Here is a 72,089-nt window from a genome sequence, read left to right on the forward strand (position 1 = left end):
CAGAGTACAGAGAGAACTAAAAAAATAAATAGATAATTAAATCAGATTAAAACCTACATAACCCAACTGACAAAAGGCCAAATTAACCAAATAGATAATTCTTAAAAGAACAAATGCAAATGGCCACAACTATATGAAAAAAACGTTCAACGTCCTTCGCAATCAGAGAAATGCAAATAAAATCCATACTGAGATTTCATCTCACTCTAGTTAGAATGGTTATCGTAAAAAACACGAATAAGTACTGGTGTGGATGTGGAGGGAAAGGTCCATGTATAAATTGCCGATGGGACTGAAAAAATACAACTGCTTTATAAATCACTATGGAGATTCTTGAAAAGACCAGGAATACAGCCACCGTATGACCCAGCTGTCCCACTCCTTGATATTTACCCCAAAGAAATAAAATCAACATACTATCATGATAGAGGCACATCAATGTTTACAGCAGCATAATTCACAAGAGCCAAGTTATGGAACCAGCCCAACAGATGAATGGATTAAAAAAATGTGGCGTATATGAACAATGGAGTTTTATTTAATCATAAAGGAAAATGAAATGATATCATTTGCTGGTTAATGGGTAGAACTAGAGAACATTATGTAAGTGAAATAAGCCAGACCTAGAAGTCCAGGGTCAAATGTTTTCTTTTATATGCAGAAGCTAGAAAGAAACAGGAATTTTTTAAAAGCGGAGCCTCTCATGAAAGTAGAAGGAGAACAGTAGAATAGAGAGAGTGGAACAAGGAGGAAGGAGGAGAGTGGAAAGGAGGGAACAATGGAATGAAATTAACCGACTGTGACATGTGCATGTGTGAACATATCACAATTAATTTCACTTTCATGTACAACTATAATGTACCAATCAAAAAATAAATCATTAAGTGAAATTTTAAAACTGCTATTACATTTGCACTATAATAATTGATAAAGGAAGTCTTTCAAATTCAAGAACACTAATGCCAGAGGAAACGTGGGTCTAAAATAGGGAATAAAGAGAATTGGAAATTATAAATAAGCAGGCAAATAAAATGTTTTCTCTCATTTTTTTAAATTTTGTTTAAAAAGTGTTTAAATAGGGCTGGGGATGTGGCTCAAGCGGTAGTGCGCTCGCCTGGCATGCGTGCGGCCCGGGTTCGATTCTCAGTACCACATACAAACAAAGATGTTGTGTCTGCCGAGAACTAAAAAAAATTAAAAAATAAATATTAAAAATTCTCTCTCTCTCTCTCTCTTTAAAAAAAGTGTTTAAATCAAAATAATAACAGTGTGTTGTGGGGCTTATTACAAACAAATTCTATGACAGTCACACAAAAACAGTAGGAAACACTTTTAAGACTATAATAACAAATTATAGAGCAACCAGTGAGAATGCTATAAATTGTAAGACAGTATTAGAGATAAGATTAAATTGATCTCTAGATAAAATATAATTTATTGACTCATATTGATTTGAAATGAACTTAATGTTGTGCAGCAATTTGATAAATACTTTCAAATAAATCTCCAGATCCTCAAATGGAGAAACAAGGAAGAATAAAAACTTAGATAACAAAAATGTAAGTGAACCAAGAAGAGTAGGAGGATGAAAAAGAAATAGTGATAAATATTGGATATGAAAATACAATCACAATGGAAAGAAATGCAGAAACATAGGACTCACTTTAAATTAAATGAAAAGAGAATTTGTGAATTACAATGTTGTCCTGGCAAATTTACCCAAAACACAGCGTAGACAAAGATGTGGTGGTGGAATTAAGACAGCAACAAAGAAACATAAAGGTTTAATTGTCAAGGCTCCAAAAATTCATCTAATAAGATCTCCAGGAAAGAAAAGAAGTAAAGGTGGAAAAGTGATATTTGAAGGGGAAAAAAATATACCTGAGAATTTTCTAGAATTCAAGAAGAAGCTAAATCCTCAGATTTGAAGTGCAGTCTGAATATCAAACAGATAAATAAAGATCTGTATTTAGACAAAATGTGGTAAAATTTCGTAATAATAAAGGGAAGTGATATGAAAAGCTATTGGAAAAAAAAGCCCACAGGCTGCCTGCTAAGAAATGACTAATATTTATGGCAATAATCTCTTTAGCAATCTCAGTTCCCAGAAATAATAATTTCTTCAAATTAATGATGTAAAATACCTGTCAATTAAGATTTATACCCATTTTTTTCAAGAGTGAGGGTAAAAAAAGACTTCTTAAAAAAAAAAAACTACAGTATCAATAGAAATTACTTCACAGACTCTAAAAAAAAATAAAAAGGGTATATTTTAGTAAGGAAAGTGAACCCCAAGATATGGGGTTCATATTTTAAAGGGGAAAATTAAAACTTCAGACAACACAGAGAAGATGAAAAATATACATGGACAATTTTAACATGTTTTAAGTTGCAATTTGCGTATATGAAAAGGAGGGTGTTCGATGTGTTGACTAACTTTGGACTATATCTTCTTAAATGTGTTTAAGTATATGAGGCAAGTTACAATGCTCTGCAGCATATTTACTGCCTCTTTTGAAGTTACCTTTTCTTTATAATAATACTACTTCTAATGTGTGCTAGTCAGCTTTCCATTGCTGTGACAAAATGCCTGAAATAAACAATTCTAATGGAGGAAGTATTTATTCTGGCCCACAGTTTCAGATCATAGTCATTTTGCTCCATTGTTTTTGGCCCTGTGATGAGGCAGAACATCATGATGGGAAGTGTGTGGTGGAGGAAAGCTGCTGACCTCATGGCAATCAGGAAGCAAAGAGAAAGAGAGGAAGGTGCCAGGGTCCCAATATCCCCTTTAAGGGCATGCCTCCAATTACCTAACTTCCTTCCACTAGGCCCCACCTCTTAAAGGTTCCACCATCCCCAATAGCTTCACAGGCTGATACCAAGCTCATGGGCCCTTGGAGGACACTTATGATCTAAACCACAGCATGATTATCATTAAGCTTGGACATTTGAAATATAAATGGAATAAATTGTGTTACATCCAAATGAAAGCTTTCAAAGCCGGTAGTACTTTGCCGTGATCTCTATTCCAGCTATGTTCAGATTAGAGTTGCCAGATACCCAGTTAAATGCAAGAGATCTGTTAAATTTGGATTTTGATAACTAAGTAATTTTAATATAAATATGTCTTGTGCAATATTTGTGACATATTTACATTAAGATATTCATGGTTTAATTGAAATTCAAACTGAACTGAGAATTCTGTATTTTTATGTGCCAAATCTGGAATTCTAACCTAGCTTAACAACAGCAACAGGAAGCAGAGATGTAACCAATCCATGACGGACATGTAATCTCAGCAAGGAATAAATCTTTGTTGTTTGAGTCACTAATATTTTGGGATCATAAATACTCCTGTAAAATTTAGACAAAGATAATTAATTTAGTATGTATATTAAACATGAAAGAATAAACATTAAAAGAATAAAAACAATTTATAGCTTCCAGACAAGCAAGGGAAAACAATGGAATATATAATATGTCAATCATACAAAAGGAAGGAGGGTAGGAATAAAGAGGGGGGGAAATGTGGCCCAGGGGAACACAGAGAGGTTCAAATGCAAGTATACTCAGAAGTGAGATAAATGGATTTATTGACCCTGAAAGAACAGATCATCACGGGTTTGTTTTTGTTTTTGTTTTGTTTTTTTGGTTTTAGATTTTGTTTTTTTAATTTTTTTTTTTTTTTACAGCTATGTACCATTTACGGGAAACAAGCAAAACAACAAATAACAATGAAAAAGAGCACTTAAAAAGTTATAGTTTTCAAATATTAGCCAAGAGAAAGCTATCTTCACAATATCATAAACCTACATAAGATTTACAGGAAAAAAGTATTGGGACCAAATTGTATAATTACATGCCAGGTGTGGTGATGCATGCCTATAATTCCAGTTGCTCAGGGGGCTGTTGGGAGGCTGTTGCAGGAGTATCATGAGTTCAAATTCAGCTTCAGCAACTTAGTGAGGCCCTAAGCAACTCAGCAAGATCCTGTCTCAAAATAAAATATAGGAAAGGGCTGGGGATGTGTGGCTCAGTAGTTAAGTGGCTCTGGGTTCAATTGCTGGTACCAAAAAATAAAGAAAGAAAATACAATTGTACATTATATAATGAAATTTTTGTTTTGTATAGTGCAAATAATATACTATAAAAACACAAATTATGAATTTATTTGCACTTACCAATTAATCTTCAATCTATGTAAAGCAATGATCTAATTATAAAAAGAAGTTGGCCAAGTCATAATCATTATATTTAGCATAATCCTATAAATATATAAAATATAGTGAATTCAAATACTAAAATCTGTTCTTATAACTTAGTTCTATATACCAATCTATAAAAATTTCCACCTAACAAAGCTTATATACATATATTTGTTAACTTATAGTAATATAAATAAACATGTATCTATTATATCTAAATATATATTGGTATAAATATAAAATATATATATTTATAATTTTCAGTATAAATGATTACAAAAAGTGACCACACAATGTGTCCCTAGTGAAGATTCAAAAACTTACAAAGAATCAATATTATATCAGTCATGTTCTCTGATAATAAACTGATATTTAAGGAAATTTTTTAAAATTATATTTAGCACCTTAAAAAAAGGAATTCAAAGTAAATCATCAATTCAATCTTGAATTACAATGGAAATTACCAAATGAATCTAAACAAATGATTCCAAAGATTTATAATATTAAAACCTGTTTACTACAGCTAATGCAAAATTTGGAGGAAAATTTAGAGATTTTTTTTTCAACTTTGAAAACTGACCTACTATAAAAATCTTTTTATTTCATAATTTTGATTTAATGTTTATTTTTAATTTGTTCTAATTAGATATACATGACAGTATAATACATTTATGCACTTTGATATATCAGACATAGATGGGATATAATTTCTCATTTTTCTGAGTGTACATGTTCTAGAATCACATTGATCATGCAGTCATATATAAACATAAAGTAAAATGTCTGTTTAGTTCTACTGTCCTTCCTATCCCCACATCTCCTCCCCTCCCTTACCCTCCCTTCACTTCCCTCTACCTAATCTAAAGTAACTCTATTCTTCTCTAGTGCCCCCTGCTTATTGTGAATTAGCATCCTCATATTAGAGAGAACATTCAGCCTTTGGTTTTTTGGGGATTGGCTTATTTCACTTAGCATTGTATTCTCCAACTCCATCCATTTACCAGCAAATGCCAAAATTTCATTCTTCTTTAAAGCTGAGTAATATTCCATTGAATATATATTCCACATTTTCTTTATCCATTCACCTATTGAAGGACACCTAGGTTGGTTCCATAGGTTAGTAATTGTAAATTGAGCTGCTATAAACATTGATGTGGCTGCATCACTGTAGTATGCTGCTTTTAAGTCCTTTGGGTACAAACTGAGGAGTAGGATAGCTGGGTCAAATGGTAGTTCCATTCCAAGTTTTCTGAGGAATCCCCATATTGCTCCATAGTGGTTGTACCAATTTGCAGTTCCATCAGCAATGTATGAGTGTACCTTTTTCCCCACATCCTCACCAACATTTATTGTTGCCTGTATTCTTGATGATTGCCATTCTGACTGAACTGAGATGCAATCTTAGTAGTTTTGATTTGTATTTCTCTAATTGCTAGAAATATTGAACATTTTTTCATATATTTGTTGATCGGTTGTATTTCTTCTTCTGTGAAGTGTCTGTTCAGTTCCTTAGCCATTTATTGATTGGGTTATTTGTTGTTTTGGTGTGGAGTTTTTTGAGTTCTTTATATAACCTACAGATTAGTGCTTTATCAGAGGTGCCTGTGGTAAAGATTTTCTTCCAATCTGTAGACTCTCTCCTCACATTAGTGATTGTTTCCTTTGCTAAGAAAAAGCTTTTTAGTTTGAATCCATCCCATTTATTGAATCTTGATTTCACTTCTTGTGCTTTAGGGATCTTGTTAAGGAAGTCAGATCCTAGGCTGACTTGGTGAAGATTTGGGCTTACTTTTTCTTCTATTAGGCACAGGGTCTCTGTTCTAGTGCCTAAGTCTTTGATCCACTTTGACTGGTTTTTGTGCAGGGTGAGAAAAGTTTGATTTCATTTTGCTACATATGGATTTCCAGTTTTTCCAGCACCATTTGTTGAATAGGCTATCTTTTCTTCAGTGAATGTTTTTGGCACTTTGTCTAGTATGAGATAATTGTATTTGTGTGAGTTTGTCTCTGTGTCTTCTAGTCTGTGCCATTGGTCTACATGTCTATTTTGGTGCTAATACCATGATGTTTTTGTTACTATAGCTCTTCAGTATAGTTTAAGCTCTGGTATCGTGATGCCTCCTGCTTCATTTTCTTGCTAAAGATTTCTTTAAAATTGAAGACAAATCTGTTCTTATTTTCAGAAGATATGACTGAACATTTTTTCATATAAATTTTGACCATTTTTATTTCTTCAGTAAAGTTCCTCTTCAATTCCTTTGCCCATTTATTGATTGGGTTATTTGTGGGGGTTTTTTGGTGTTAAGTTTTTTTATGTTAAATTTTTTGAGTTCTTTATATATCCTGGAGATTAATGCTCTATCTGGGGTGCAGGTGACAAACATTTTCTCCCATTCTGTAGGCTCTTTGTTCACGTTCTTGATTGTTTCCTTTGCAGTGAAGAAGCTTTTTAATTTGATACCATCTGTCTTATTGATTCTTGATTCTACTTCTTGTGCTTTAGGAGCCTCATTGAAGAAGTTTGTTCCTAAGTCGACATGTTGGAGATTTAGGTCTACCCTTTCTTCTAGTAATTGCAGTGTCTCTGGTGTAAAGCCTAGATCCTTGATCCACTAAAGTTTTGTGTAGGGTGAGAGACAGGGGTTCAATTTCATTCTACTACATATGGATTTCCAGTTTTCCCAGAACCATATGTTGAAGAGGCTATGTTTTCTTCAATATATGAAAAAAATGTTCAACAACTATAGCAATTAGAAAAATGCAAATCAAAACTACACTGAGAACATCTCACTCCAGTCAGAAAGGCAATTTTAAAGAATACAAGTAACAATAAATGTTGGTGAGGATGTGAGAAGAAAGATACACTCAAACATTGCTGGTGGGACTGCAAATTGGCACAATCATTGTGGAAAGCAGTATGGAGATTCCTTAGAAAACTTGGAATGGAACCACCACTTGTCCCAATTATCCCATTCCTTGGCATATAACCAAAGGACTTAAAATCAGCATACTAAGTGATGCAGCCATGACAATGTTTATAGCAGCTCAATTCACAATAGCTAAACTGTTGCTCTTTCGTATGATTTCTAGGATCAAATTGTGAAATTGAATGAAAACCCTACCAGAAGTGTTTTTAGAAAAATGCGAATCAAAACTACACTGAGAACAGTGTACATGAACTATGTTTCATGTACAACCACCAGAATAGGATCCTAATTAGAATAAGTTATATTCCATGTATCCATGTATGTATAATATGCCAAAATACATTCTATAGTCATGTAAAACTAAAAAGAACAAATAAAAAATTTTTTAAAAGCGCTCTTTGGAGATATGCTGTGACTTGAACTTCTCAAAAAAAAAAAAGAGAGAAAGAAAAAGATACGACTGAATTACATGGAAAACATAAAAGTTTTTTTTAAAAAATTGTTAAAACTAATAACAATTCAGCAAGACTATTGAACATTAGGCTAACATATCAAAAACCAGTTTACTCATAACTAAGTAATAGCAATTAGAAAATGCTACAGGAAAATCCCATTTATAGAGCTATAAAAGTTGCACAGCATTTAGGAATAGAGCTAACAAGTATGAAAAGCCTTCATGATAAAAATTGTGAAACATTAATCAAAGGTGAAAAGAGACCTAAATAAATGCATATATTACCCATAGTTACATAGAAGAAGCACAAAATCATAAAATTATCAATTATCCCCAAATTAATTTTAAAAAATCACTGTCATTCAAAAAAAAAAACACTTCTGGTAAGGTTTTCATTCAATTTCACAATTTGATCCTAGAAATCATACAAAAGAGCAAAGAATTAAGGATAGAAGAAAAAAGATAGATAATTTATAAAATGAGCAACTGACACAGGAACAGACCCAAAAATGTATGCCTGTAATCCCAACTACCTGGGAGGCTGAGGCAGGGAACTGAAGGCCCAAGGCCAGCCTAGGCAACTTGGTGAGACACTTCAGAAGAAAACAGATCTAGTCCCATTGTGAAATATACTATAGATGGTGTCATCAAGAAGAACAGAAGAATGGATTATTTAATAAATGTTGCTAGGACAGTTGATTGTATATGTGAAAAGAAGAAATTGAAAATGACTCCCTATCTCACACCATACACAAAAATATTCTAGATTAATTAAAAATCTAAATGTGAAAAGCAAAATCTATAAAATTTCATAATTAGCAAGAATGTATTTATAACCTCAGCATAGAAAATATTCGTATTTAAGCCAGGCATGGTGGCACATGCCTATAATCCTAGCGGCTCAGGAGGCTGAGACAGGAGATTGCAAGTTCAAAGCCAGCCTCAGTAAATTAGTGAAACCCTGTGTCAAAATAAAAGTCTTGGGGATGTGACTCAATGGTTAAGTGCCCCTGGGTTCAATCCCTAGTACCTGTGTGTGTGTGTGTGTGTGTGTGTGCCTAGTACCTGTGTGTGTGTGTGTGTGTGTGTATGTATGTATGTATATATATATATATATATATATATATATATATATATATATATAATTATCTATGTGACATAAGCCATAAAAGAAAAGATAAACAAATAAACCAATCTAATGCACTAAAATTATCACCTTCTGTAGAACATAAGACAAGCTAGGTACTGAGTATAGATACTTGCAAATTATGTAACCATACAGGTTCATATGCAGATTATAAAAAATTTTTCTATACATTAATGAGAAAAAAAATCAACTCCATGAATAATAGAACAAGATTATGAGTAGAATATTCACATGAACTGGAAATGTACCCAACCTCATTAATATTCATAATATGCAAATTGTAACAGTAATTAGATACCATTTTACATCCACCATATTCATAAAAATTCAAAATTATGAAAACATCAAGTGCCAGTGAGGACATGGAATCTATGGTAATATTGACGAATGCTGGTGAGGGAGAGTACATTGAATCTACCCCTTGGAAAACAATTTGGTATTATGCAGGAACTCCAAAGATGTTCAGATTCTCCAGAATAGTGCCCTGGAGAAACATGAACACGTGTGTTCAAGAAAACATGTGCATAAATATTTATGGCAGTTTTCTTTTTTTTTTGATTGATTAATTAATTTATTTGTTCTAATTTGTTATACACAACAGCAGAATGCATTTTGATTTATAGTACACAAAAGGAGCACAATTTATCATTTCTTTGGTTGTACACAAAGTAGAGTTCACACCATTCGTGGCTTCATGCATGTACCTAGGGTAATGATATCCATCTCACTCCACCACTTTTCGTACCCCATTTCCCCTCCCTTCTCCTCCCTACCCTTTGCCCTATCCAAAGTCCCTCCATGCCTCCCATGCTCACCCCCCATCCCCATTATAGATCAGCATCCACTTATCAGAGAAAACATTTGGCTTTTGGATTTGGGGGGAATGCATTACTTCACTTAGCATGTTTTCTCTAACTCCATCAATTTACCTGGAAATACCATGATTTTATTCTCTTTTAATGCTCAGTAATATTCCATTATGTACATATACCACAGTTTCTTTATTCATTGATCTATTGAAGTACATGTAGGTTGGTTCCACAATTTAGCTATTGTGAGTTGTGTTGCTATAAACACTGATGTGGCTGTCTTACTACAGTATGCTGTTTTTAAGTCCTTTGGGTATAAACCAAGGAGTGGGATAGCTGGGTCAAATGGTGGTTCCATTCCAAGTTTTCTAAGGAAACTCCCTACTGCTTTCCAGGTTGATTGCACCAATTTGCAGTCCCACCAGCAATGTATGAGTGTGCCTCTTTCCCCACATACTCACCAACACTTACTGTTGCTTATATTCTTAATAGCTGCCATTCTGAATGGAGTGAGATGAAATCTTATAGTAGTTTTGATTTGAATTTCTGTAATTTCTAGAGATGTTGAACATTTTTTCATATATTTGTTGATAGATTGTATATCTTCTTATGAGAGTTGTCTGTTCATTTCCTTAGCCCATTTATTGAGTGAGTTATTTGTTATTTTTGGTGTTAAATTTTTTGAGTTATTTGTATACCCTAGAGATTAGTGCTCTATCTGATGTGTGTGTGGTAAAAATTTGCTCCCATTCTGTAGGCTCTCTATTCACCTCACTGATTGTTTTTTATTGTTGTTGTTTTTTATTTTTTTTAAAATTTCATTTATTTATTTGCTGAGAAGAAGCTTTTCTGTTTGATTACATCCCATTTGTTTTTTCTTGTATGGCAACTTTCTGATTGGGGCAAAAAAAATGAAAATCATCTCACTATCTATCAATAGAAATGGATAAATTGTGATTTTGTATATAGTTGAATATTCATGTATTTTATATACATAAAATTGGCAAGAGAGTGGCATGTATCTGTACTAATAGAACTGATCTCAGAAATGATACGACCAGCCTTTATACAACCATATAAAGTCTTAAAAGGCCCAAAAGTTTGCTATTTTCAGTTTTGAGGTGCATATGTAGTCGAAGTATAAAAGCAAGCATGATAGTTCATGACACTAGTTATCTCTCAGAAGAGAAGCAAGAGAACAGGATGAGGGCTGGGGACCCTGTGGTTGCTACCTGCATCTGTCAAGTTACCCTTTGTTTCTCAAAAGGAAAGAAAACTCCATATAATTTCTCACAATTTTATATATATATATATAAAATATATATGTATATACATATATACATATAAAATATATATGTATTTATATATTTTTCATAAATATATATTTATATATGTATATATTTAATAAATATGTATATAATATGTCACAATTATTTTCAAAAACCCAAAAAGAAAAGCAAAATCAAGGCTTTCACTCTGATCATTTCTGGGCATGTGGATTTATTTTGCTATTATTTGTTTGAGAATGTCTTCTCCTTTTTCGTCTTTGTTATTCTGAAAGCCAATTTTTTAAATGTGAAACAATTGAGAGTTTTCTTCATCAGAGTAGCATGTGCAAGGGTGAGCGTGTGAGTGTGTGGTTTGTTGGGGTGTAGCACATACTTCTTTAGGAAGAGCAAACAATAAGAGTTAACACAATGGGACACCTTTCTTTCTTCATCAATCACTTAGAATATTTGGTGAGAAAGTGACTTTTCCGAATTGTGAGGATAACAATCTTATAAAGGTCTCGGCATGCGTAGGCATGAGCTCATCCATGTTAGTTTCCAGGGTTTGGATGGGAACCAGTTTCTGGCTATTTCGCCACCTCAAGAGTAGTGAGAGGTGTTGCTCCAGGGGGCACCGTCAGCAGCGCTTCCACCTGAAAGTCCCTGCCCAGCCATGCCATCATTTCTGAAACCAACGAGATCAGCACTTTTCAGGATGAAACCATGAGTCATCCCTATCGGCAGAGATTTCCAGGAGCCCGAGGAGTGCCTTGAAGTGCTGGCTTCACCAGATGTGCTGGCATCACCAACCCTTCTTCTAATGCAGGGTGCCACATCTGGCCCGTTGCCAAGGGTCACAAGGTCACCAACAGACAAAATCCTCTTGTGCTCCAGGTGTACAATTAATGGAATCCCAATTAAAATTCCAGGTGGATTGTTTTTGAGGAAGTCGATCATCTGAAATTTATATTGGCTCACGAATGACCAACACAGCATTCATTTTAAGATGTTCTAGAAGATCAATTATGGAAAGTATGGTATTGGTTCAGAAACAGACAAATCTGTCAATGGGAGAGAAATTGGCGTCAGGCAGAAACAGATAAGTAGACTCACCATAGATTCTTGGAGAAAGACACTTGTGATTTAAGTAATATTGGTAAACTAGAAAACTGACTGATATGAAGAAAATTAGATCCCTATCTAACTCCATAAACAAGGGAATATTCTAGACGGATGAAGTACCAAAATATGAGCAGTTACACTATTAAACAAATAAAAGAAAATGTAGACTACAATGTGAGCTCTGAATTGGTGCAGGAAGGAGTTAATAAAACTTCCCCAGCATAGAACCTATGGCAAAAGAATGAAAATCATGTAACTATAACAAAATGACAGAGTTTTTTTCATTGAAGGGCATACAAAAAATAACGGATAAATGACAGCACTGAAGATAAAGGGGAGAGAAGCCTTCAGCAAAGACACTTGCCATCTCTAAAACCAGCATCTAAAATAGTCGAGAAAATTTACTACAATACCCCTCAATAGAGAAATGGACAGAGGTTGGAAAGATGATTTACAGAAAAGGAAACACAAAGTTATTTGGTATATGAAAAACTCAAAATTATCAGTAATCAGAGGAAAACTACTTTTAATTTCCTTCCTTTCTTCCTTCTTTTCATTCTACCTTTCTTTCTGCGGTGCCTGAGATCAAACCCAGGGCACTGTGAATGCTAGACAAACACTTCACCCCTGGGCTACACCAAGCCTTTAATTTTAAAAAAAATATTTTTGTAGTTGTAGATGGACCCAATACCTTTCTTTTATTCATTTCTTTTTATGTGGTGCTGAGGATTGAACCCAGTGCCTCATATGTGTGAGGCAAGGTCTCTGTCACTGAGCCACAATCTCAGCCTAAGCCTTTAATTTTTAATTTAGTTTTTAAATGGCAAATAAATTTGTATGTATTCAAGGTGTATAACACGATGTTCTAAAAACTGCATGCATAGGGAAAGTGGCTAAATTGAGCAAATTATTGTGCATCCCCAGATATATTTACTATTTATTCAATTTGTTGAGAACATTTAAAATCTATGCTCTGCCGTTTTCAAGTGTTCAGTACATTTTTGCTAGCAATAGTCACCATGTGGTAGAGAAAAGCAATTTAAAACAAAGTGGTATCTTCCTATTGGGCTGGTAGTGATCGAAATGAGCCAAGCACCGTGGCCCATGCATGTAATCCAAGTGGTTTGGGAAGCTGAGGTAGGAGGATTGCCTCAAAGTTCAAAGACAAGTTCAGCAACTTAACCAGGTCCTAAGGGCTGCTGGGGATGTGGCTCAGTAGTTAAGCAACCCTGGGTTCAATCCCTGGTACAAAAAAAAAAAAAAAAAAGGAAGGAAGGAAGGAAGGAAGGAAGAAAGGAAGAAAGAAAGAAAAAGAAAACAAAACAAAAAAAACCTGGACAATGGAAATGTTGGTGAGATTAAGGAGTCACAAGAACCTTCATGCACCGTGTGTGTGAGTCTAGACCCATAATAGAATCCTATGTGTGCAGTCCCAGGGAGTTCTTTACCCAACCGCACAAGAGACCACATACAAAAGTGCTTGCTGCAGTGCGTTTAGTGGTGGCAGAGCACTGGAGGCAAGCAGCGTGTTTGTCAGGAGGAGAGGAAAGAGACACATAGCAGGAGACACCTTGGCTTTTATGTAACAATAAGAAGAATTTGGTGCAAATAAAGTAATACGAAGAAATCTTCAAAAATGTTCTACTTAGAAGTAAAAGTTAAAAAAAAAGACATGCAACCAAATGCAATTTGCCTATAATTACAACAAAGCATATTCAAACAACATGTATTCAAAAAGATCTAAATGTGAGCCACCACAACAAACCCACTCGTTATCTGAGAATGGTTGTCCATGGGGGACATGGGCAATGGGAGTGGGCATGAAAATAAGGACAGCAAATAAGTAAAATGAAAAGGACTCCCTTAGGAACCAGAACCAATTATAGTTCATAAACTGTGATCAAATCTGCAACTGAGTATATTCTTTCCCTCTAAGAGTCCATTGCTCCACAGAGAAGAAGATACTATAAGTAAGGAGTTCATGTGGTTTCTGGCAAAGAAGAGACATTTAATATACAGATGCTGCTAGTAAGTCAGACAGACTGTGGCAAACACCATAATATAGTGACCAGCATCTTTTCTATTGATACTGAACTCCTCAGATTTCTTCTTTTAGAGGTATCCATTTTTTTTTTTTTTATGGTGCTGGGAATTGAACTCAGGTCCTTGTGCATGCGAGGCGAGCACTCTACCAACTAAGCCATATCCCCAGCCCTAGAGGTATTCTTTTGCTTTGTTTTTGGTTCCAGGGATTGAACCCAGGGGCTCTTAACCACTGAGCCACAAACCACTGAGCCCTGAGCCATAACCTCAGTCCTGTTTTTAAAAAATATATTTTATTTAGAGACAGGGTCACACTGAGTTGCTTAGGACCTCCCTAAGTTGCTGAGGCTGGCTTTGAACTCTTGATCCTCCTGCCTCAGCCTCCTGAGCCACTGGGATTCTGGAGGTATCTTAGCAACACAGTTTATTCAAGGAAAATCTAGGCACAAATTATCTGATGCAACACATCATGCATGTATAAATAGGAACTTAAGGAAATGTATTACAAGTATGCGTTCTTCATCAGCACTTTGCAATCTTCATCAGCACTTTGAACTATGATGATAAAGGATAGCACGGTGAATGTGTCATCTATTGTGTATAATAGCAACAAAACATCTATTACGGATATTTGCCTACATTTCTAGGTTTTATGACCACCTGTAGAGGAACATAGGACCAAGAAACAGTGAACAATTTCTCATTGTTTTTTCACCCTCATCTCTAGAGTTTCCATCATCTTCTAATGCCTGATTCTATCTCACTAAGCATGGTAAAAGCATTGAAATAACAGAAATGGCCCATAAGTAGGGAACACTCAAGTCAAACATTTTTGACTCTTTGAAGGAATGCTATATATTCCTGAAAAATCATGTTAAAGAAGAAGATTTGGAGCATCAAGGAGGGGACAATGTGTCTGAACGGGAAGGCAGGTCCAGGAGCAGAGCTCGGTTCCTTACTGGTGAGTGGTGTGAGCTGGCATCTCCGGCTTTCAGTCTCATCTGCATTACAGAATGTCTAATTAACAGATTCTACAACTCTACCAATCCATCGGAAATTCAGACTATTTGTTGCTGACACTAGCAAGTCAGGTATAGAGAAAAAGATAACAATTTTTTTTGAAGATGGACTGAGGACATAGATATTTGTAGATGTATAATGAGTAATCCTCGTATAATGTGGCTAAATTTCATCTACGCTAAGATGTCATTAATTGTAAGATGCTTCATATCTCATGCATCATTAAGTAAGGAAAAATACTGTCAATTAAATTATACCTCAATGCTGTTCTTTGAAAACAGTAATACATGTTCAATAGCCTGATAAAACTAAGTTTATATCTCAACCTTTACATGTTTAACTGTGTGGCTGTCAATAGGTGAACTAACCTCTCTTAGCCTCAGTGTCAGCTTTGGTACTATAAAAACAGTAATGGAAGCTACTCATTTATGTGGAGATTAAATGAGATAGCAAGTGCAAAGTGTTTAGCATGTGATCTAGCACATAAAGTGTACTGTAATTCAATCTTAATTATGTTTTGTTTTTAAATTAATGCATAGGAAAAATGCAGGAAGAAACACAGTTGGCTCTCTGTATCCCTGGGTTACACATTTGCAGATTCAATAGCAGATCAAAAATATATAGGGGGGCGCTGCAGTGATGGCTCAGTGTAGAGCACTTGCCTTGCATGTGTGAGGCATTGGGTTTGATTCTCTGCATATAAATAAATGAATAAAAGAAAGGTCCATCAACAACTAAAAAACAATTTTTTAAAATATATAGAAGAAAATCTACTTTTTCTGGTCATTATTCCATAAACAAAAAAGTCTTACAACTCTGTACATAGCATTTCCACTGTATTAGGTAGCATAAGCAATCCAGAGATGATTTAAAGAATACAAGAGGAGATGCTTATGGCCATATGAAAATAGCATGCTGTATTATATAAAAGACTGAAGATTCCAAGGATTTGAGTATCTGAGGGGATTCCTCGAATCAATTCTCCATGAATACCAATGGACAACTCTATACCAAAATATTAATATGTATGTTCACACATACATACACACACACACACACACACATACATACATACATATATGGAGAGTGAAACTATGAATGCTTTCTTTTACTTATTTTTATTTTTTCTAGTTTCATAGCTTCTCTATAATATTAATTATAATTATAAAAAGCATCTTGATCACTTTTATGAATTATTTTATTTTATTTTATTTTATTGTTTACCAAAGATTGAAACCAAGAGTGCTTAACCACTGAGCCACATCCTCAGCCCTTTTTTGTATTTTATTTAGAGACAGTCTACTGAGTTGCTTGGTGCCCCATAAGGCTGGCTTTGAACTTGCAATCCATCTCAGCCTCCCAAGTCGCTGGAATTACAGGCATGCAGCACTGAATCCCCTCACTCTAGACTTCACTCTTCACTTCCTTAATCTACCCCATCAGCATAGGTGGCTGACATGTGAACTAATTTTCCCAGGGTCCAGGGAGACAAAAGAGGTGGTCAGTACCATGTCATGCCCTTGCTTTGGAAAGCCACTAGAAATGAGTGATGGGTGGGTCATGCAATGGTGTCATTCTGTTTGTTTATAGGGACCAAAGCTACCATTTCTGTTTAGGCTTAAAGATTCAGAGAAGTCGTGTCAGGAGCTAAGCAGAGGCTTGAGTGACTTCAATTACCTGCAAAAGGTAGGTAGGTAAGTTGCATGCTGTTGGAAGTATTATAGCCTTGAAACTCCAAGAAAAGTAGTGGGCATCTGTCCCCAGTGTGTGAGCAGTTTGCAAAAGATGTTTATCTATTAAGAGACCAAAGAATAAAAGGAGATACACAATCTATATACAAGCACACAGCTTCTATATAGCCGGAGGAAGAAATAAGAGGCAGTCAAAAGATAGCCTTTGGGATTATTGGTAGGATGAGATGGGAGAGACATAGGACCTGGCTTCAGAATCCTGTCTTCAAGTTCTGCTTCTGTCCTTTACTGGCAGTGAGATCTTGGGTAAGTCTCTCAACCTCCGTGAGCTTTCATTTTTGTCATCTGTAAAATGGTGACAATAATTATAAGGTGTAGAAATGAACAATGGAGACAATTTCTATGCATCTCCTGATCTGTAGTAAGTGCTCAGTAGACACTCTTTCTACCCACTTATTTCAGATATGGAACTTTAGGCTGAAAGAGGCACAATGATTCCCTAAAGTTTTCCCATGTCGATAGCAAATGACAGCCATCCCTTCTTTGTCTGAAAACTTATTCTAGTTTTCTGATTTGAAATCGAATGCAGTTTCTGAAAGATTCTTTTTACCTTCTTACCCACTAATGCCAGCTGAGGTCAGGGAGGCTGGCTCAGACAGGGGCCAAGGAGGGCAGCACAAGTTCTTCAGGCCAGGAGAGAAGAAAACTCAACAGGAAGAACTCATTAAGAAACTCCTTAGCACCAGGGAGGGGTGCTAAGTCTCTGTGGCCAGAGACTCAGGTGAAGGCAGCAGAGGGGGGAGTTTCAGCCTAGCATCATTGCTTGTGGGCACTCACTGGAGTACCCAGCACAGCTGACCCAACACATGTCACTGTAACAGCTATAGTAATAATGGTCACTCCAACTCACTGATCCCTTTTTATGCATGCCGTCAAGGTCAAGTATACCCCCTGAGTGGGCTGATGTCAAAGTGCACTTAGACAATGTCTATACAACCTCAGCAGACCACATGCTGGTAGTAAGTGCTCAAAAAATGGTAGCCACTGGTTTCATTGCATCTTTGTAGCAACTTTATGAGATGGTCTTTACTATGGTCTCTATCCAGTAAGGGTGCTGAGGCTTAGAAAAATAGAGGAATTTACCCCAATGAAAAATCTAGCATGCAGTCAAAGTTGGAACATGACCTACCTAGTCTCTCTGAGTCAAGAGCCTTGACTTTCAACCACTGGAATAGACTGGCCCACCCTGGTGTTAGCAAGACTGCAATATGCTGAGTCCTCTCAGTTTTATACTGCCTGGGTTTCCCCTCCCCCTCATTATCTCACGGAGAGTCCAAACCCTGAAACTGAGCCTGGCTGGAAAGAAGTGCTGCTGTATTGTACTAAAGGAGGTCTGACTCTGTGCTCACTCTCCATTTCCAGGAGCCTGAGGCTGAAGGAAATGGCTCAGAGAGGAAGTAACTGGAGTGGGATTTCATAGTAGGGACCCACGAGGTTACCCAGTCATCAACATCAGCGGACTCCTTCGTTTGTTCCAGTTGGATTTGGTTTGGTTTTCCTCTGGAACACTTTGTTCAAATGAAATTTTATAGGAAAGCCCAAAATGTAAAGCCAAGAAAGTGGAACCATTCTGTTGATAATAAATGGACAGCCCAGGGCTACTCCTTTACTGAGGAGGCCGGACATCTGCATGACTTCTTTTTTTTTTTAACCATATGATTTATTTTTATTTTTTTTTAGTCATACATGACAGCAGAATGTATTTTGACATATAATACATACATGGAATGTACATACATCAATCATATTGTCTATTCTATTCTGCTGCCCTTCCTATCCTCCCTACTCCTCCCCTCCTCTCCCATCCTTTCTTTCTATCCAATCTAATGTGACACACTTTTTTTTCTTTTTCTCATTACAACATCATATATGTATTCTGTATAACAATGAGGTTCTCCTTGGGCTGGCCATGGAGCTGGAGACCAGAGGACCACGCTACCAGCAGGTGAATGGACACAGTATGGGCAGTGGAAAGTGCATGGGGCTGGGAAGTTAGACCCAGGTTCAAATTTCATCTCTGCTCTTTTTGGAGCGTGTGCTTTGGGGAAGGAAGGCAGCCTTTCTGAAAGAATGGGCCTCTGATCTGAACTCGAGAAGGAAAAAAATTGCAATAATAGATGAAAATAACTTCAGACAGTAGATGACACGAAGAAGAAAGTGAATGACTATTGGTTATTAGCTAATCAGCCTGAGTTTTTGTTTTGCTTTTGTAGTTTGGTCTTGTTTTTGTGATTTGTTCTGTTTTGTGGAAGGAGGAAGAGACTTTTAAGTGTTAAAATGAGTAAGAAAAGTAAATCTTGGGCTGTGGTTGTGGCTCAGAGACAGAGCACTTGCCTAGCATGCGTGAGGCACTGGGTTCAATCCTCAGCACCACATAAAAATAAAATGAAGATATTGTGTCTACCTAAAACTAAAGTAAAAAATAACTATTTTTTTAAAAAAATAAATCTTAAAATAATCATATAATCACAGAAGCTGAAAAATGCACATCTTTACATTCATTCAACATTGACTATATGCCCAGAAGTGTGTGGTAATGGGATTGAACAAGAAATGTGACCTAGTACCTGCCTAAAGTCCAGAGCACATAGCAATCACACACACACACACACGCACACACACGCACACACACACACACAGTGGGTGGGGGCAGAGAGAGAGAAGTTTGAAACTCTTCCCAGTGAGGGACATTATAGTAATGTAGCAACATGACATGTGACATCCTGGATGCTGGGAAGCCCTTTCCTGGTTATAATCACAGCAAGATAAGCACTAAAGCGTGTTCACATGAGTCAGGCTTTATCTCAGGTCTCAACAGCTCAGAGCATAGATCATCTTCTGGGATCTGGTTTGACCCTGAGATTCATTATCAACCTCTACCTTGATGTTTCTATTCCTGCTATCACAGGATAACATGAAAACTACATCCCTACAGCCCTGAACTGACTCTCCGGAAAGAAGTAAGATGATCACACTGCAACAATTTTAAAATGACATTTTCCTCCTGGGCTCAGATAAAAGCTTTCTTAGTTAATGTATTGAAATGTGTAGATAAGACAGACCCAACAGGAAAATAAATGTTCCCTGGCTTCCATGATACGGCCAGGATTATTATCTCTTGAAAACAGGCCTAGTCACGATGGGTAGAGAGGGACCGACCCAAGTCCAGGACCTCAGAGGTTAACCCTCTTGCCCATCTGGCTGAGGGCAGGATGTGAGAAGGAGAAATTCCTCAGAGGCATCGTAATTAGGAAGGCAGAAGGTGGTTCACTGGCAGGTGTGGGATCTTGGGAAAATTACTTAATATCTTGAATTAACATAAGAAACCAAGCACAGATGTACTAACTTATTCCACTGATGTTTATTGAGTACCTGTACTGAGCATGTTAGTATATATTACTACATAACTTATTATCCCAACACTCAGAATCTTGAAATAACAAACATTTATTTTCTCACACAGTTTCTGAGCATCAGGAGAATGAGAACTGTTCTTGAAGGTGGGTCTGGCTGAAGGTCTCCCATAAAGTTATGGTCAACTAAAAATGGATTGATGTAAATTTAAGACCTGAAACTTTAAAATTACTAGGAAAAAAAATATAGGGGGATTCCATGAAATTGACCTGGGTAATGAATTTTTCAGATAGAATCCTAAAAATAGAGGCAACAAGAGCAAAAATAGAGAAATCAACATATCAAACACATACCTGTACTCCCATGTTTATTGTAGCGTTATTCACAAAAGTCAAGACATGGAACCAACTAAGGTATGCATTCACCAATGAATGAATTTTAAAAATTTGGAAAATATAGGTACAATAGAATGTTTTCCAGCCTTTGAAATCCTGTCATTAGCAGCAACAAAAATCTATCCAACTATGTTTTGTTAATTACTATTGAGCTTCTAGCCCCTTTGTCCCTATCCTTCCTAGTCTTTACTGGCCAATATTCTACTCTCTTCTTCTATAAGATTAACTTTTTCAGCTAAAAAAGGTTTTTTGTTTTTGGTTTTTTGTTTGTTTGTTTGTTTTTTGGGTTTTTTTTGTTTGTTTGTTTGTTTTAGTGAGAACACGTGCTCCTGTCTTTCTGTGCCTGACTTATTTCACCTAACACAATTCCCTCTGGCTCCGTTCTTGCTCCTTTGGCATTGCAATGACCAAAAAATTCATTCTGTTTCACAGAATCCAAATTTATCAGTCTCCTACCCCAAGCATCTTCAGAATTTGTCAAATATTAAGGGTGAGAAATCTGATGTGCTATTGGGATCCATTATGTAGCCCTTTCTTCTCACCAGTATTCTGACCCTTCAAACATCTTATTTTTCTTTCTTCAGTCTATCAAAATCTTCACAGGTTTCTCAACCTTTTAGTAGCTGTCTCCTGCCCTTTATTCAAAAATTCAAAATGCAAAAATAACCTGAGATTTTTTTAAATGACAGCCCTCCCGTTTCTGCATGATTCCCTGTTCCTTGGGATCTTGTCTGTTCAAGTCCTGATTGCCTTAGCAACTCTCAATACTTTCAAACGTTTTTTGTTGTTTTGCTAGGAGGTACTATATTGTTGCTGGTTTCCCTTATAGTAGAATTCTATAGTGCTCTTTAAAATTCCAAGAGTGTTTTGATTTTATGGGACTACTACTTATTTATTTTTATGAAATGTAAGAATGGGAAATACAGTAGAAGAGTTTGAAAAACAGTTGAAGAGTTTGACCCTTAAGATAACTGGAATATTTTGAAGGTCAGAGATGGCATAGCCAGAACTGTGTACTATGTGGGTTATGTTGGGAACAACACATGGAATAGAACAAATAGAGGCATAAAATAGGGAGCCCAGAGATGATTTCTTCTACTTCTTCTTACTTGAGACATAACCCAAACTTTCAGGTTCCCTGAACCTTGCTCTGGAAAAACCAGATTAAAAAAAAAAAAAAGGTCACCCTGCAACAGTGAGCTTATGGGAAACAGCTCACAACAGAAATGATAAAAGGTAGCTCAGGGGTAAAAGTAGGTCTATCTGGTTTAAACCCTATCCTGATACTAAGTAACTGTATAAATTTGATAAGATCAAAAGTATTCTGAACCTCCTTTATTTATCTGTAAAATGCAAATCCTAACACCACATGGTTATTGCACAGGTTAGAGGTGATTTTGGAATTACGATTGAGCCAAGATTCAGACTTATGCAATCTGGTCCTGAAGCCAAATAATTCAATACTGTAATACACTGCCTGTCAGAGAGTCAGAGGCTATTGATGACATTTCCTCAGTTACATTCCCAAAGACTACTGTAAAGTTCCCCTCTGTACGGGAGCTTGAGGTTAGTAGAGATCCTTTAAAGGTCACCCAAGTCTTGCCCTGGCACATTGCTTCTTCCACATCAGGGGCTGGTGGCTCCTGAAAACTGGACCCTTTCAGGAGATTGCAGAAGAGGTCTTTATCCCATAGACAGAAAACTGCAGTCAGAATTCAAATAAAAAGCAGTTGCCTTCATTAGTACGATTTCAGGTTTCTCTTACTCAGAATTCTGTCTCCATTTGTCCCAGGACAGCTTGAGATCCAATGCCTTAAAACGTTCTACCAGAGAATAAAATAACCTTCATCTATTTGCCAGGACAAGCTCCTCCCTCATCTCCCAACTCTCCTCAGGGTTCCTCTTGGCTCCCATGAATTTTCCTAGCCCCTGGTAAAATACTTCTGTAGGGAAGTGACTTAAACTATCATAGATGAGCTATTACCATAATGTTCTATTCCTGCTAAACACGAATAAGGCCCCACGTAACATGAGAAAAAGTTAAACTCCTAAAAACTACATCACATGCCCTTGGTTCTGTGGCCTCTGAGGCTTTGTTCATGATATTTTCTCTACAAGAATACGCTTTCCATAACCCCCTGTCATCGGGTACCTTCACAACTGCATTAACTAGTGCTCCTTATTTTGCAAGCAACACAGAACTCATGCTATCTAAAGTAAGGATGCAGTGACTTCTCTAACTGAAAAACCTAGAAACAGGGAGTGCTTCAAGTTCAGGTGCAACTTGGTCCAGGTGTTCACGATATCATCAGGGATGCAGCAGTTGTTCTCTGAAATTTGATTTATTCTGTCCTCACTGTGTGTGTTGACTTTATCCTCAGGCTAACTTCCCTTATGCAAGGAAAAAAAAATAGTTGCATTACTACTACAACTCCCAGGATTCAAATCCTCATACCATACAATCTTGAGGAAGAGACTTCTGTCTGAACGTTCCTAGCAAGAAGTGCTGAGGTTCATTCTGATTGCACCATCCTGGGTCATATGAACACCCTCACCAAGGACGTAGAATACTGGGATTTGCTTAGCATGGCCATATGATCCATGGCTGGGGTTGAAGGAAAAGCTAGTTTTCTCAGAGTTATGTGAATTCCCGATGGAAACTGAGACTATTAGAATAGAAGACTGTAATCAACAGGAATTCAGTACATCAGGGAATCCAGCCAAGCAACAAGGGAATCTAGAAGATAGGACAACCAACAACAACAACAACAACAAAAAAAAAAAAACAGTGCTAAACATTGAACACAGTTCAATTTACATCAAAGACTAAACTACTTTGGGATTTTGTAAAGAAAAAGAGTAATCTTTAAACCTCAGCAACATAAAAAATAAAAGGACTCAAACCCTGATTGCTAAGTAGAAGAGAAATGGAAAAAAAAAAAACAACACAAGAGTTAATTTTATCATCTTTTGCAGCAATGAGTCAATCCAGTCTAAATGAAAACATGTGGTTTTCAAAAGTATTTACTCCCATGTCAATATTTATTTTAATGAATGTAAAGTTTTCTTCTTTAAACTAATATACTTTATATTAAAGAAAAGTATATTTGAATTTAATGATTTCCTCCATTTATTTTTCTTCAAATTGAGTTCAAGTCAAATTGAATTGTTCTTAAATTCTGACTAAAGACTGTATTTGTAAGATTATTTCTATCAATGTGTCTATATATTATTCTTTTTATTTAATAAGTAATAACATTGGTATGGTTCAGATGTAAAGTTTTACGGTGAAGTCTTGCTTTCATTATATCTCCCCATGCCCCCAGTTCCCAGTTCTCAATCCATCTATCCTTTTATTATTCTAGAAGTCTGAAAAAGTGTCAAAAAATATATGTAAAGATTATTTTAAGTGATGGGATTTGGGGTGTTTTTTTACGCTTTCTTTGTGTCTTTCTATATTTCTTAAGTTTTTTTTTTCAAATAATGATTAGACATCACTTTTTAAAAGTCATCAGAACAGAAATGAAAATACTTTCCCTTCTCCAATGACAATTAAATCCTTACTCTGGGGAAGCCCTTGTCAGGACTGGAGATGACCCTTCCTCTCTCTGGAATCCTGTATCCTTACACTGCATCCTGGCACACGCCCTCTGAGACCGAGGTGACCTGGGTGCCCGTCATGGAGTCCTGCTGCAGGGGCTCATGGGAGTCTCGGTTCTACCACCAGCATTGCTGTGGCTGGACTCTTCAAAATCAGGAAAAGGCAACATCCCTCATGAGTTTTGAATTTCAAATTATACTCGACGTCACAGGGACATGTTTATTTTTGTTTTGGGCAAAACTCAATTTCCTGTTTCTAAGAAAGTAGACTCAAAGAAAGAAGAGTCATCACTTGGCCATTCAAACCACAGATAGTGCTTCTGTGAGCACTCATGTAAAAGGTAGGGCAGTTCCTGGGAGCTGAGTTCATCAGCTGAGTCGGCCATCTGGGAAAAGGGTATAATCATCCTGAACCTCAGCGTCCTTGTCCCAGTGGAAAGACAGTAGTAACGACAGCACCTTTCTCATGGAGTTAAATGAAATCATACAGGAAATGTGCAGTGTTCTGTCTGACGCAGAGTAAATACCAAATAAATATCAACCATCAACGTTACCTGTGAACCATGACCCTGGGGAGCAGCTCTACCCTTGGGAGATGCAATCTTCAGATTCAAAAGAGCAGCTTCCCCTGGAACTGACTGCATATATCCAGGGATCCAGGCTCTGCTGATTCTGTTTCCACTCCCCTCTCACCTCCACCATCTACAATCTCACCAGAGAACAACTCAGTGTTCACCTTAGTTCCCTAATCCATCTCAGGGAGATGAGGGAAGCCATTTCTCAATAGTTTAGCTGAATGGAAAAAAAATTAAATGAATGTTGGACTAGAGTCAAACTTATTTTCATAAATTCCTGGAACTTGCTATTTGGAATGACCTCAAAGATCATCTAGTCCAACCTGTTGATTTGCAGGTGAAGAAACGAAGGTAAGAGAGTTTGAGAACCTTGCCTAAGGGCCTGTGGCTAGTTAGTGTTGGGGCCCTGACTGGAACCCGGGGGCTGGTGTCCTGTCTCCCTGCAGTCCCTTGTTCTTGATCACACTGCAGTGTAACATCTGTTAGTTGTTTATCTCCCTGACAAACTAGAAGCTCCAACTTAGAACTCTCTGCCGGCTCATTAGGAAGTGGAGGTTTAGAAAGGTCCAGTCGCCTAGGGTCACCCTGCATAGAAGCAAAGATATGAGAATTGGAAGGGGGATTGTTCCAACTCAAAGTCTAGTGCATTTTACTCAGTTAACCTGCTTTCCAGGCCTGGTGATTGAAAGATATCTCCTTCCCAAGGAAATAATGGTTGCCAACAGAGACAGAGTGGTGGGGTAGATCTGGAAGTCAGGTGGGCTCTGACACTGGGCTACTGGGTAAACTTGGGCCAGCCACTTTTAAAAAAGTATTTTTTTATTAGTGTATTATACTTATATGTAATATTGGGGTTTATTTGGCACAATTATACAAGCACGGAATATAATTTGCTCCCATTCAGTCCCTGAACTTCCCCTTCCCCTCCCATCCTCCCTCTTCCTGTTCCTTTTCCTCTACTCCACTGGTCTTTTTTATTTATTTCTTTTTAATCAGGGTGCATTGGCTATGTATAAAGGTGAAATCCACTGTCATATGTTCGTACATGTCCTTAGGAGAGTTTGGGCAGATTCATTCCACTGTTCCTTCTTTCTCCCATCCCTCCCCAAGTCCCCTTCCTCTCCTCCACTGACCTCTCTTCCATTCTCATGGGATTTCCTGGGCTTTGGTCATGCAGTGCCTGTCACCCTGCTTGTCATCAGTAAGTAGTTGAAATAAGAATGAAAATTAAGTATGAAATAAGTTGAAATTCGGCATGTTTTTGAGTAAGTGAAGCACTTTTTTTCTCACATCATGAAACTGTGACCTTCCCTCTTGCTTCCCCCTCCAAGGAGCTTCAGTGGAGACTCCAGCGTGGCCCAGAGTCCCGCGCATCCCCAGGCAGGTGAGACGTGTCCCTGGGTCAAACTTAAGAAACGGCTTCTGTTTTCACGGCTCCGGCAGGGATCACCGACCCCGGCTGGTGTGAATGCCCTGTTTGTTTTCCTCCTCCTCTCTCTGTTTGCCACTGGAAAAGTCCATTAGTGTTGAGTGACGTGACTAAACAGTGAAGGAGAACAGTAGATGTGTTAATAACGCTTAGGTAAATACCATTTGTTATTGTCACCTCTAAGACTTTCAGAGAGGTGGCACCATTCCTGGTCCTGGACCGTCCTTTCTTTGGCTCTGTCTTTCGGCACCTGGAAAGACAGGTTTGGAGAGGACTCTGAAGGGGATTGGTGAGCAAGAGGAAGGAGGGTCTGGGAAGGAGAGAAACAGGGATTCTGAACAAGAGAGAGCAGGGGAGCCACCCACACTCAGGTGCACACACGCGCACGTACATGCACACACACGCAAGGAAGCAGACGAGGGAGATGGACAAAGGGCAGAGGATTACAGGATCCCTTGCCGGAGCGCACACTCTCTAGGGCTTCTGACTCTGCATTTGTTATTTCTTAGCAGCTCCAACTTGGACCTTCTGGTCACACATCTGCTCTTCCACCGACATCTAGGATGTGCAGCCTCACTGCCTGTGACTCAGAGGGGAGGTGATGTTGGCTAGATAAAGAGAATCAGCAGAAAAGGGTTTCACAGCATCACTATGGAGGCCGGGGGTGGGGACGGGGGGAGGAGCTTCCCTGTGGCTGTCTCCACGTTGCAATGCACTGACCCTGTGATTGTGGGGACGTGGTAGGAGGATGGGACGTGACCATGAAGGTTCACATTTGATTGGAAAACATTTGTGAACTGGCTTCCTTTCTTGGCTAAGAGGCTCGGTGACCCCCAGCCTGACTTTTCGCACAGGAGTTTGTGCCAACTGGTTGTTCCGTCTAAGCATCTTTGGGGTCATGATTTTAAGGCAAGTGAGACACCGACTTTTCTTTGAATCTCTGTAGCTAGAATCGTCATGCATGACTTTAATGCGGGGTCAATGACTCGAAGACACCAAGTTGGCTAAATCTATTGCATGCCCTGGCTGGACACTCAAAGTACTCCCCTATGGGTCATACATCCTGAAATAAGTCCTTTCCTTTGTTCCATGTGTAATTATTTTCACAATGCTTTCAAAGAGAGACCATAAAGCATCATGATTAAGACTTCAACTCTGCTGTCGACCAGGGGAGAGGTTCCAGAAGGAAATCAGGCAAGAGCTTTACCTCTGTGGGCCTCAGTTTCCTCATCTATAAAATGGAAATTACAGTGGAACTTTTATCAAGGGATTAGAATAAGGATTAAAATAAAATATGAAAGCCAAACATTTAGCACAATGTCTGTATGAATAACCGTTCATCATTAATAAAATGACCAGATGTTAGCATCTGTTTTCTTGGTTCCCACCACCACTGGGAAGGAGAGGTATCTCTCCATTCAATGAAGAAGAAACTAAGGAATGAGAAATTACAGTGACATGTCCACAACACTTAGAACTGAAGCCAGGACCAGAAAGAAAACATCCTGTGCCTCCCTCACCCCATGACGAAGCCTCTGAGGCTGGGCTTTCTCGAGGCTAAGCTCTGAAAGACGGAATGTGAAGAGAGAAGAGGTCTGGGGATCCAACCTCACGGAATACCCAAGGTTTGGTGGATGAGAAGAGTAAGGAGTGAAGAATGAGTTCTCGGGAAAGGAGAAGAGCAAGAATTTCACTGCTGCAGAAAACAAGGAAGATCTTTTCTAAAAGAACCAGGGAAGCGAATCAGCAGGGTCAAAACTCAGGAAGTCAGAAGAAAGGACTTGGAATCGGAAAATAAGAAGGTCCTTTATTTGTTCAACAAATATTGACAGAGCCAGGTGCATACATCTGGCGCATCCTGGTTCTGGGACTCTGTGGGTGAACGTGCAAGGCCAGGCCCCTACTCCCCGAGAGCTTATGTCCTGGAAGGAAAAATAAGCACAATAAAAGCGAATTAATAAAGTCAAGATCTCGTTTCAGGTGCCGTAATTTCTGAGAAGATTAAAAGTATTATGTCATAGGAGGCGATTTGGGGGTAGGTGGGCTGCTGAAGCTCCTTTGATTAGGGGAGGTGACTTTTTGAATGGAGACCTAGAAGGAGCCAGCCAGGGGAAGATGAAAAGATCAAAAGATGCATTGCAGGAGGAGGGAGATGCTGAAGCAAAGTCCCTGGGGCAGGAACGAGTTTGACTGTGACGTCCCATAGGGCACTGTCACAGTGATGTGGACGGGCAGACTGTGCTAGCTAATGGAGGAGAGCCGACTTGCAAGGCAAGAGAGAGCCTAAAGCTACGCTACCAGAGTCTCTATTGAAAAGAGGAAATGAAGTGGTAGAAGGGCCGCTTAGTGGCAGCTGTTCTTTTCGGAGGGACTTTTCATTTCTTTTCCTATTACAGTGATCCCTCCTCAATGCCAACATTCCCAACCAGAAAGCCACATCTTTAGGATGCCCGCTAACAATTGTGCTGAGTATGTGGGGTTCAGAGATAGGAATAATCAAATCCTCCCCCTCTGAGCCTCTGCTGACAGCATCAAACGTGTCCATACTGGAAAATTCTGTCACTCATTCAGCAAACACAAGGCTATTTGCTTCAGATCCTTTTTTTATTGTTGTTCTCTAGAATCTCCAGCACCTTTGGTTCCTAAGGTTCCCTAGAACTCATCTCACCATTGGTCACTCGCCTCATTCCCCAGCCCGCCCAACCCCACCACCCCAGATCAGATCCCAGAGCAGCGTGGACCAACAGAATCTTCTCCAGCGATGGAGATATTCTGCATCTGTCCCGTCCAGTACGGTAACCACTAGTGATAAGTACTCAGCACATGATCAGTGGCCCATGTGATAAAGGCATATTTAATTGACACAATTTTAACTATTTTAAGCTGAGTCACATGTGGCCTAGAGTTTTGAATATTCCAAAGAGTGAAAATTCAGGAGGGTTTATTGATTCCTGTCACTTTGCAAGTTCTTGTTATCACGGAGACATGCAGCAACACAAATCAATAATGCCCAGGTCGGTCAGTGAGAGGATTTCTACCCACAGAAGGAAAAAATGGCATATATCCAAAGTTGGCCAAGTTTGACAGGCTGGAGTAACATCAACATGCAAATACTGCCTCTCCTGTCTGAGAACTTATCTCTAAAGGTTGTTATCTCTCCCCGTGTGTTCTAAGCAGTGTGGGTTTCTTGAGGTCTTTGATGGGAAGCTCATCATCATCATGCTTGGGAACTTCAGTACACATTTTCCCTTCCGTTGTAGATTCACAATGTATGGCATCATAGTAAAGACTCTGAGAATTTCTACAGCATGTAGCTCTGGAAAACACTGTTCAGCTTAGTATTTCTCCAACATATTTTTTTTTTTTTTTAGAGAGAGAAGAGAAAGAGAGAGAGGAGAGAGAGAATTTTTTTAATATTTATTTTTTAGCTTTTGGCAGACACAACATCTTTCTTTGTATGTGGTGCTGAGGATCGAACCCGGGACGCACGCATGCCAGACGAGCGTGCTACCGCTTGAGCCACATCCCCAGCCCTCTCCAACATATTTAATCATAGAAATGTGTGTGTCTGCATGTGTACTTCAGGGGTGGAAGAAGAAGGACCTGAGTATCCAAGACCATCTACTACTTATTACTAGCTGTGTGACCTTGGGAAAGTCACTTAATCTTTCTGAACTTCATTTCCATACTTTGAAAAATATTGACTCTATCTGTGTATCACAGGCTTTCATGAGGATTAAATTTAAAAACACGTATAAGGTATACATAGCAGTTCTTGAATTTTCCCTCAATGGTTAGCTGTTATTATTTTTATTTATAAAGTGAAGTGACTAAATGACAGACTTTCTGGGCCCAGGGAGAAATGCATAATGAACAGGCAGAACTCATTTGCTGCCTAGAACAAATTTAATATTGTATTAGAAACCTGGATGGGAGAGTGATCTTTTCAGCCCCCCTTTGTTCATCCTTTACTGAAAACATCAACCCAGTGGCCTATGCTTTCCTGCAATCCATTCGTAACACAACAGCTAGATGGAAACTTTGGAACCAAAAGTTGGAGTGTGTCATTCCTTTAAGGCCTCTCATCTTGTACAAGGAAAAATTAGCACTTCCATAAGGACCTCCAAGTTCTATATGGTCTGATATCAAAGTGTCTCAATTCCTACTATTGCAAGTCTGCTCAGGCAAACAGACTTTCTTGGTATTCCTTGGAATGGACAGGCACACACACACACACCCCAGGACCTTTGCACTTGCATAGATCACTTCTCCAGTTATCTGCGAGGCTTTTCCCACACATCCTTCAGTCCTTTACTGAATGTTTCCCCCTTCATCATACCTAAACTGCAATACACCCCAACATGCTCCACACTCTCTGTCCTTCCTTGCTTTACGTGTTTTTACTCCACATTTGATATGCTACTTTGTTAGCATTTTTTTTTCTTATCTGTTTCTACCCCATAAAGCAAACAGCACGAGAGCCAAGTATTTTTGTCTCTCATTTTCTGCCATAGCTCAGTGCCTAGGATGGTGTCTGGCACCTAGGAGATGCTTAATAAGGGCTTATCGAGTGAGTGAATAAGCTGTGTGTGTTCTGCTCCTACAGACCAGGTCCGTTTTCTCTAAGCCCGGTTGGGGGTGGCCCTGTTGAAGAACAAAGAACACATTTACAGGCTGGTCTCTGTGGCTTTTATTAGTGTTTTCTGGGACCCATCAAACGAACAAACAAAAACAAACCCACATGTTGAAAAACAGTAATTCTCTCATAGAACAGAAACACTCAGTTTGAATTTAACGCAGTTTAAAGGGAAGGAGTTCTGATTTTTAAAACAATAGTGGCAGTACCAGTACGGTTGTTTAAAAAAAAAAAAATGTCAACCCAGAAGGCAGATGGCAAGAAAAGCATGAATTATGCAGATAGCTACAGACAGATTAATCCCAATTCAGCTAAACATGTGAAGGCCTGCATATTCCAATTTTATAAGACACAGTTTCAACGGATTTTTTTCTTCTTAAAAGGCTTTATCTCTTATCCCAGAAACTGAATCCTGAGACCCAAAGCTGAGCATAATTCAGCTCTGATACTGTGATCACCATGACACTGTTTCATTCATAACAGTAAGGATTCCTCAAACAGCTACATGTCAAGAAACTATCATAGCAAATATAATCAGGCAAGCTCCTCACATAGGGTTCCACACTGTGCACATAGTAGGAGCTCAACAAATGCTTGTTTTTTAACTATAGAAGAATGATATAATTGCTTTTCCCTCTGTTTTACCTTTTCTTATGTTTTCTGTAACTGAAAAACAACACACTTGCAAAACTAATATCTAATAGGCATTACTAACCTTATCAAAAGATCCCTTGGTATTTTTTTTTCAAAAAGAAAAAAAATAAAATAAAATAAAAACCAACCCCCAAATACTAAAACTTAAAACTGTTTTACGCTTAAATAGCCACTGACATCATATAAACACATTCATAATCTTCATGGGTTAAAATAGGTCAAGGATTCATTTACTGGCGTCTTGAACCAGATAGGTCTCACAGCTCCAAGGAAGGCAACAGAATCCTCAGCCAACATATGTTGACTGGTGGGACTAAAAAAACCTGCTTGGGTTTCATTTCAGCCCAGGTGAGAAAGCAAAGTAAGGAGTGTCACAGTAAATTGTTCATCATAGATAATATGTCCTCGAAGATTTGGCTGCCATGTTCTTATTCCAGTGAAGAAATTATTCATGTCCCAATTAAAGATCGGGCCTCCCCATCGAAGGAATCTTCCAGAAGACGTTCGCTCATTCATCCAGCAAGTATTAATTGTCTACCTGTTTCTTGCCAGGTACCAGGAAAACAATAGTGATGAGACTTTGTCCCTGCCCTCAAAGAGCTTACAGTCTAGCAAGACAAAAACCAGTGTATGCAAAGGAAGGCTCATAACCTGGATCTGCTTTTCTCAAGTGGCACTTTCAAGATGCTGTGGGATGTCCCTGAGAGCCACGGGCCTTGCTCAAGTTTTATCAAGTCAAAGAGGCGCCTAGGATGATCTAAGTCTTAGGAAGACTAAGCAGTGTATTGCCTGACTTAATACCTACTGAGAGGGCAAGAGCCCTTGGCTTACAGAGGGTTCCAAGAGACCATGTTTAGTGCCCAGGTGGACATCCATCACAGATGAGCTCCTCCAGTGAGAAGCTGCTTGGCCCCCAAAGAAAGGGGAGCTTCTCTACAGGACTTGGCTGTATCTTTCAACATTACAGTGGGAAATACTCTGTTCACACCCCAAATTGGCAGGACTCGGTTACCTTAAGTTCTCCAAGTCACGAACAGCACATAGAAAAGGCAGCAAAGTCAAGCTGAGACAATAGCGATATGCCGAGAACTTAATACTTCAGCCTATTTAGACAGGCACTGGGTGCCAAGAAACTGTCACTTTCGACAAATAACACAATCTGCTATTTATCTGCAGAACTGCTCCAGTTGCTACTCCCCAGACAAAGATTGCTCTTTAATGGAAAAGTCGCACAAAGAACCAAAGCCCATTGGGAGGAATTTACAGATATGAGGAAGGATGAACTCAGAGAGGGATCTAGACACCTTCAATGAGGAGCAAAGCCAGGAAAGGAATAGCAGAGAGAATTGGCAGATGCCCCTAATAATTCCACACAATTCAGACATGCACAGACACACAAATATTAATGTATTACACCACTTCAAAAACCCGGATGTCTAATTCATTCTGTGCAATTTATAGTCAAATGCTGGGAAGGCCCCGTGGTTCTTCAGCCTTGAAAAACAAGGTGTGTCTTTTGTGCAGTAAGATCTGGGTTGCACAGTCAAGGTCCTTGCTGTTCCATTATTATTTTTCTCAGCCCCTTCAGTAACTTTCACTTGTAACACAAAGTAAAACCTTTGTACAGGTGACCAAGTCAGGCAGAAATGAAATGAACTCGGTTGTCCCTTCAGAAGGTCACTCAAGGGTGTTCCAAGGTCACCATGCTTAATGGTCCTCATTATAATTAGGATATTAATTCTTCTTACATCTAGATCTTTGAATACATTATAAGCACTTAGCAACCCTTCGGTATGAACTGCTCAGCTCCCTGGTCAGGAAGGACACAATGACAGGGGCTCTATTTGTTGCTAAAGGTCACTCCTATAGATGCATATCTTCATTCCTGTCCCATTGCTCATGATAGAGGCAGAGCAAAGGAGAAAGTCAAGGGCATGAGGGGGTCAAAAAGAAAAATTGCAAAAAGAATCTGGTTCTGATCCATTTTCAAGGTACCTACAGACTCATATCTCTCCCAGCTTGCATGATCCAAAATCTATCTTCAAGTATTCCAGAATAATCCCTTGATGGAAGTCGTTTCCAACTCCTTGCTCCTGAGCTGCACTTTATGTTTATCTCTTCCATGCTTCCTCTCTTTTTCTTTTATAACATTTCTGTGAATGCAAATCTATGCAATAATCCTTTCACTTTGGGATGAGTTCAGAGGAGACAGGAAAGAGATGATCCAAAATAAGAAAGATTATAAGAAAGATGCCTACAAAGAGGGCTTTCCCTAAAGATCTCTCTCTCTCTTTCTCTTTTTCACACACACACACACACACACACACACACACACACACACATTTCCTTTTGCATTATAATTTTTTACTCTGCTTTAAAATTCCAGTGCACGGGTGTAGTATTATAGCTTTTCCTGCATTATGACATTTTATTCATCTGACTTTGGCTCTCATCTGGAGTTCTGAAAAGAAATTCCTCTCAATATTTCAATTCCTTATCCCTAACAGTTTAAAACATAAAGATAAGTTAATTTTAGAGACTTGCTTTCATTTTAGGAACTAAAAGAACTTAACAAATCTTTTTGTTCTGAGAATAAATCACCGTCTTCATCTTGGCTGGCTAAATCAGTGGTTCTCAATGAGGGGGTCAATGTGTTCCTCTGGGGGACATCTGGTGATGTCTGGGGACATTTTGAGTTGTCATAGCTGAGGACTGCTATTGGTATCTATGGGGTAGAGGTAAGGAATTCTTCTATACATCTTGCAACGCACAGGAGAGCCCTTCTCACAAAGCATGATCCCGCCTGAAATGTTAACTGTGCCAATTGAAAACTACAGAGACCCAAGAGCAAACGCCTTAGTCATTTTCCTACCAACACCTCCTTTTTCCCATTTTTCTATTTTTAATCATCTAGAATAAAAATAACCAAGACTTGCCTCTCTCTCTTAAGTAACTAGAAGTGAACAGATGTAGCAATTGACATTTCTTCACCAACCATCTGAGGGAAAGGGGGAATAGGTAAATCATTCCTGAATGAGTATAAAACCCTTCACCATTATTCTTCTTGCCCAGAGACATTCCAAGTCAGGTGATCCTAAGTGATTGCAGCCCACCCTGGATTTTGGGGGTCTCCAATCTCTGCTCACTGGGCCCTAACAGGTTAAACTTCCTGGCATCCTTCTGGTTTATCCTGTCCTTCTGAGACCCTGGACTTCATCCTGACAGCCATATCCACCTCTCTTGGCAAGGTCCTGTGGATGCTGATGTGTGGAAGACTCCTCACCTTTTACCTAAATCATTTTGCACACACCTGAAAACATTTAATGCCCTTTGATTTTTCTTTCTCTCAGCAAGAAGCGCAAGGCTACACCCCTTGTTATTCTCGTGGCAGGAAAGAACTTCACAATAGAGGCAAAAAGAAATCACAACCACATACAGCGTCGTATTTCACAGAAAACTGTGTACATTGGTTCCCCATATAGGACATACTTCAAAGTAACAAAATAATCTTTTATCAACCGTAGTGTTCCTTCTTCCCGTTCGAAGTAGATATATATATATATTTTTTTCCACTCGTGGTACATAAATATCAGAGAAAAATAGTCTTTGAAATATTTACGTCCAGGAGTCCTTGGCTGGCTATGAGTCATTCCGTGTGTGTTTTGGATTGTGCTTGGGGGCCGATGCTCAGTTTTCATTTTCTCTCCAACCACGAGCATTCTTCCCAAATTTATATACCAGCCTTCGTCCGTCCACCCGTTCCAGAATTTCTCTCTTGTAGTAGTATCTGTAACCAAGGACACCCCATGAGGCAGCCATTCAGACTAAGGCTGTCGGGGAGGGGATGGGTCCTGTGGCCCCATCAATTTGGGAGACAGACAACTCCTCACCTCATGGCCCGGCTGAGCTTCTCGTAGGTCATGCTGCTGTTGTTCTTCTTTTTGCCCCAGAGCTGAGCCACGGCCTCTGATTTCAAGAACCTGAAGATGCCCTCAGACCGGTCTTCCCACTTAATCAACCCCGGGTTCTTGTCTGGATTCAGGAGGATGTCGCGAATGAATTCCCATAAGTGAGTTCCTCTGGGGTCTGGGGAGGAGAGGAGATGGGGGCTGAAGAATGGCCTCAGGGACATCACAGCACAAGGATAGCAGAAGGAGCACTGAGTCCCACTTCCTTTTTTAAGCAGGAGAGACTCAATGCTCCTGGGGAGGAAGGGTCACCCCACCACCAAATACTGGACATAAAAAATGAACAATGAGCTGGGAACAGGGGGCGCATGCCTGTAATCCCAGTGACTTGGGAGGCTGAGGCAGGAGGACTGTAAATTCAAAGCCAGCCTCAGCAACTTAGCGAGGCCCTTAGCAACTCAGTGTCTCTAATAAAATATAAAAAAAGGGCTGGGGATGTGGCTCAGTGGTCGAGTGCCCAGGAGTTCAATCCTTGATACCCTCCCCCTGCAAAAAAAATGAACAATGAGCACATTTTTAGTTACAAATTGGGAAACTGAGGCACAGAAAATTTAAGTGAGTTGACCAAGGTCACACAGTCAACTATGGGCAAAGCCAAGGCTAAGAAATAGGTGTTAGGTCTCCTTGGCTGGGGGAGTTTCTTCCAGTTTTGCACAGATGGCTTGGCCTTCACTTCAACTAGTCACTTCTTCCCCAGAGAGTGACTTCAACCTCTTATCCAGTACCTCTTCCAATTAAATGGCTCCACCCCAGGAACTGTGCTGCAGCCAAATGCAAAGCAGAGAAGGCTCCAGAATTTTAACTCTTAGAATATACTGGGGTGGGGGAATATGTTAGGTATTTTTCACAAAATACAAAATTAAATATAACATTATATATACAGGAGTGGGGGGAGGGCTCTTGAAAATGAAGCAGCTACTGAAAGGAGATGAGCAACCAAATTCAGTTTTCCTCCCACTGGATTTGTGACACCTCCCTCCAGTGTGCCATTGGAGGGACCACGTAAGACCATTCTTATGGCATGGCCTGGAATAGCAAATGGTAAAGAGACAGCGATTCCTTGTAAAAAAAGATTCTATGGTGTTCTTTTCTCCCTAAGCCCCCCTCAGTTCTGTGTCTCTGATAGCTCACTGTGTTCATAAGGTTTTGTGATTGGGGGAAATCCAATTCCAAAGAGCAGTGTTAAGTCTCCTGAATAATCAGCCTCTTCTCTTCGAACAATAACTCCACGAGGGCGGGTGTCAGCATCCAGCCAGAGAAGGAGGCTACCTCTCAGCCATCTCTCCTCATCTTTTCCAGGGAGGGAGGGACATGGCTAACCCCTTGCCTGCAAGAAGTTCTTATTCCATGAATACAGTTTTAGAATAAACTGGAAATGGCCGCAGGCCCCACTTTGAGGAGCACTGCACTGAGAGTTCTTAGCCAGTAAGTGGTGTCTCCGTTTTCTCTCTCAGCCCAGCTGGAGGTGAAGACCCGGAGACAGCGGGCGGAGGCAATGTTTGCTAAGACCTAGTGGCTTCTGGTTAGTGCAACGAGAAGGGAAGGGCTAAGAGACAGGCCAGCACTCACTGTGCTTCTTGGTGTGGGACTTTGTAGGGTGCTCTGGCTCCTTCTTCATGTCAGGCAAGTCTGCTCGGGAGAAAAACGAGAGATTTTTAGTTTACCTGTGTCTCCAGTTATCCTTTTCATTCATGCCTGTACTCATTGAACCAGTACTGAGCACCTCCTGCAAGACTTGCACTGTTTGATTATATGGTAGCTAGTGAAACAGATGATAAACACTATAGAGAAAAATGATGCAGGGTAAAAAATTGGGCTAGAAGCATGGAGGTGGGAATCATTTGTACTTTCATATCAAGGAGGACACAGAAAACCTTTCTGGTAAAGAAACCCGAGGGAGGTGCCCAGAGCTTGTGGAGGAGCCTTCCATGGACGAGTACAGTAAGTGCAAAAGTCCTGAGGCTGATGTGCACGAAGAAGGAAGACAGTGTAGCCGAGAGCAAGGAGGAGAGCTGCAGGAGCCGAGTTCCCAGTCATTAGTGACTTTTTAGGACTTTTTAAGAACTTTGCTCTGAGAGAAAATAGATTTAGGTCACTAGAAAGATTTTTTTTTTTCACGTCATACAAAAATGTAAACATTCCTAACAAAGAAAAATGGCTTTTAAGCTAGAGGAGTGCCATTTTTTTTTTTTGGCGTGCAAAGTTACATTTTAATCACCCTGACAAAGGGGCCATTGAGTGGCCTGAACTCAGTACAGCGGGCCACCGTGGACTAGGGAAACACAGGTTAGTTTAACCAGTGACTCATTATGGCAACTCTTCAATTGTCACCAAAGAGGAGGAGGCAGAGGCGGATCTATGAAGCAAAAATTCTTAGAAAAATAAATAAAACAGCCAATATTGCACGTTCTCTGTCATATGTAGAACGTGGGAGGCAGAGGGTAGAATATTGACCACCAGGGTCTAGGAAGTGGGAAGGACAAGGACCAGGACAGACAGGGAGCAAGATGTAGTCAGGGAGGAGGGTACAGTTCCTGTGCCTCTCCCCACCAAGCACAGGGGGCTGACTACAGTCCACAGCAATTGACGACATACTTTGTAAAGAACTCGAAGAGAAAGGTGTGATGTTTCCAAACACCAAGCAACGAGAAAAGTTTAAGGAGAAGGAAATGCTGCTTACCCCGATTTGATATTGTACCTTGTGCACAGGCATCAAATTAGCGTACGGTACCCCAGAAGTATGTTCAACCATTATGTCAATTAAAAAGAAAGTGAAAAACAAACGCTCAAGCTGTGTGCCTGTGTATGAAAAAGACAGAGACAGACTGACAGACAAAGACAGACAGACAAACAAAGGGACCTAAACACAAGTCACTCCTCGGCCAGAAAAGTCTCTTCAGTGCATAGTTCATCTGGGCTTCCTAACCTAGGGTTCACTGACCCACATGAAGCCTTCGAGGTCATTCTGGACTAAAACTGCACATAAAGGAAAGGAGTCCATAGCATTCTTTTTTTTTTTTTTTTTTTGGTCAAGGGTAGTCTAGTGTTTGCTGGGTGCCATGGTGCACGCCTGTAATCCCAGCAGCTCGGGAGGCTGAGGCAGGAGGATTACCCAGACTCAGCAATTTATCGAAGCCCTAAGCAACTCAGTGAGACCCTGTCTCTAAATTGAAAACGAAAAGGGATGGAGATGTGGCTCAGTGGTTAAGCGTTCGTGGGTACAATCCCTGGTACAAAAAAAGTGGTCCAGTATTCAAAAAGAGTTCATGGACCCAGACTAGCTCCTAATTAGAATGGTTAAAAAGACAATGGATACTGTTTTGGGGGTACTTTCTTTGTACCTGTCACTGTCACTGTACTAAGTTATATGAATCACTTTAGGTGATTCTTACAGTAACTCTGAATACTATTATGAGTACCCTGTGAGGCACTATCCTAGTCCAGAATTTACAGCTATGGAGGCTCTGAGAAACAGAGAGTTCAAATGACGTGTGTGTAGTCACACAGCCTGAAAGCGGAGTCAGGCTGTGAACACAACAGATTGAATCCAGAGGTTTTACTCATAAGCTCTGTTCTGAGCCATTTCCACAGATGACAACCTATTTTGGCACACAACAGATTTCTCAAAGTCTATCCTGCCAAGAGTCAGATTCACTTTTATAACGCCTCTATTAGTTGAGAATATAATTCCAATCTAGGGATTCCATATTTCCCAGGGCACACAGGCCCATCCATCTATCTGATCACCCGGGTTGTGAGGACCCAGTGTTCCTAGCAGGTTCTCCAAAATCCAGGGCAGGACAGAGAACAGGGATCGAATAAAAGCGGAGAAGAAGAAAACCTTCTCACTGTGGTTGAGAACCTCTCTCCAGGTGTTGTCCCCAGGAGGGTCTGCACCTGACTTGGGTTTCTCTGAAATCGAGAAAGATCAATTCTCGGGAAACACAGGAGACTTCACTCTCCCTCCCTGCAGGCTGCAGGGCCAGGTTGCAACATCCCATCAGGATGTGACAACATTCAACAGGTCTGGCACCCACCCCGGTTTCCAAGTGATATATCACTCTGACAGGGCCACGTTGTCCTGTAGACAAAGAGTGGCATTTACCCAACAGGCCACAAGCAGAGCTCTCTTTCAAATGGCATCCAGGAGGGATGCAAGGCTATTATTTCAGAGCCAGGGTTGAACCCAGAAAAACCCAAGTGTCTCTCCTTGTACTCTCCTCAATCACTGTGAGTTACGACCTGACGCCCAATCAATTACTCAGGCCTGAGTTACCTTTGTGAATAGGAAGAAAACCCTGGACACTCTCCTCAGGAAAAAAAAAATAAAAAAAAAATATGCACATACGTGTACAGTTATGGAATTTGGTCAATCATTTCAGAGGTCTGTGGCCCTCTTCAGAGTTTGTGGACTCTAGATTAAAAAGCCCCAGGTGAGATAAACCACGAGGAAATTTTTCTGTTGGAGATGTCAGCCATGTACCCAGGCTAGGCCTCCATCCAGCTTAGGAAAGATTAAAAAAGAAACAAACAAAAACTAATAAAATTGTTCCCTTCCTCACAGGGATGACTGACACGAAGCCTTCGAGGTCATTCTGGACTCACAGGGAGGAATAAGCAGCCCAAGGCAAAAGAAAAATCGAATTTCTTCCAGTCCCCTCTTGCTGTTCCAATATGCAGGGGCCATGGGGGAGATCTCTGAGCCACCTCAGCACCCCGATCGTTTGATGTACCTCCTCCATACCACCAGCCTCTCCCCCTGGGTCCTCCCCAGTGGCGCAAAATAAAAGTCAAGGCCTTTGAAGTTAGCCATGTGGTTAAGTGATTCACGGTAATAAAATAATGGCTTGCTCTGGGGAGGCTGTCCAGCCTGGCTTTCTCTCGGCTCCCCTCCCAGGCACTCCGGGGCAAGGTCCGTCGGGTCCAGGCAGGGGCAGCCACCAGCCACCCGTTTATGATGCCAGTGTGAGAACATGACTTGAGCTTCGCTGCTTCGCAAGAGGCAGAGATTAGGGGCATTTGCATATGATTCAGCGGTGAGCCATTTCTTTACGGGATATACAAATTTCAGCGTTCTAATAGACCATGCCACCCTAGCTCCAGGCTCGACAAGTCAGTAGATAAACACATCAAGCCCGGGTTGGCATGGCTGGCTGCAGGATTATCGGGCGGATCAGAACACTGGTGGCGGCCATTTTATGAAATGGCAGATGACACAGAAATCAAAACAAAGCCTGCTTGCTTCCCCACCTGCCTTTATCACAGAGGCCATCAGTTTACAGGGAGCCTCGCCTTGGCTCAGCTAGTGACTTGCATTCAGACGCAGAGAGATCTGTAGCTGCACTGGATTGCATGGCAGCTGGAAAGATACAGACTCTGCCCATGGCAGAGGTCTTAGGGTTGGTGGGGGGGGGGGGGCGGTTCTGGATCCATCCAGCAGAGACCAAACTCTTCTGAAAGAACTGATCTGTGCAAAATTGGGCTTAATAACCTACTTGGAGGGCTATTCTTCCTAAGAGTGCCAGCTGCAGACACTGAATGGATTCTTTAGGTAGCAATTCGGAGAGAGGTTTTTGTCTGTTCATCTCACTGTCTAGCCTATTATAACAGCAGAATAGGTGGGGGGCAGGGCTGGGGACAGGGATCAGGGAGGTGAGGGAGAGCAGATTCATAAAACCCGTTTTAAGAAGAAGTATCCAAAAATATAACAGGTGGCTCAAGAGGTGGCACATTTCCTATGACGGCAAAAGTGCAAACACAAACTGGCCCCCAGCCCCTGTTGGCTCTGAGGTTCTAGAAGCAGAGAGCAGAGTCACAAAAGGGGAAGGAGGACGGGGCTGCGAGGCAGCAGAGCTGAGATTGTGGCTCTCAGGTTTCCCAGAAGCCCTGCGACCTGACAACCCCTGAGGCGTGGGAAGTGGTTGGTTCAACTTTATTCTTAGTTGGAATCTCTTGCCATAAGTCAAAGACCCAACCGGAAGGACGTGGAAGGTGCCACCTCGGGAAGTTTGAGAGGAAACCCAAGGGTGACTGGGGTGGTGTCCTCAGCCTGAAGCCCTTAGTCTTGACTGGGTGGCAGCGATTGCCACAGAGACTGCACCCCCACGGGCTGCTCCTCCAGAGTGGCACATGCGCTGCCCGCCTTCCCGTGTTTGCTCTGACTTCCTAATTTCAACAAATAACTTCGAGTGACACATAATGCTAAGGGCTGTTGGAGGGAGAGGAAGTAGAGAAATGAATTGGCTTCAATTCTCAACCTCAGTTCCAGAAGCATTTATACTGGCTCCCGGCCCTGTCTCACTCAAGGGGTTTGACCCGAATAAAACCTCAGACCAAAAGCTTTCGTTATTTCAGTTCTCAAAAATACACACTCAACAAAAGAAGGGGGAAAAAAAGAGTAAGGTTTGTTGTTTAATTTCATGCTTTCTTTCACAAAGCAACTAAATCCCAGTCATGAAGTTAACCCAAATTCAATTCTTGCAGGAGGGCACTTATCTTGCAACTGATGTCCAAACTCTATATTTTATAGACCCAAAGATATGCAGAAGCTTGTCCCCAGGTCAAGAGACAGCAAAATATCTTTTGTTCAACTGATTCATACTCTGTACATGCTAATGTACCTATATGTGGGGGGGTTGTCATCTGAAAGCCCTTCTTCCAGAATCCCCACATGCCAACCCTCTCACTTGGTATACCTTGTCTAGGAGACATAGATAAACCCCATTGCATCCAATCTTAACCAAATACAACCAATGTGAACATAATTGACAGGGCTCTGACATATCACAGAGAACTGCAGGGTGAAACTAAAAAACTGAGAAAAACGGATGATCATTGGGATTCTGGAAATTTCCTCCACACAGAGACCACCACCACAAATTCAAAGGACTCTGGATACCATGGTTAGATATTCTTCCCCTAAAGCCAGCTGCAGTTTGAAAAGAATGTTCAAATGTAGTTGAGAATTAATCATAGCTTTCTCTCTCATAAATATAAATAATTTTATCAGATATATCCCAAGAGCAGATTTATGTTAAAAATGGAGAAAAGCATGAACAACTTTTGTTGTCATATGAGTGACTGGTGTCACGGAAGACAAACATTTTTCCTATAGGAATCCCTACTGGTCCTCTTCAATGCATGCAAATTGCCTCAAAAGCAGATCTGCCTTTATAAAAGCCCACTCAATTCCTTTCTCAGCCTTTTCACGAGCAAGACTCCAGCAAAGTGGAAATGGAGGATGTTGGTCATTCTCACTAATTCTCTGTTAGCACTTGCATGTCCAGCCTCCGATGTCAGGAGAACTTACCAACAGGAAGGTGACCAGTGGTTGTCATGGAGATCTGGGCCCTGCAGAAAGTTTTGCTGTCCAACAAGTCTGCAGCAATGAAAAAATAAAGGGCATTAATACCCCCCTTCTTACAACACCACAGTGTGGCCACTGGACCATCAAACTAAGAATGTCAAAGGGCCTTCCGTGTTGGGGAGTTAGTTACCTACTGTGCTACCATAGTTGGTGTCGTATAAATAGTTTTCTTCTTTCCAAGTGTTCATGATGGAAGGGTCTAGAAAGAATAGAAAATGGGGGAAGATCAACAACCCTTATTCCCAGGGTGAAGAACCTGCCCCTTCCAAGTCACTGTCCTTCAGAGAGGCATGGGAAGAAGGGTATCCCCCCAAGAAAAAGGCAACAGTGTGCTTCAGCTACACATCGCTTTTTAAATGATGCCATCCCACAGTTCATCGGGAGCCATATGTGAACAGCCTTGCTAGGGTGCCCTCCATGTGATCCACACCTGTCCTTGACCAACGCTCTGATTTCCTTAGACTATTTCCAGCCTCCCCTGGCTTAGTCTTACACTCTACTATATAATCCCCAGAATATTTTTACCCTGGGGAGGAGGGAAAGCCTGGTTCGGGACAAATAAATGTATAATAAGTGAGCAGTGAGCTCATTTTTTCCTGTGGATATCTTCCTGGGTGAATGTGTCTTTCAGTAAAGGTCTGATCAGCCTTATCAGGGTCTCTTCATGACTAAAATCCAGAGAGAATCCCCTTCACATTAGGTGTCAACCGACTTCCTTTAGGTCTCTCCAGTTAGCTTAAGTGGTGACATGATGTTTAAAAAAAAAAAGAAGAAGGGCTGCCCAGCAACCTGTCCTTCTCCTGCACGCCAGGGAAGAGCATCTCTCTCCGAATATTCTCCAGAGTTCCTATTCGAAGGAAACTCTCCTCTCCTTGCCCCAGATGAAGCCCAGCTCCCACCCAGCCCCCATAACCAGGCTGGTCTTCAACACAAGCATTCCCTTTCGAAGTTGGTCAAGATTCTTCCCCTTATTCTCCCCACCCACCCAAGTTTCCTGATTTCCTTTCCCTGCATTTGCAGGCTGCCCTCCACTCCCCTCCTGGCCAGGTTCTGAGTTGTAGGGCTGGGGTGGTAAGCCACTGGCAGAGTTTCATTTTGTTTTTATAGCATAAATGGTATAAAACCTGACTCACTGGCTAAGTCCTCCTGTTTACGACATAGGGATTTAGCTGGTGTTTGAACTAATAGCTACGTGTTTGGGCACCCCAAGCCCAATCTCTTGGGGTTACACCCTCTCTCCTTGTTGGGTCACCTCATACACCTGTTGTTGTCTCTGAAAACAAACTGAACCAAAGAGGTTTGGGGGTGTTGGCCCCTCCAGGAGCCTCTCATCCCCTCCTCCCAGGGTGGACCTTCTCCACCCTTCAGCTCAGCTTTTCTGAACTGGCAGCACAAGAATGGCTGGGTGGCCAGGGAGGGGTGGCCAAGTTCTTGGGACGTCTCCAATATACCCTGTCTCCTCTAGAGGGGTCATCAGTAGGGTCGAGTGCATTTGCAAGGGATCTTCTTAGCCACACCCTGCGTCATCTCTGGGGCTAGGGCAGACCTATAAAGCACAGGCCATTCGGGAACCCCTCCCCTAGTCTGTAGAGAGAGGGCAGGGCTAAGGAGGCCTAATTAACATGCTTAGCAGCTATTGTTTTTTTTCTTTAATAATGGTAGACCAGTCCCCTTATAAAAGAGTAAATAACTGCATGGGCTAATTTTGGTGCCAAGTGACTCACAAATCACCCCCAGGTCAAATTCTGTCCTTGGTGACTAGCACGCAACCCTCAGGGAGGCCTGTGTCAAACTTGGTCAGCCCACGTGGCTCGCAATCTCCCTGATGTGGACATAGGGAGTGACCTGGGAGCAGTGGCACCTGCACTGTTTTATCATGGTGGCAGACTGTGGGGAAAGCTCTGGGAGAGAGATTTAGGACAGAGGAAAGGGGACCAAAATGAACATGGATATTAGAGGACTGTAGACTCTGCTCAGAGCCCAGGGCATCTCTCCTGTGAAAATGTCGTTAAGGCAGGAGCTGGGCTCCACAGTGCCTTTGGCCGTCCCCAGGGAAGCTCCCTAGGGACAGAAACTACACTAACCACAATGCCAACTCAGCAATCCCTCCAACCCTTCCTGGTGAACAGACTCCCATTTAGGGAGGAGGGGGAGAAGAGGAGACATTGACCCTTCCTCTTTCCTCGCCTTGCTTTTCTGAATTTTCCAAGTCTAATCCCCTTACTCTTTTTCTGGGGAGGAAGCCCATCTTAGAATCTGCCCTCTCCCAGCTACCAGGCTGACCTGCAGAAGGAAGCAGAGAAGTCTGGGCAGAAAGGAGGCCCAGAAAGCGTGGGTGATCGCTGGTCCCAGGGCACGGATATGAGGCTCCTGGAAGGGTGGTCCACTGGAGACAGGCAGGAAAGTGGCTTCTCTGGGTCTCCTGCCTACACCTCCTCCCACGCTCTCTCCGGTGTTCCCTCCCCATTTTTCTTCCCAGGGCTTTGTCTAGCCAACTTGGCTCCCGGAATCTCCTGCCACTCACCGGTCTGTTCAGTCTTGACAATGACATTGTGTGTGGACTGGAACAGGTCACTGCTGCACTGGCCTGTGAAGGACAGAATGCTAAAGTCAGAGGGGACCCAGATGAAGCCAAAACTTGATGCTTAAATAAGGACAGGCTGGCTTCTCTGAAGAGCTTCTGCCGTTTTCCTGCCTGACCACCTAGGTTTGCTCATGGTAGGGGGCTTCCCTCTCGGCCTCTACACACTCCAGTCTGGAGTCTGTCCCTAGCCCCATAAATCATCAGCCTAGGTCACCCATTATCTAATTGAATTATTTGGCATTGTAGAGAGAAGACATCTAGTATGGTGGACCTAGAATTTCAGAAGTCAGAAGACCAGTTTTTCCATTCCCAGGTGGAAGGCATTCACTTCTTTGGGTCTCAGGTTTCTCATCATGAATTTAGGGAATTTTACTAGATAGAGTCCATCGATGACCTCTAAGATATTTTCCCATACTAAGATATGACATGAAATGGAAAGGAGAATATAGATCAAGTCATTTTGATTTAACCAGCTTGATTCTTCAATTCATCTGGATAAAATGCAGTGAATTTTCCCTTGTTTATGCCTTCAGCATGTGGACAAGTGGGGCCCACCACCTAGTCCTGTGTTTGTTTGAAACCCCTCTCATGCTACACGGTATATAAAAGCACACATACATGCAGGTGAATCTAGAATTTTTCTCCTCTCCAGATAGATTATGACTATCTCAGGAGTACAGGTCAAGCCTCTAACTTCTCTGACCTTCAGATTTCCCATCTAAAATATGGCTACAATATTTAGTTTGTCCTAAGGTCACTCGATGAGTGCCTAATATAAATAAATACTCAATAAATGTAAGTAAGTAAAACATCTGCAAAAAAGCAAACAACGAAACAAGGGGGAGACATCTGTCCATTAGGCTCTCAGAAGTGACAGCAGCCTGTGGGAGACCAAGCAAGTCACAGAAGGTCAAAGACGGAAGGTCAAAGGTGGCCACAACACCTCCCAGGTCTCCCTGCCTCAGGCTTCAATCAGAGCAAAGCTTTAAAGGAGTGGACTTAATTGGAGGTGGGGAGGTAAATATTTTTAATTCTTCAATTATAAGCCTGCTCTTTCTGAAGACTCCTGGGGGTTATTTATAGAGCCTTGTTTGGTTTGATTCTAGTAAAAGAAACATGAGCAACCAGCGCCATGAGGTGGGTGAGAAGAAGGGAGTGCCGGGGCCCGGGATGAGGTCATCTGCAATGGCCGCCCCAGCTGCCGGCTGCCCCAGCTGCCAGCCGCACAGCTGGACTCGGGCTGCGCTCAGTGTGGATGGCAGCTGTCAGGGTCTGCCTCTGCCTCAAGTTCTGGAACTCACATTTCCTGAGCCCTAATAACTTGCAAATACAGGTTCTCCTAAGACATAAGTACTCTTTCCCGTGTGGACGGGCCAGATCACTAGCTTTTAGTAATCAATGCAACATGTCCCAGTTCTCAGAGGGGCTGGTTTTTTACAGCCACTATTAGAAGAACTTCATGCCAGTGTCAAAGCATTCTGCAAGAGGAGTTGTCTGTCCTGCTGGGTCTTACAAGTCAGTGTAGAATATGCGTGTGTGGACAAGCCACCACCAGTGGGTAGCTTTTGGAGTGGTGGCCTCTCGGTGTGCAAGATGACATTGGGAGAGACACTTGAGGCTGTAGGGCAGCATCATTGCAGAAATAATTCATTCTAACTTTTTTTCATTCTTTTTTTTCTTTTATGTTACAGAATTTTTAAGAATCTGCTGAAATACAGTGAAACTTCTCTCCTCCCAAACATGCAGATCTCATTTCATATATCTTCTTACTATTCTAGGCCCCTATTTTAAGAACTCAAGTAAAAGGGTTTTTATTTCTTGGTTTGTTAAGTAATCGTGATCATCTTTAACAAGCAAATAGTTGGTAACTAAACTGCTGACCTCTGTTTAAAAAAGGTAAAAGAAAAGTTTGTCTAGGGGTAGTAAGTATTCCATGAGCACCCAGCCAACCCTTGTCTCCCTGAAAATTAATATAAGGAGAGAATTAAATTACATCATGTTTAGAAGGGATTAGACATGATTTGTACCCTAGGCTTCACTCCTGTCCTCTCACCTCCCGTCTAATTTCCTGTCTTGGGAAATGACAGTTTGGAGGTGAGACCATGCTTTGTTGTCTCCACAAGAGCCCAGCCAGCCGCGGAGCCCCTGCGCTTCCCAGCTGCCTCCCAGCAGGGTAGGAAGAGGGGTAGTCACCATTCCACTTGAGATGCTGCAGGTTGCTGTAGAGCAGCTGCCCCGCGGTGCCCGCCGCCCGGGTGAACTCCTGCAAGCTCATGCTGCAGAGGTGCTCTCCATTGATGTCGAACTCCTGGAACGGGATGCAACTGGCATCCAGCTGGTTGGTGTCCAGCAGGTGCTGAAGCCACTCCCACACCTGGTACTTGGTCCAGTACTGAGGATGGATTTCATGCCACTGGCCTCCGAAAAACCCACTGGATACTAAAAAACAAGAGGTGGCCCTGTGAGTGGCCCCTGGTTGCTCCAGGGCACAGGCTCAGACACAGGGATGCTGGCTGGCAGATGTCTTGGGAACATGACCCAAGCCCTTGTGCATCAGCGAGGGCGTCGGAACATGCAATGGGTTCTGCACAGGAGGCTTGCAAAATGTGGTTCTTCCCAACTGTGGCGGGGCGATCATTTAGCCTCTGTGACTTCATGTAGATAAGAATATGAGACCTCAAATGCTCTGAGCTCACTCCCCACCCACCCCCAAAAATGCTACAAAAGTTTAAACATTGCTATAGTTTCAGCAACTTATTAGCTTATTATCCACACACTTCTGTCTCTCTGTATCCCTGGGAAATTGGTGCCAGGGCTCCTAATGGATACTCCAATCCCTCATATAAAATGCTATGATATTTGCAGACGACCTACACAATTCCTCCCACATATTTTAAGTCATCTCTAGATTACTTAGAATCCATCATACAACATAAATACTACATAAATAATTGTTATAGCATGTTCCCTAGGAAACGAGAAGACAAGTCTGTATATATTCAGTAAAGACACATTTTTAATCTAAGGTTAGTTGAATCTGCAAATGCAGAACCCTCAGATTTAGAGGGCCAACTATAGTCCCCCCACCTTTTTTCTCTTGCATACATTCATACAGGCATGTACAAATACACCTCCAACCCCAGACCATTTTAAACCATCAATGAAGCTAGAAGTTAAGGTTCTTTTCTCTATGATGCCTTTGCTTCTCCCACAAGTGGTCCCCATCATTTATCTGCTAATGTGCTGACATCTTTATTGCCTCACACTGGTTACAGTAGCTGCTGTCATGTTACTTCCCTGCTCAGTTACCCTCAATTACCTCCAGTTTCCACCGTACTTAGGTATAAAACTAGCAAGCCAGGCATTGAGGATCTTCACTACTTTTCAAGAGACCTTTGACTCTCATTTTTTTTCTGTACCACTCTTTCAGTCCCCTTTGCATTCTACTCTTATTCCTGTTGGATTCCCATCTTTGAAACTCTGATCACCCACAAAGCCATCAGTGTCCCTGCAACTTGCATCAGGGGCTCACTGTCCTCTGGGCCTCCAGGAGACATGCTTGGTGTTTCGCTAAATGGCATTTGTCACGTTCTGCTCTTCTTCATAGTTCTCTAAGTTCTGTCTTAGTCCTCTTTGTAAACTGTACTCCCAAGGTCATGAACTCTGCTCTCCCCAATTCATATCTCCCATGAAAACTGCCTCAGACCCCTTTCCATAGAAAATGTTCACTATATATTTATTCAGTGGGATTTTTGCCAGAAGAAGAAATAATGTAGGAATTGGAAGCAATGTCAGGTATAGGTAAAGATGACTAGTCCAGATACAGTGAAGCAGTGAAGTTCATTCAGGTCAATAAATATGGCTGAGCCTGTCATGTGCTAAACATCTAGGTATGTAACTCTGTCCTGCTCACTTAAGAGAACATCACGTAGTTGACCCAAAGTTTTTGGGGGTTGGAGAACAGAGAGCCAGCTCCGGGGCCATGTTACAGGGCTGAGAGATTGTATGGTCCTCTTGAAAATGGAGGCAAAGAGGAGGCTATCTCTTTCAAGAAAAGCAAGGAAGGGCAGCAGCCAGGGACAGATGCTATTATATCTCTCTAATCTGAAGAAGGGGAAATCCAACTGACAATGACACGAACTCAAGACATGAACTAATAAAGAAAAAGGCATTTGTAAAGAAACTGCTCTAACTGTTCCTTCAAAGCCATGTGGATCAATCCTTCTCACTTTTTTTTTTTTTTTTTTTTTTTTTTGGTACTGAACTCAGGACACTTGGCCACTGAGCCATATCCCCAGTCCTATTGTATTTTGTTTATAGACAGAGTCTCACTGAGTTGCTTAGCACCTCACTTTTGCTGAGACTGGCTTTGAACTCAGGATCCTCCTGCCTCAGCCTCCCCAGCTGTTGGGATTACAGGTGTGGGCCACTGCACCTGGCCCTTCTCAAAATTTAATGTGATCACGAATCATGGGGAACTCTGCTCAAATGCAGATTCTCATTCAGTCGATCTGGGGTAAGGCCTGAGTTTCTGCATCTTAACAAACTTCCCCATGCTGCTGCTGCTGCTGCTGGTCTGTGTAATGACAAGGTGACACAGTGCTCCAAAAGGCTTGATCTCTGTAACAACCATGGCCTACCCCCAGCACCCCCCAGAGGACAAACCAAAGGGGGAATGTTCCAACTCAATCCCACTTTTTCTCATCCTGCTCAGAATTCACCCTTTGTTTTCTGATCTCTGAAGCAACAAGAGCAGAAGGTCAAGATCATTTAGGGCACAAGGTAACTAACATTGGTAATATCTGCCACCTCCAAGATGAGCTTCACTCCTCATGTTTCACAGCCAAACAAATGCAGAGCTAGACCCTCAGCTTGGGCCCTAAACAGGAGGCCAACCATGGGGGTAAGAGTGAAGATGGGAAAAATTCTAGTCCAAAAATTTGGTTATATAGAACTCTTCCCAAATGTACAAAAACAGAGAATTTAGACCAGATGTTTCCTTGTTCCCCAATTATTTTGGTGTCTCACAAACTCAGTTGTTTAAGGATAGGATATATATTTTTTGTAGCTCTCTAAACATATGACCTTTTTTTCCCCCCTAAAATAATTGTGTGGCTCTCACAGCACAGGATTGGATTTGCCAACAAAAGCAACAATTTTCAATCACCCAGTGACAGACCTGGAATAATCTCTTCTGCAAACTTAATAGGGTCTAGTGTAAAGAAGAAGGCTAAAATTGCATCCTGTTCAAACTTGAGAGAATCCAAGAATTTTGTCTGAAGTTGTCTGGGAAGATACATAGACAACCAGAGAATTCATCAGATTCCTGAATTTCAGGAGAAAAACTGAAAATCCATTGAGTTCTGATCTTCCCTGTCACTCAGCTGTCTCCTTCTTCCTCTCTCTTTCAATCCTCCTTGGAGTCTCTGGAGCTTAAGAAATAAAAAGCAATCCCCAAATTCTACACCCTGTTCAAACATTGCTCCAGTTTTCTCCCAAGCAAACGGGAGGACATTCTGTCCTAATCAAGGATCCAGGGACCTGGAGATGTCATATTTGGGACCTTTCTTCCAGGTCCCCACAGGGGATCTAAACCCTGCAACAGAAAAAAGTATCACTGCCAGGAAAGGCAGCAGTTTGGTGGGACTAGCCATCAAACCAGAAGGACACCTGTTGGTGCTTTCTAACATGTTTGGCTGGGATTCCAAATTAAAAGAGGTGGAGCTCCACATGGACCAGCTGCTTCTGAGAGACTGTCACTCCCTCCCCATTACCTTCCCACTCCCGCTTCTCAGACTACGCTTTACGGACAGGCTCTGTCCATGTTCCAAGGCAAACCAGCCGCAGAGCCTCTGGTGGGGAGATTAGCAACAGGTATGGGGTGGGTTAAGCCCCAGAGCCTCATAAGTCCAGCACCTCTGGCTGCCCCATGGCCTGCCTCAACTGAACGCCCGTACTGCAGGATGTGAGGTCTTTCATTCAGCAGGTATGTTCTGTCCAGATTCCACGGTAAGCCACAGGCTTGACCACCACACCCTCTACCAGCCTAACCATCAGGTTCTCCCTCTGTCAATCAATGTGTGCTAGACTAAATCACTAAAGGAGGGCACCTGGTTCCTAAGCAATTTCTCTCCCCTTAATCAGCAAGGCGACTGGAAGGTGAACTAAAAGACAAACCGCTATAATCCCCTCATCCCTGACCTCCATGCTTCTCCCACTACACACACACACACTTCCCCCTTCCTATCTTGCTATCCCAACCAAACACTGTTGAACTTCAACAAGGAGTCTTCCCTTTGGGCAGTTCTTCTAGCACCATCACTGCCAGGCTGCCAACCTGGAACCCTGCATTCTGGGAGGAGACAGTGGAATATCTCAAATGCGCTTTTCTCTGGAGCTCTGAGAACCTACAGAGAACTGCAGTATTAAGAGTTTTCTCAGGGCTGGGGATGGGAGAGTGCAAGCTTAGCATGCAGAAGGGCCTGGATTCCATCCCCAATACATCACACACAAAAAGGGTTTTCTCCATTCCTTCTGTTCCCCATGGCCTCTGCTGAAGGAAATCTGCAGTTTTCAAATATCAGGTTGGGGGATTCAAGCAAAAGGAGAATGCCCTTGAGCAGTGACCCCCAAACCCACATGGCCCCTTACCATTGCACATGGGGTAGCTGTCTGTCCAGGCCGGCTGCTGGTGGAGGAGGCTATTGCTGGGGTTGAGATTCATTACACCACTTCCTTCCAGAATCATGATCTGTAAGGGGAGCAGAGAGCCCATTCAGACAGTGACTCTTGGACAAATGTCATTGGAAGGTGCAGATCAGAGAGTTAATTTAGGAAGAAAAAGAAAAGAAGGAAAGAATGTGTCCTCCCACCCACTGCCACAGCCCTTTCTGTAAAAGCAAAACTCATGGCAATTAAAAATTTCCAGGTTCAATTTTCATATGCATGAGGCAAGTTTTTACAGCCACCCATTCATAAATGAATAATCTCTGATCAGGAATGAAACAGGAGGAAAAGCAATACCTGCTCCCAGGGCAAGTCTGGACAGCATCCAAGGTTTTTTTTTTTTGTTTTTTTTTTTGAAGAGTGAAAATGCTCCAAAAGAGCCTTAAGAGATTTTATTTAAAGCTGAATTTCAATCGGTGAAATTTCAGACCCAGCACCTATGCAGGAACTCTGTCTGCAACCGGACATTCGCAGGTCCCCACACACCTAAGCAGCCTGCACCTGGGGACCCAGAAATGTTCATTGCCTTAGTACAGATACCTGCTGAGGTCCAAGGGCCTCCGTCATATTTTAGTAGAGATCCTTAAATATTTTGCCTTTGAGATAATATCGGAAATCATTTGGTTTATCTAATAGGTACAGCCCATTTCTGGTAAAGATCATTATTTTTTTCCCTTCTCTCTGGTAGATGTTCTGACTTGCTCTTCTCCTGTTAGAGATCTGGAGAATTCAATAGGCTTTCAAGCCGACCTCAGGGTGACTTCCTAAGCCCATGGACTCATTTTCTCAGTTAAAGGACCCAGGAAAAGAGTTTTCCTCCATGGGCCTTTAAACCATGTAAGAATTTTATACTTTAAAAATATTTCCTTCAATTGTCGTGCATTTGTGACATCCCTGCCCCAAAGTTGGGCACCCTCCCCATCACAGACCAAAGCCCCAGGGTGTGTGCAATCATTCAAAGGAAGAGCAGGCTGTTTCCAGAAAGTTATTGAGCACTCCCAGAGGCTGTAAAAGTCACTTGCTCTTTAGAAAACGTTGAGGTGGGGACAGGAGTTGATTACTTCACATCATGGAAATGTTTCTGATGGTTTGGGGGAAACTTTGCATCCTCAGATTGGAGTTGTGGACCCAGGGTCTTTCTAGCCTTGCCATCCCCAGGCCCCAATTGAACTTCACTCCTCTGCTTTGATGTAGGGCCTTCGGGGGTGGGGGTGGGGGTGGGGGAGGGTAGAAAAGGGGCCTGGACAAAGCAGAAAGATGTGTTCATGTATTCATTGATTCAACAAATATTTATCAAATCAGTGAAGAGCTGGGCACTCACTGTCCTAGGCACCAGGGACAGAGCATTGATTAAGGGTTGAACTAGGCTGCACGCAAACACTTGTGACGATTATTAGCATCATCATCTTTGTTACTTGATAAATAATTAGGCTTGAATCCAGCCTAAGTGGAAGGTGGAGACAGAAAGATAAGCCAGGAATGATGGGTATTGTAATTCAAAGGGACCACGGGGTGGGAAGACGACAGGGGAGCTGGCTTCTATGTCTGAGAAGAGTTTTGAGTCAACCCAGGAGATGTGGAGTTGATTCCACCTCTCCCTCCTACTAGCTCATATTAGCACTACTTCACACAAATTTCCTAACTTCCCTGAACCCCAGTTTCCTCATAGGTAAAGTGCAGATGATTCTATCTAACCTGGACATTGGTTGGAGAACAAATGAGTTTCTGTACCTCAAGCACTTGGCACAGAAGTAGGCCACTATTAAGTAGGAGAGGTGTTATGATGCGGAGAGTCACTACCTCTCTGGATAACCTGAACCAGAAACAACGCTGGGCCTGTTTCCCCATCTGGAAATTTCAATAAGATGACTATACCAATTCTCAAGTTCTTTCTAGAAAACTCTTTGATGCTCACCTTCAGAGAAGGAAAACCAACTCAGGCCAAACCTTCCTCTTTCTTTTTCTTTTATTTTTATTTTTTATTTTTTACAATAACTGGGCATTTTCTCACCCCACTTTCTAGACCAATTGCCCTAAAGGTGAAAAAATCAGTCTGGGGACTTCAAGGCAAAAGAAAACCTTCAAGTCCCCAGAAGGGGTGGCTGGGGGGAGGGAGGGAGGGGCACAGGGCCCTGGCTGTTGTTTGCTCAAGGCTGGGCTTACTCCTTGGCAGCATTTGCTCAACCACAAGCAGCGGAAAGGTTACTGTTTAACCCTGAAAGAGCCGGAGCTCCCAGCCCCGCCCATCTGCAGGGATCCACTGGCCTTCCAGGTGGGGGGAGACTTCCCTGAAATTCTTTCATGAGGATTCACCTGCAGGGCCGTTTCCAAGTGGCCATTTCAGCAGGAGCAAGACCTGCCCAGGTCATCTGTGAGCCACGTCCTCAGCCAGCTCAGGGTATATTCACTGCTTCCTAACCAGCAGAAGGCAGGCTGTATAGGGGGCAAAGCACCCCGGCAACAGCTACAGAGTCAGGAGATGCAGGCTTAGAATCCAGGTCCCTGCTAACTACAGATGACCCTGTGTTCCAATCTGTCTAGCCCAAAACCTTCTGATCCTCACTTTTCCTGCTTGAAAAAAAGTGAGAACATATTCAAAATGTAACCAGACAAGCACACAAGCTGGTTATGTAGAGAACTTGTCAGGTAATTAGAAAAAAAAAAAAAAGAATTAACTAAGTGTCTCAAGTCAGTTCTCAGCTTCTAGCCTGATGCCCACAGGCTCCTGTCTTCAGAGTAGGTGGCATTTCTCACCATAAGCTTCTGGAAGCATCCAGAACTACACCTACCTCACAGAAAAGCCTTCAGAACTATAGGGTCAGAGCCGCCCTGTTGCCACCCCCACCCCCAAGGCTGACCTGACCTGTGGGCACAGACCCTGCTCCACGCCAGCCCCACTTTCCAAGGGAAAGCAGCAGCGTGGTGAGGGGCCCTGTTTTACAGGGCACTTTAAATGGTTACCACTCATAAAAGAGTTTATGTGGCTTAACCCTTAGTGAGTCAGGGTTCACTTGAGCTCCCCCAGGCTTGTGAGCAAAGAAGGTCAGCATCTGCAACCGAGCAAGGAACTGCAGGGAGCGCCCTCAGGGTGGGCTGGTTCCACTGAGGACCCTGGCCCAGTCTTACCCCCCTCCAAGGGCCAGTTTTTCCAGGTATAAAATGAGGACATGTGTCCTCCAACAGCCTCCCAGGACGGTTGAGGAGATCAAATGAGATCATGGACAATAAATGTTCCTTGAGAACTGTAAAAAAAAAAAGTCCCATTGTCCCCAACACCCCCTCACTCTATATACCACTCCAGACTTTCTATGGTGTGCAGCGAGAACTTTATGGGATATAAAAGGCAACCCTTTTAATTAAAAAGCAGGAGGGTTATTTAATGCTCTATTTTCAGGTCCCCACTTTACCATCAGCACAGCTTTCCTTATTTCCCTAACAGATGGATCAAGTATGTACAGTGGGGCCTGGAATCCAAGAGACCCATCCAGGTGCCATCTTGCAGCCATGTGACCCAAGCATGTTAACCTTTCTGAGCCTCAGTTTCCTCACAGATTTAAAGAGAGGAGGATGAGGGGTGGTAACGCTGATTTCCTTTAAGGCTAAGGGTTGTTTCGAAGGATAAATAATAGAGTGGGTTTAAAGTCCAGAGCCTGGTCCCCAATAAAAGTCCCTTTTCTCACAGTGCTCCTTTAACATATCCTCCTTCTTTTAGGACTGGGTCCTTAATTCAGAGCCTAAGGAAGAACAAGTGCTCCTGCATATCACCAGGGAGCTGGGGAAGGACCCATTTCTCTCCATCCTCAATCAGAAGGGGGAAGCCGGGGACTGGGGGGACCCTCACCCATGCCAGGAAGTGGTTAAAAGCCAAGTTTCTCAATGTCTCCACAAGTAAAATTGGAGACTCAATTATTCTTTAAAAAATTTTTTTAATTAACACAGAACATTTGTACCTGTGTATGGGGTACATATAGTATAATAATTTAATACATGTACACAATGTGTAATGATCAAATCAGGATAATTAGTATTTCCATTTTACCCCCCTGTGCTTCAAAACACTAGGGCCAGTTCCTCCTAGCTAACTGCATGTGGGTGTTTCTCTTCTCGAGTCCCTCATCTCCCTACCTTCCCAGCCTCCCGTGACCACCATCCTGCTCTACATCTTTAGCTTCCACAACTGACTGAGAACATGGAGTATTTGCCTGGCTTATCTCACTTAAAACAATATCCTCCAGTTCCATCCACATTGCCACAAACGACAGGACTTTTCATTCTTTTTTTCTGGCTGAATAGCCTTCCATCATGGATATAAACCACATTTTCCTCATCCATTCATCCATCAATGGATAGCTCCGTTGGTCTCATATCTTGGCTGTTGTAACATGAGAGGCTCAGTAAACATGGGAGGGCAGTTGGGGATGGGAAGTCTTTTGCTCTGGAGGTGGGTGCATCGTGGGGTGCTCAGCAGCATCCACAGCCCACACCCACTACATGCCAGTAGCACCTCTCTCCCCAGATGTCCCCTGGAGAAAAACCACCCCAGGTTGAGAACAGGGATTAAAACCCAAGTCGATGGAGGCAGACACCTTGGGCTTTGCTCTTATGATGTGGCCGCCTTGGGCTGACTCGTAGCCTTCCTAAGCTGCTATTTCCTCTCCTGGAAACAGAAGGCATTAGTCCCTGCCACGGAGACTTGCTGAGGATTAAACAAGGCCTTAGAGTCCGCACACAGCCTGGTGCCTGGTGCACAGAGAGCGATTGCCTAACCAGTGGAGGTTTCAGAAAATATACTGGGTATCGACCTCTGTCGATCCCCAGGTAGTATGTATTCTAGAAATAGAGTATAAATTATTAGTTGGGTATTAATGATCGCACATAAATAAACTAAATTTTATTCAAAACCAAAGAGCCGAATCGAATGAGGATTATCCAGGGATTCTTTTCATTATTCTTTCCCCTCTACCCACATCATAGGTAGACATAATCATGCATGGTCCAGACTTTCACATTTGCCCAAAACTTTATCCATTTGTGCAGAAGTTCACAGAGTGACAGTACAGGGGACAGAAGTCTGCACTCTGTTTGAAGAGGAGAAGCCAGACATGCTACCCGACAGAGAAAGTCACAGACAAGCACTTGGTGTCAGGCTTCCAGCCAGGACCTATCCAACCATATGCAGCGACTCCCCCACCCAAATGATGAGCCACAAGCTCCCCTTCAAAATACGGGCCACCAGGTCTTGACCAATCCAAGATTGACTTTTGTGCAAGAAAACATGTGTCACACTGAGTAGCCACAGCCTGAGTCTGGTGGGAAAGATACCCCTCACCCCTCACTTTTTGAATCCATGGTTTCGAGTGCCCATCAGCTCCCCAGTGCCCTAAGGACTTGGACCACTCCTGTGCCAGTCACCACAGAGACAACCGCAGCCCCCCCCCCCCCCCCCCCCCCCCCGAGCCCACTGCTCTCCAGGCTTTCATCAAAGACTTGCTTCCCTCCCAGAGGAGCATCAGCCAGGCCACCGGCATACATCAGCTGGGCCAGAGTGGGGAGGAGGGTGATGAACGAAGCACTTGGCTTGGTCCTAAAGTTTCAAAGCATCTCAAGTTTTGCTGCTGGTCAGTGGCAAATTTGCCCACAGTAGAGACAGAGACAGCACCACAGAGATCTGAGCCTCCAGGACATATGGAGGGTGTCAGGAGGCTCCAACTCAGCCTCCCCATTGCTGTTTGCCTCAAGGACAACTCTAAGCAGCCATGAGGCTGAAAGCAAGGGTTGAAAATGTGGTGCTGCACCTCAACGGCTGCACCAACCTTGGAGAAGCTGTATCCTGCCTACAGCCTCAGTTTCCCCATAGGACCAAAAATGGAACAACATGGAAGTGAATGGAATGTTTATAAAGCACTCAGCACCTTACCTCTTGTGTGGCAAGGGTTGAATCAATGTTCGCTCTTAGGTTAAGATATGCCCCAGAGTTTCAAAGCTTGGCTTTGGGGACACTTTTGGAGTAGGAGTAGACTCTTCAGAGGCAGGAGAGTGTAATGGCTGAAGAATTCTGGGTTCTGGGGTCGGGCAGCCACAGTTCAAACCCTGGCTTTGCCAATTTGCTAATTAGGGCAAGTTTGGACAAGTTATTTAACTTCTTTAGAAGTTACAAAATCATTTACAAAATGATTATGATTTGAAATGGGGTTGCTGAGAAACAAAAATGAAATGATAGCTGTAAGGTGCTTGGAAAAACATTTGACACTTGAACATAGTAAGTACTTGATAAATGCTAGCTGGTGTTTATAGTAATATTAATCATTGCTGCTATTATTATGTCTTTGAGCCTCCAAGGAGAAGACTGAAGGCCAAGTTCATTTCAAGCCAAACTTCAAACTTCCCTCATCTGCACAGCATTCTGCAATCCCAGCTGCCTGGCACAGTCAAACAAGGACCAGCTCTCCTGCCCTTCCATCTCCCATTCTGGGGGCAGTGCTGTGGATGCACCATTATGATCAAACTATGAACAGCAGGTCCTGGGCCCTGCTCACAGAATCCAGGATATTCCCCTCTGGGCACAGTTCTTGCCAAAGGGAATGAAGCTATCCCTCCTACTCCCCTTCCTCTCACCAGACCCACCATGCCTGAGGCTGCCAAGAGCCGTGGGAGAGCATGCATCCCCGGGCTCCAGGTAACCACAGGCTTTGCATTCCCACACACTGTGGCTGGTGTGCAGGTACAGGGAAAGCTAGGCAGAGCGGTCCCTCTGCAATGCGAGCCCAGCAGTGTGACCAAGACGACTCTTTCCTACAGGGGCCGTTCTCATAAGGAATGCTCAGTTGCTCCACAGAGTAGAGTCTGTGATTTGAGTTAATAGTGATAGAAAAGCAATGCAAATGAGATACTCCTGAGACTCTGACAGGGGTTGGAGCCTTGGATCTCAAACCTAGGTGGCTTTGCCAGGCATCGGGACTCATAACCAGACCAACAACTGCTCGCTGCCCTCTCTTCTGAAATATACAGAGAGCCTCCCAGCAGAAAGGAATGCAGCCCCGACCTTGGGTCCACTCAGCTGAAAGAAGGGATTTCTTTTGCTCGGTGGTGGAACTACTGAGACTCTGAAAATAATAAGGCTTGATTGAATAGCGTCAAAATAATAATAAGGCTTATTGAACACTTACAATGTATCAGTTCTGTGCCAATGATTTTAAAACACATTATCTCATGCAATGCTCGCAATAACTTTGTGAGATATTATGTCATTTAACAGATGGCCTTTCTGAGGATCAGAGAGTTTAGGTAACTTAATCAAGATCACACTGTTTAGGGGTGGGGTTGTGACTTAGTGATAGAGTGCTTGACTAGCAATGTGTGAGGCACTGTGTTTGATCCTCAGCCCTGCATATAAATAAAGTAAAGGTCCATTGACAATGAAAAAAAATTTAAAAAGATCACACAGCTTAGCAAGAACTGGAGCTAGCAGAGAATTCAAACTTAGACTATCCAGCAACAAACCCTGGGGGCTTACCTACTCTGCTGAGAAGAGGGTGATTTTTCCAGTGGAGAGGAAAAAAACTGTCTTCAACTCATCCTGATCACCACTCCCATTTTATCTGTGGTCACAGCAACTCTCTGAACTGTTAGTCACATCTTTATCAAGCTTATATCCAAATACACACACACACACACACACACACACGATACATATAAACACATACATATATATACCATGCACATGCTCCCCCTATGATTCCATGAAGTTATTTTAATTTTATATTTGAGAAATAAACTAGTCCATAGCTATTTGGGCTGTACCTGGATTAGACCTCAGGCCAAAGAGCACAGTCTTCTCCTACTGCAAGAGTGAAGTGCACTGGGAACAAGTGTCACAGATAGAACTGAGTAGAGTTGATGTCTGCATCCCTCCTCCCTCCCCGCAGGGGACTGAGCAGAGACCACCACATGCCTTCTTCCTTGTCTCCAAACTGCCACAGAACTAGCTGCTATGGGACGTTTTTCCTCCTCAAGCCAGAAGAGCAATTAGGCCTTTTAAATAATTACTTTTGCTATACTGGTGACATCCACACCATTCTCAGTCCTTTATCAAAGTTCCTGGCAGGTGAATTCACAGCATTTGTCCTAAGGGTGTTGCAACAGCTTACTAACTTCCTGTTTCAATATGACTGTCATTTCAAAGGACTACTCCCAAGTAAGAGAAGAGAAAATTCTTGAACGTGGGAAATGTAACTGAATATAACACCAGCAATAATTGTGCTTTTACAAATGAATCAAAATATGAATCAAGCTTGGGGAATGCATTTGTTCCTTTGGGATTGCATCACAGGTCATTTTCTACCTTCATAATGTGTTTTGAAAGACATTTCATGTTCCCAGGGGCAACATTGGACATATGATTCTTGGGGTTTTGAGCATTTTCAGGATCAATAATGCAATTCTGGGTTGACGGGTCTGGATCCATTATAGGTACACCTTATTAACTGTGAGCCATTCGGAAACATGCATAATACGCTGATCTTTATCCTTCTTGGTGCCAGAACCAGACAAAACGAAACCTTCTGACAGCGGCAGGCACCAAATTGATCAAAAGACAAGATTGCTTTCAATCATCTGCTTATCAATCCTGTTCAGATAGGACAACTGAGAATAGGACAAGCTTTGAATCTGAAAAGGTCACAGAGCCTTGTGAGACCTCAAAAGAAGCGATGGCCCTGTCCTTCTACCAAGAAGGCACGTCCACTTTCAGTTTGCATGTATTCCGTGGGTCCCAACGCCTCTAAAGATCACCATTGGCCCCTGAAGATCTATGGATGCCAAGGAGGGTAAAGAAATCTCTCTTGCACTCGAGTTAGATTGGAATTTTAAAAGTTTGACACAGACACAGGGTTGGGAGACATGAGAAAGATTTCAATCCTGCTTTCTTACCTGGCGTGGGCGTGGCCTATTTTCCTACACTAAGACCAGGGCAGCAGCAGTTGAAGCAGGAGCTATACTATTCTAAAAGCAAGTGACCATAATATAAAGACGACATAGCAAAACCACAGGCTTCCTTTCTTATTACACCTGTGGGTCTTTGTGGGTCTTGATTAAGGCACAGATGTGGAGATGGAAGCATCGTGGATGATTTGTGTGATGTTTTCTTTCTATTTGGCTAAAGAGGCCACATACCTATTTCTTGGTTAGGTCCACAGGCCACTGAACCATCACCACCTAAGGAAGGGCTAAGCTTGAAGTTTTCTAGGGTTCCACCCCAGACCTAAGAATCAGAGTCCACATTTCCAAGAACCTGCCTTAAAAAAATTCTTGAGCAGTCTCCGTCCGAGTTGACAATTTGGGACCCGTAGGTTTGTTCACTTGCTTCCCCTCAATTTCCCATCTCAAGATAACTAACTCCGGGAGTTAGTTGAAGGAAATGTCCACCAACACAAGAAAATCCTTATATAGTCAGAGACAAAAGATTCAATTAGGAGAATTCCAGCCCCCATCCACCTGTGGAGAACCTATCATGGTATTATTTGTCCGTTTAGAATAAAAAGTTCCTAATTGTCAGTACCCCCAAACTGTTAAATTCAGAAATGTTTGATTACTCACAGATATGCACCTCTCAAGGCGGAATACACAACCTGGCCCAGAACAGTGTTCATAAAGGATTTCTATGATGATTCCTCCATCTAGAGAATCCCATGGCTGGTTGGCTTAACCCCAGCCCCATCCAACCCCCACCTTAGTCCTTCAAAAGATTATTTAATGAATAGAAATTTGTTTTGTTTGATTAAATTAGCTTATTCCTTTTAAAAAAATTATTCAACCACTTGGATGAGGGGCCTCATACCCAAGAAAATTGACATCTCAGCCTTTAGAGGACATAAAGTATGCCTAAGAAATGCTGTCTGTGTATTACAAATATTTATTTTTTCTCTCCAGTTTACACACACACATATGTGTGTGTGTGTGTATATATATATATATATATATATATATATATATATATATATATGTATAAATATCCATATAACTGTGTATACATATATATACATACACACATCTATATATAAACTGTCTACTAGATGCTCAGCATCACGCTAGATGCTAGAGAGACTATAGTGTACAGAACACAGACACAGCTCCGTCCTGATGGACCTTTAGCAAGGACACACTTCCAAAACAATAGCAGCTCTTTCCAAAGCCGTGCAAGCTCATCCCCACCTCCAACTGAGGACAAATGCAGCGAGAGCAGAGAGCTCAGGGCCACCCACTCTGGCATGTGGACCTAACCAACCTTGCAAAGAATTTTGATAGGTTTAAAAAGCAGGACTGGTCCTCTCCTCTGCAGCCACCCCATGGCCTTGCCTTCACAGAATGCCCTTGCTAAGACGCGGAGTTGGCAGACCACATGATACTTGCGAGTTTCACAAAACAACCTCAGCCAAAACCAATCTCCACTCAGAGCAGCATAAAGCAGTTGGTTGTCTGGGTGGCTGGATGTCTTGTCCCAGGACAATGGTGTGTTTATGTGTCTGAGGGTTAGGAGCAGGTTGTTAACACAAAACCCACCGTCAACAGAGCTGTTAATTCGGTTGCTGGCAGGGGCTTCTGTTATCTTCTGAATACCTCCCAGAGGGTAGAAGCCCTACCTTTTCATTTGAGTTGGCAGCAGGGTTATTTTTTTGCACCTGTTGCTCTGCTCTGATAACAACACAGTTAAGCATTGATTTGTTGGAAAATAAACAGAAAAAAAGCAAAGAAAGGCATCTGCCCAAACAGCCTGAGCTGGTTTTACTGAGCATTCATGCCAATTTGTTTTTCCTATTAAAAAACCAAAGAAAAACCTGCGCTTTCAGTTTGGATGCTATCCTCCCACTCAGAATGAAAGGAGGTATCAAACAGGCCCGCAGGAGCTGGCAGGGCCAAGAAGTCAGAAGACCTTGTACTTTTCCATTGGCTGGTTCCACGAGGGCACTGAGGGGTGTCCAAGGTCTGAAGAGTGATATGGCCAGCCTCCAACCAGCCCAGCCTCAGATCACGGATCAGATTAACAAGGGCAGAGAAGGGGTTGCTGGGATGTGATCGAAACCCAAACCACGCTCTTCCAAATGGTTGACTTCCGAAAGTCAATATGCTTTAGGGAGTAGGTGTGGTCCACGGTTACCTCCCAAAGCGGAGACTCAGCAGTACCACCCCCCCCCCTCCTTTGGTCTCAGTCTAACCTCTCTCACACATGTCCTGTGTCCAACCCTGGGCAAAGAGCATACATTGAAAACCACCAGTCCCTGGACCATAGCTTTCTCATCTCAGGAAGAAAGGTACCCACACCTACCTCAAAAGCAGGCTGTATAGACTCACTCATGTTCTACCAGGGGATCTGAGGTCCCAGGAGGAACGGCCTGAGAAGTTTGAGGGGTGATTTCTGTCCTAATCCAAGCATCGTGGTGTTCCTATTTCTCATGAGTTTGTCAGTATCACATGATGAGCGAAGGTCCAAAAGGGCCACAAAGAGCCAAACCAATCACTCAAATGGAGATCGTGAACAACACCAATTGAGCAATGGCATCATCGCCCAGCCATCAACAAGCAAAGTCAGAGGAAGCTTCTGAACATCTCTTTTTTTAAACTGGAGAAGACAGCAGTCAGAAACAATCTCCGACGTTCCCCCAGAAAACCACTTTCCACCCGCTTCTCTCAGCTATGGGGCCTTCATTACCACCAGGCCACTAGCTTATTAATGGGAGTGTCACGTCCGTGGGGAAAGGGCGCCGAAGGCAGCTTCTCCAGCAGCATTAAGAACAGGGTGATCCAACAAGGGAGGGATATGGCTGGCTGAACTCTCCCAAGCATTCTTGTCAGGAGCAGGGCAGGGAGTGGAGTGCCTGGAACCAAATCAGGCAACAAAAAGAGAAAAGATTTAACAACACCCTTAGTTGACTGAAAAATAAATAAGACCAACTGTGCAGGAATGCGGGAAGGGTGGAAAGAGGCCAGGGGTGGGGATCAGAGCCAGGGAGGGGTGGGATGGAACAAGGCAACTGATTTGACCATTTTGAGAGTCAAATTTCCTCCCAGGAAAAGACTGGGTTGTTCAAGTCAAGGGAAGATCCACAGCCACCGATCTGGAATCCCACAAACTGTATAATTACAAGACAACAACAAAACTATGACAGGGAGGTGGTTCCTGTTTGCTGTTTACCCTTTGCTACGAACTGAGCTAGGCTTTACGTGAATTACCTCACTCAATCCTCAGGAGAACCCTAAACATCATGCACGAATGTCCCCATTTTACAGATGAGGAGGCACAGAGAAGTTAAACAACTCACCCAAGACACAGATCTGGTAAATGGACTGGATGTATTTTTTTGCCCACACTTTTAAATGGGTGTCTTATAGTCATCCATACTGATAGGATTTGTTGATACACATTCGTACGTGCACACAACACAAAATATACCAATATAATTTGGCCAAGATCATTCCCCGGCGCTTCCCTCTCTCTCCCCACCTCCCACCACTAGGTTCCTTCCCTCCCCTGATTTTGGACTGGATATATTTTCAGTGTTTGGGGGACAGGTGGGAAAAGCAACGTCCTTCTTTATAGCTTTGAAAATAGATCCTTCCATTGCTAAAGAGGAGAAGTTGTGTCTTGGAACCCTGTACTTTTGACAGTCAAGATCCTTTAAGGGGGGCTTTCATAACTTTTCCCCTCCATGTGAGTAGAAGGTATGCTGTTCATCCTGGTGCCCTAATACAAAAGTTTTTGTTGAGTGCACATTAGTCCAGATGCTACCAAAGGACGTTTGAACATAGCCTTTGAACTCATCCATCAAAATTTCAGTCTGGGGGTCCTGGGACGCAGCTTGGTACTAGAGCATGTGCATAGCAGGCACAAGTTCAATCCCCAGCACCAAAATCAAAAAAAAAAAATCAGAAAACCTCAGTCCAACCTCTGCTGAAAGCCCCAGGTGGACTCAAGGGATGAGGTGGCTTCAGGCAGCCACCTCAGACTTTAGTCATGAAAAAAGAGCAGTAGTAACAGCAGGAGGAAAAAAAAATCTGCTGAAAATTAGGGAGATTATGACTCTTTTAGAAGGCACTTGATAACTAAGCATGGCACACAGGTCCTGAGGGCAGATCAGCTTGTGCTGGGAACACCACACAGACCAGAGAGAGACTACAAAGTGTCACTCAGGGAGCCTGCATTTTGTCACTGAAAGGAATCAAGCAAAGTTCTCCCCCTCTTCCACCCTCACTGTGCTATGCCCAAGGCCCTGTTTCAGACCTTGGAACAGTTTGTGAAAATTTAGCTGTAAAAAAAAATGGATGGGACGATGTAAGGCTTATTCCATTATCCTCTTTGCAGCTTAAGAAGCAAATAACATCTGAATTTTCCCACAAATTAAGAGTGACTCCTCTTAGCAAAAATAAGGTCTTCTCCTTGTTCAGATAATCATTAATGTCAGTAGGCAAGAAAGCCAGTCTCTGTTTTAGTGCCTTTCCATAAGAACGAGAGACGAGGCACCCCGGCTCTCATTTTTCCTTCGGGAACAGGCAGAAGCAACTTCTCTGAACCTACTGGTCTACACAGCAAGCTCTCTGGATAATAAAAAATGAACACTCATCAGGAAGGTCAGCAACTCACTAATCAGAAATGTAATTCAAAGAATCAGATCCCCTCCAGCCTATGATTTGGCCCCTGGCTGTTACAGAAGACACCTTTGGAGTTCAAACAAAAGTGCAAAATTCACCAATTCAAAAGCCAATTCTCCCTCCTCAAAGGGCCTCAGCTTTCCACCGGTGGTTGGTTAGATGGGCAAGGAAGGAACGTGCAGGGGGCTTTTCACAGCAGCTTCGCAGACTCCCAGCATCGGGAACTGTCAACAATCAAACAATCCCACAACTGTCACATATTCAAACAGCTACATATGCAGGACTCAGAGCAGAAATACAATGCAGAGCCCCTTGTTAGAAACTTGTTAGGACTTCCAAGACAATAACAGCCGAGTCTACCTAGCTGTGCAAGCCAAGCACCCCTCTCCGACTCTAGCCTTTGCTGTACCAAGGCTCTATCACCACTGTGGCTGGAGACATCTCTTCTATCTCTGACTGCTCCGTGACCTGCCTTCTCAGAAGGGGGGAGAGGAGTAAAACAAAATATGACACTGAACATGCTCGTAACCACCTGGCCGGCAGCAGGCGCCAAGCAATATTAGCTCTTCTAATCATTCCTACTATTATTATCATCTTCTCTGTGCCAAGGTTCCTCCACAACCCCAAGACTTCCCAGAAGCAGGAAGAACACATTCCCCCATATGACAGAGAATATCAGCTAATGCTCTTCAGTAGTTACTTCATTAGCCCCATGCAAGAGAATGCTGTAAATTAGGGTTTCCAAGACTTTTATTTGTACTATGAACTCATCTTACAATCTATAGGCCCTTTCTCAATTACCTCAATTATCAAATACTTTTTAAGACAAATGTAATATAGTAGCATAGGCTTCTTTTGTATGAAGACACAAATTGATGTGAATATGCTTTGTATACAACCAGAGATATGAAAAATTGTACTCCATATGTGTAAGAAGAATTGTAATGCATTCCACTGTCATAGATAAATACAAAGAATTAATAAAAAAAGAATATATCTAATAACCTATGAGATGTCAAACGTCAATATTTTAATAAATCTGCTATAAGTATAATGCAACAGAAAAATGCTTGTAATTTCTCTTGGTAACTAATTGCAACTAATACTAATGTGGAATTTTGCCTAAATTTATACTGAGAGAAAATAGCAAATTTTAATTAGAGGTTATTGCAATTAGTAATCTAGTTTTTCACATCCAAATTCATAGGTGTCCTGAATTCTCTCCATGGACACTGAGAAACTCTTGGATGCCAGGTTAGGAACTCTGGCTGTATTACTAACAGCAAGGACTACTTGTTCAACTCAGTCGCTTGAAACCACTTCCCTATGGTCAGAACATTTGAACAATTTACTAAGAAGCAGACCTTACATTATCCAGGCAAAATGCTCAAGGTTAATGCTTTCTACAGCCGTGGTTAGTGGATGTCTGGAGAGGAAACAAGAATTTTAGTGGTGGACAATGTTACACAAAGTTGCACTTAGTCATGTGAGCTGCCTGGAGCAGACATAGGGCTAGGAACATTCTGCATGGTCCCAGGACCACCACGGGTTGTGGTCTGCAACCAGCTTAAAACAAGACTCGACTTGAAGGGTTCCCATTACCATGATCATCACATTTCCCTGCTGCTCGCTGTCCCTGGTGAAGAAAAAAAAGTAATAACCAACAGCATTTCTTTCCCAAGATCACAATACAAAACCAAAGTTGATCATACAGGAGAAAAAAAAATTCCCAGAATTTAAATTTAATTTATCTACTCTTACCCAAAGAGATTCACTGCAAGTGCTTAAACTGAATATTTCTCCTTGACTTCCATTCTGAAATTATTTACTCACAAGCATTTTTCCAGGTACTTTCACATTCTTTGTTTGATTGAATTCTTTCAATAGCCCTGTGAAATCGGTTAACTCCATTTTCCAGATGAAGAAATTTAGATGCTTACATAAGTCAACCAAAGTCACTCAAATACCCAGTGGCAGAGTCAAATTTGAACGCAGGGGTTCTGACTCTAAATCTGGTGCTCTTGATACCACCTCTCAGCTGCTCTCAAGCTACAAGGAGGCATAGCGTCCCACCCCTCCAGACACACAGCAGACCATGCCTGCTCTTCACAGGTGTTCTGCAACTTACAGCCTCTGGCCAGTGGAGTCAAGATGGCAGAACAGAGACTGGGTGCCCTCTGACTTTCTACGTGGACAAAGCTGAGACAGAGGCTGAACTTTTCAGACCCTGAAAAGATGACCCAAGTTTTGTCAGGAGTCACCACAAAAACAGAACTGAAAATAGCTCTTGGCCTTCACACTCTGGTCACCTCATACCCTAGAACATGCCATCAGCTCTACTGAGAATTGTTATTTAAGGCTCCTAAGAGGGATCCTGGAAGAATCTCTACAAGATGGTCATTTTCTTCAAGTTCTGTTGTCATATACAAAAAAGTGAAAGAACCTCCTATTCCAAGAAAGGCTCAAACAAGTTTGGGAGGAAGTTTGCATTACACAGAGAAAGAACTAATGGAGTGACAGAAATTTATCAAATCCACAGTTGGGCCATTAAGGGCTCAGCCCCCAAGATCACTTATTGTGTCTATGATGTTGAGTAAGGAAGACGTAAGGTGAATATAATGTAGAGTAAGGTGAATATAATTTATAATTTTTTTTCTGTATAGGGATTGAACAAGAGTCTTGTATATACTCGGTAAGTACCCCACCTCTGAGTTACATTCCCAACTCTTTTTTTTTTCTTTTTATTTTGAGACAGTGCCTCACAAAGTTGTCGAGGCTGACCTTGAACTTGATTCTTCTTTCTCCGTTTCTCAAGTAGCTGGGATTATAGGCATGCACCAGTTTAGATGTGATATTTTAACTTCACCACAATTACAACATCAAAGACAGTATACATCTAGACAAGGTCATGCAAAAGTAAAAATAAGCATTTAAGTTAAAATAGTGTGGTTAATGAGGTGGTCTATTAGTCTAACAACCAAATATGATAACAGGTACTTTTTATTTTTAGACTTTGTTTCATCACAAAGCGTGTCTTGAATGCACCCATACTGGTCATATCCTAAACAGATATTCAAGTGCCCTTACCAACAATTAAGATGCTTCTGAGAAAATAAGTGAGGAAGGTTCTGAGGGCCAGGTTGTAGGGGGAAGCTGGAGGAGAGAGACTGTGAATCCAATGAACCAGAATAAGGGGCTCAGACCCAGACAGCAAATGGAAAAGAAAATATGGTTAGGTGCTAGTGAAATCATGTTCAAAGGAATATTTTACAGGATGTCTCTTTTAAAACAAGGCCAATTAATACCCTATGATCCTCTTTAAATTGGACACCCTGCTTGACTCTGTGGCAAGCCCTGTTGCTCCCGATACAGAGCTGAGGCCCTCTGGGATCACCAGGGGCTCCGGGGAGGGGGCTTCCCAGTGACTGGGCCAGTCTTATTGTCCTTATGATTGCCCATGGTGTGTTCCTATAGAAGTTAATCCACATCTGTCTCATTTACCCAGGAATTCGCAGGCAATCCACCCCATGAGCTCATGAGGACCCACATAAACTGAGCCGATGGCCCTGGGGCCTGTGTGCTCCCTTCTCAGGAGAACGCCTTGGTGTTTTATGGAAGATGGCATAAAACGATCATGTCCATCGGCTCTGCCCCGTGGTCACCAGCCGCCTGCTCCATCCCCTTGCACACTCTCACCAGCTTTGGACTCATGAACCAAACTGGGAAAGACCGGATCTTATGTGGGTGTGAACTGACACCCCAAATAAAGGCTCCAAGTGTCTGGTCTTAGTACCTCGGCCAGCTGTGTGCCTTAGCCAAGATTCAGAAGACCCTAAGGAAGCCAACTAGGGCACCTGCTTATCTTCCTTCCTGTCTTGTCCTAGGAGGGCATCTCCTGCCCTTTCTCAGCTTTCAGACCCAGGCCAATCCTACTGAACAACCCCTGCCCAGGCAGCACTGGCTGCTCCCCCACCTGGTCACAACACAGAATCAGAGGGTTGAAATACATCTTAAGGATGATCAGGTTTGTGTAGAAGAGGAAACTAAAAGCCCAGAGAGGTGAAGTGTGTTGCCGTGGACCACACAGCTTTGCCAGGTCTCCTGACTGCCCACCTTCTGCTCTCCTCGCACTGGGCTCCGGGAATGGAGTCTGACCTTTCTCAAGGAAGATTCTTAAAGAAAAATCTTTTACCCTTCCCTAATCCAGCAAAGTTTTGATCAGATAACTCCAAAAGATCCATGGAAATGTCTACTCCTGAGCATCCTGGCTTCCTTGCCTCAATGCCCTTTGGCTGGAAAGTCTGTCCCATCCTAAGACGAGGTGCTGCGAGGAGCATTCCAACCCCCCCACCTCCATACATACCGCTGAGTCCCCGCACAGCTCAACAATCTGTCACTTTAAAACCCCATCTGATTTAAAGAAACTTAACAATGATTAATAAAAGCCCAACTGCCCACTTCTTAGAACAACTCATATTATTTAAAATTCATTTTATTAAAATAAAGACATGAAAATGTTAAATAAATCCAATTATCCACCCTCTCCCTTCAGTTACTCAGAAACAAATTTAAGAGAACCTGGGCAAGATGTGGCTGCCCCCTGCCTCTGTCTTCGGAGGCTGATCCCCACCACAAAATCGGTTTACCGAGCTGACAGCCACCGCGACTAGCTCAGTTACCCAGTAACACAGGCAGGGTGAGAACGTGTGGTCTCCAAACACCAAGCCGATGCCTCCCAACCGGGGCCTAACCCACAACAGAAAAGGTTGTCGCTTCAGCTCTACCAGGGAGCAATCTGAACCAGGGAAATGGGCTGAACTGGCAGCAAAATGGTGTCACTGAATTTATATCTGCTTCCCGAGGTTGTGAGCAGATTCTACTATGGTATTCTTGGTTTCCACTCCACCCCTCTCCCAGAGGTGGTTCGAAATCACATCTGTTTGAAAGAACCTGGGGGGACTCTGGGGGGAAGATCCAGGAACTCTTCAATGATCTGTACAAGCCTCAATGACAGTGCTTGCTACTGCAACATGAAACAGGGCTCTTACCCTGGGCTTTGGGAAAAGCCAGAGTCTAATGAACACAATCCAGTGCTCAAGTGCAAGTTCCCAAATTCAGGGAGAGGTGGAGGAGATAAGAAGGAAATAAAACTTTGTTAGATTCCAGAAAGCTAAATTCCACTTCCTTGGAAATGAACTTTGACCCAAAGCACTCACATTCTGACCTGAGACCTCAATATGAGCTCCTTCCAGTTTCCAACTGGCATTAGCGAGTACAGTGGTGAACACCGTTTAACCTTTCAATTTCCATCTAGTCTCAGACCCTTAAGGAGTCAAAAAGATATTGAAAGAGGATCAAGGGAAAGTTGGCTGATGAATGGGGGCACTTTCCGATGCCCGCAAACATGGAATCATGTGAGTGAAGGGCTTGTCAGAGATGGGGGAAAGCCCAGAGTACTTCCATTTGGAAATGACAATACAGTAATGTGTTAAGAAATGAAATAAATAAATAAAGCTAAAAAAAAAAGTTTATGTGAATTTAACCAATAGTAAATGTTTACTACAAAGTAATAAATAAAATTGAGAGCTTTCAAATAAATGAGACCCGGATCAAACACACCGATTGCCCAAACACACCGATTGCCCACAATCTCCCTTATGAGCGTCCTAACCAAGCACCATCTCAAGGTAACCTAACAGAACTCCAAGCACAGCCATTTCTTTCCCTCGAGGTTGCTTTCTTAAAATGACTCTGTAAAATATTTTGGAATTAAGAAGGATCGTGTCTAGGATATTTATTATTTTTTAAGTGTGGTTATATTTCAAAATGACTCTCATTTTTGTGTTCCACCACAGTTTTGAAATACCATTAGCCTTTGACGGGGAAACTACAGGGTCCTACCCCACTCCATATTATAAGAAGGTGGCATTGAAAAGTTATACCACAGCCCCAGAATTTCAGGTCACAAAAAGAGGTCAAGAAGGACCTTCTTCAAGCTCCAAATGCAGTTATTATAGTCATCGTCTAAATCTCCTGTTCTGATAGCATCTCTTAACCATGAAATTCTTCCCAATAACATGCCTTCATCTCTCCTGTTAGAATTGACTCTCCCCTTGACCTCAGTGGAGGTAGCACACAGCCATCCGTGAGCCCCAACTTCCCTTTTGCACACTGAAAGTCACTATCTGACACATCTTCATACCCACACCTACAAATCAAAGTCTGCCCTAGACCTTCCACCAGAAAGCTCTCAGATCTGAACCCTTGCTGTCTTCCCCCTGCCACCGAGGTCAGTGCAGACATCAGCGGAGACACCTGTGAACCTGGGCTCAGGGGACCTTGCACTTGGCCTCAGAAACACAGTAGTACTTGGAGTAAGCAGAATTGACAAAGAAGGTTGTTGAAAACTGTG

At 42.1% G+C, this 72,089-nt stretch overlaps 1 protein-coding gene across 4 annotated transcripts; it reads right to left on the minus strand.

The window, feature by feature from the left end:
- Positions 1–35,079: 35,079 nt before the first annotated feature.
- On the minus strand, positions 35,080–52,058 carry Ehf (ETS homologous factor). Of its 4 annotated transcripts, none has more exons than XM_034636221.2 (8): positions 51,962–52,058; positions 47,504–47,749; positions 45,251–45,313; positions 42,857–42,925; positions 42,670–42,738; positions 36,930–36,989; positions 35,283–35,478; positions 35,080–35,179 (listed from the first exon to the last, which is right to left on the minus strand). In XM_034636221.2, the coding sequence occupies exons 1-8, from the start codon at positions 52,056–52,058 to the stop codon at positions 35,080–35,082; spliced, it is 900 nt and encodes a 299-aa protein (XP_034492112.2). The 4 variants fall into 4 exon arrangements, with proteins under 4 accessions (XP_034492112.2, XP_027792483.2, XP_034492113.2 ...); XM_027936682.2 differs by having other exon boundaries at positions 36,930–36,992; XM_034636222.2 differs by lacking the exon at positions 42,670–42,738.
- Between the last annotated feature and the right edge of the window lie 20,031 nt (positions 52,059–72,089).

This window comes from Marmota flaviventris, chromosome 9 (genome assembly GCF_047511675.1).
Source record: "Marmota flaviventris isolate mMarFla1 chromosome 9, mMarFla1.hap1, whole genome shotgun sequence".
Taxonomy (NCBI): domain Eukaryota; kingdom Metazoa; phylum Chordata; class Mammalia; order Rodentia; family Sciuridae; genus Marmota; species Marmota flaviventris.

What these genes read in the sequence shown, in the direction of transcription:
- Ehf (XM_027936682.2), bottom strand. Translation starts at nt 52,058, where the DNA reads ATGATTCTGGAAGGAAGTGGTGTAATGAATCTCAACCCCAGCAATAGC. An exon ending in GCAGCATCTCAAGTGGAATG is followed by an intron (nt 45,314 to 47,503) that starts GTGACTACCCCT and finishes TGTCCTTCACAG; the next exon opens with GCCAGTGCAGCAGTGACCTG. An exon ending in GTCCCACACCAAGAAGCACA is followed by an intron (nt 35,479 to 36,929) that starts GTGAGTGCTGGC and finishes TCTCCTCCCCAG; the next exon opens with ACCCCAGAGGAACTCACTTA.